This window comes from Hibiscus syriacus, unplaced genomic scaffold, assembly GCF_006381635.1.
Source record: "Hibiscus syriacus cultivar Baekdansim isolate YM2019G1 unplaced genomic scaffold, ASM638163v2 tig00000991_pilon, whole genome shotgun sequence".
Taxonomy (NCBI): Eukaryota; Viridiplantae; Streptophyta; class Magnoliopsida; order Malvales; family Malvaceae; genus Hibiscus; species Hibiscus syriacus.
The window spans coordinates 625,908-697,996 of record NW_024061840.1 but is presented as its reverse complement, the minus strand read 5'-3'; the positions used below and the strand labels follow the sequence as shown (position 1 = coordinate 697,996).

The window sequence follows — 72,089 nt, the reverse complement described above, 5'->3', positions numbered from 1 at the left end:
GGTTTAGGGTAGAATCATAAGAAAGAAAGAAAATTTGGCGAGAGAAAGGAAATGAAAGGAAAATAAGAAGAAGAGAAATGGAGATAAAGGCTCAAATATCGTTTGTAGGTAATTTTTAATTGTTATTTAGTTTATTAATATAAATGAAATAATTAGTTTGTTAGTTTAGGGTTTAGGATAAACAGAAATTTAGTTTATTAGTTTGTTAGTATAAATTTAGTTTTGTTAGTTTAAGTTATTTATTTACTTTGTTAGTTTAGTTATATATAGATTATAAAAAATTAGTAATTAGTTTCTTAGTTTAAGTTATTAAATGTAAAAAATATTTAATTAATTTGTTAGTGTGTTTAACTATATAAGTTGTTTGTTGAAGTTTAAGTTAAATATTAAAAAGTTATTGTGCTTAATTAGTTTGTTAGTTTGTTATTTTAACTAAATTATATTATATACGAAATAGTTTATTAGTTAAGTTATATATAAGTTAGATTATTTAATTTTTTTAATTTTGTTGTTTAAAAGAAATATTTTTTTACACGTACAGAGCATTATTCCACAACATTTTTCCACGTACATATGATTCGAAGAAGAAACAATAAAGGAAGGAAAGAAAGGAAATGAGCACAACTTTTTCACGATTGTCCATTATAATGGAGATTATGGAATGAGATCGGAGTAGTTTTTCAGTCTGAAAAACCAATAAAATATGATGTTCAAAAAAGACATCACATTTATATAGAATGAAGCTAAGATAGAAAAAAATTCGAGTTTGCAGTGATGGTTTGAGGTATAGGTTTATGATATGCCCCAACCCAGTCAAATATGCTGCAGTTCCACTTGAAGAAGATGATGATATTGGAACCATGGTTCGATTACATGAGTTAACCAATTAGCAGTTATTGAGTTATTTGTTGATGTGCATAACATATGTGATGTTCCTGGGTCTCAAGAGGTGTGGCTCAAATCCATCTGAAATGACTTTATATAGTCAGTTTGAGGAGCCGACATACAGGTTCCCGAACAGTTTTATGGCACTATTGGAAAGTGTAAATGAGTCGGGGGGACATCTGCAACAGAAGAGTGTGAGACGAGAAACATACCGGAATTGGTTGTTGATATTGACGCTGAAAATCGATGGGGAGAAATTCATGATGATTCAAGCGAAGATGAAGAAACCGAAGAACCCGTTTTGGGCGGCGACGAAAATATTTTTGGTGGAGGTGCCATTCAAAAAACAATTGTCCTAATTTACCAAGATATAGGCCTCATCATTAGTAATGATATATGTATTCTATGATTTCTATGTATTTATAAGATTTAGTAATGATTAGTAATGATGAAATTATTATTAATATTTAATGATTTAATAGTAATTTGATAGTAATGATTAGTAATAATGAAATTATTATTAATTATGTATGATTTGATAGTAATGATTTAGTAATGATTAGTAATAATGAAATTATTATTAATTTTTAATGATTTGATAGTAATGATTTAGTAATGATTAGTAATAATGAATTATTATTATTATGATTTGATAGTAATGACTTAGTATGATTAGTAATAATGAATTATTATTAATTTTAATGATTTGATCGTAATGATTTAGTAATGATTAGTAATAATTTATTAATATTTAATGATTTGATATTAATGATTTTGTAATGATTTGATAGTAATGATTTACGACTTGAACAATGAACAATGTTTGGTTCAATTAACCATATTTTCGTTACTAACTAGTAATGAAATTATAATAATGATTTGATACTAAAAATCATTAAATATGTAGAATTTGTTAATGTTTGAAAAAACTAGTCTAATGTCAATTAATTTGTAACAAATAACAAACTAGTTTACAATTGTTGCCGATGTCGGGGTGTTGTTGAATGATAATGTTGGGGCGGACGTCTGATGCGTTGTGGCCGTTGCAGTTGCTCAGGAGTATGGTACCCATCCTCCTCATTCGTTGGGGGCATTTGAACTGACATGTGTTCAAAGTCATACGTCGACGAAAACATGGGAGAGTAGATGGATGCATCAGGCTGCACAAACTCTGGTATGTATGCATCGCCGAACGGTTGTGGTGCGCTATTATCCACATCGGTCATTTCCGCTTCAGGTTGTTGAGATGAACCCCCACTCCCACTTGGTATAGAGTATTCAGCTTTACTAAATCTTTTCTTAAACCTCAAAAATTGTCGCCTCTCTACAATTGTTGTCAAGAATGGCTTTCCATTATCCAAAAAATAGGCAAGGTAAGCCGAAGTCTCAAAATTAAAGTCGTCGTCTTGAATGTCGTCAAGAATTGGCATGAATGAAGCCCTATTGTTCCAAGCATTAATGTAGATTGCATGATTCTCAACCCAATTAACATTTTCTTTACGACGACCATCAAATCTGTGCAGCTGGTCATGCGTCTCAACCCAATTCACCTGACGACGACCATCTAAGATTTGGAGGAGGTCATGATCCCATGGACTCCGCGGAATAGGTTGGTGGAAGTGGAATTGCCTCAACACTCTATCCCCAAATTGGATCTCAACAAACGCAAAATTGATCAATGGTGTAACAGCACACCAATATTGACACCCATCTAAAATATCGTGCGGTATTAACACAAGTATTTCTCCATTCATGTATGGTCTCCAATTAAACTGTAAAATTACAAAAACAATAAAATTTATTTAAATCAAATAATATAGTTAATTTAAATAATAATTAAAAATAACAGATTATACATACCTCCTTTTTTGCCTTAATGTCGATCTTCAGCCTGAACTCTTTAATGTTGTTGTGCACCAACCCCGTGCCTTCAATTTTATGCCTCCATCTGTATATCAATCAATATAAAAATATGGTCATTTTTATTTTATAATTAATATTTTATATTAAAATAGAGAATTCATATTACCTTCCGGCAAGCGGAAAGTCAACCGCAGTCCGACTAATCGGTGTCAAAAACGGAAGTCTATGCCAAGCCCATGACTGTAGCAGCAACAGCATCCACCGATTTCTGCTGTATTATTATCATTCACGACTAATGACGCCTTGCACATCTCACGATACAAGAACGCCAATATCGCCGATCCCCAGCTATATTGCCTACTATTCTCAAAATTTCTTAAAAAAGAAGATATTGAGTGTGAACATAACTACCGGATTTATCCGGCATTAAAATACCCCCAATCAACTGTAATATATATGCTCGTGTTGCATATATAATTTCGTGCTCCGTACTATTTGGTTGAAGCTGAAATTCATTCTTCAACCATGACAACCTCACACGCCACCCTTTACACTCTGGTGGTACGGGCGTTTTCCCAAGAAACAAGCTACAAAGTTGTGCCACATTATTAAACTCATGTGACGTTACCACTGGCATCCCATTTGTTTGGACCCCGAGCTGTAATGCCACATCCTCCAGAGTTATGGTACATTCGCCACACGGCAAATGAAACGTGTGCGTTTCTGGTCTCCAACGCTCAATCAGGCACTGATCAAACCTGGGACCAACTTGTATCTCGCACAAATGTTACATACCAAAATCCAGCCTCCTGCAAGTTTTCTTCTATCAATCTATGTGGCTTGGGCACTTTATGTAGCCGATGACGAAGGACTCGTTGCTCGTCCTCCTGCAATTAAATATTTCAAAAGATTTATCACAATCACAAAATAATATTCAAATATTTATTAATTATAATTCATTAAACAAATATTTTATTCACCATTATTCCCAAATGACTTGAAATATGTTCATTTTCAAGTCTCAACAGTGGAATTTGGTCAGCCATTGGAATGAATCTGTACAAAAGTAAACAACAATATTTAAAAATTCATTTAATGTAACTAATATAATCTAACTAACTAACTATTTTACAACACAACAAAAAATTTAATATAATAACTTATAATATATTAAACTAATAAACTAACAAACTAAACTTTTTAAAATATAAATTAAACGTAAATTTTCCCTTAAACAACTAATAACTATTCTTTAATATAAATTAAACTAATAAATGATTTTTAATTATAATTTACTAAAAAACTAATTAACTCATTTTTTATATAATATAAATTCAACAAACAAATATAACTTAACTATTTAACTAACACAAACTAATTACATATTTTTTATATATAACTAACGACTAACAACTAACTAAATATTTTTATTAATATGTAACTATTATGCATGCTAATTACATAATTTTTTATTTCTATATGATATAACTTAAACTAACAATAATATAACTTAAACTAACAAACTAATTAACTAATTTTTTGTTTTACCCTAATTTATAATAATAAACTAATTAACTGATAATTTATAACAATAAACTAATTTAAATAATTATTCTTTTATATAACTTAACTAATAAACTATTTTTTATTATAATAAAACTTAAACTACTAATAAACTAATTTTTATATATATAAATTCACAACCAAAATATAACTTAACTATTTAACTAACTACAAACTAATTAAATATTAGACTAACTAACACTAATTAATTTTTTTAATATATAACCATCAAATAAACAATTAAATAATTAACTAAAATTTTGTTTTAACTTAAACCATAAACTAACAAACTAATAATTTAAAATAATAAACTTATTAAAATAATTAAAAAAAAACTTACCTCGATGTTGTGCTCTCCCTTTCTTCTTCCTCCTCTTTTCTCTGCTATCTTCTCCTTTGCTATTTTCTCCCTTTCTTTCTCTCTTAATTGCCATCCATCCAATATATAATACAACAACCGGTATTGCTTCAATTATAGGTGGCCGATTCACGTTCACGGGGCTGCAATAATGCAGCAATAAGTGCTGCAATAATGCAGTTGATTTCACACCCATGTTGCTGCAATAATGCAGCTGATTTCACGCTGCTGGACCAGAGACGCAGAGGCAGCAAAGTGGGGCAAAGTCATAGGTCGTCCAGACGCATGCCACGTTGCCCTGCAGAGACTCCAACCTCGCCCAGGGCCAACCCTAAACCACCAACATTGTTCAGTCCAAGCATGGACTGCATGGTGACCTTTGGCGAGCTGGACGTGCATTGCATGGTGACCTTTGGCGAGATGGGCGTGCATGGGCGTGCATGGGCATGGAGGTCGTTGGCTGGTAGGTCGCAGGGCATGCATGGCGACCTACCAGGTCGCTGGGCGTGCATGGCGACCTGGTAGGTCGCCGGGCGTGCATGGCGACCTACCCCCGGTACTGTAGATGACACTACTTTAGCAATTAATCTGGCGATCCCACTATTTCACGAAAAAAAAAATTTCAACGCACTATCAACGAGATTTTGCCGGCCTTGAAGGCTGCAAAAGCAGTGAAATCTGGACCGGGTTTTAAGAAGAAGACTAAGAAGATCCGAACCAAGGTTACTTTTCACAGGCCAAGGACCTTGAAGAAAGATAGGAACCCCAAGTATCCACGCACCAGTGCTCCACCAAGGAACAAGCTTGATCATTATCAGATTCTCAAATTTCCCCTCACAACCGAGTCAGCGATGAAGAAGATCGAGGACAACAACACTTTGGTATTCATTGTTGATATCCGGGCTGACAAGAAGAAGATAAAAGATGCTGTGAAGAAGATGTATGATATTCAAGCCAAGAAAGTTAACACCTTGATTAGGTAAAAGAAAAAACTTAATTTGTGCTTGCGAACTATTTCTATGTCCATAGCTAGTCGATATATCTGGCAGCTTTTATTTTATAGATCAGTATAGTTTCTTCTGCATAAGTTCGTAGGCCAGTAGATCACTTGAAACTCATTGGGCAAAGTTATTTTTTGTTAGAAAGGCTACCTGTGGACAACTGAGAATAAACAATGCTTTGAATTCTCTGTAATGGCATATATAGTTGCTTATGATTGTATTCTTCATTTGTGGTTTCTTGACGATCCATTGCCTTTATATGCTATCTTTTCTTTATGCTCAAAATATTGTGGACATTTTTTTGATGTACATGTTTCTTGTGATTCAGGCCTGATGGCACAAAGAAGGCATAAGTCAGGTTGACACCCGAGTACGATGCCTTGGATGTGGCAAATAAAATTGGAATCATCTAAGCAGTTGTTGACTAGCTTACTTTGAAGGGTTTATCTTTTGTTTTGTTGCAAAGAGAGAGGTACTTTTGCTGCATGTATCATATTACAGAAAGATGTAAGCATGTATCATATTATTTTCTCTCTCTATCATTACATGGTGAAGTCTATACCGGTCTGCAGAAGCAAGGTGGAAAGCAGGGCTTATTTGCTGCATTTGAGGTCTGAAAGAGGGTTTAATGGCGTCCCCATCACTCTGCCTAACAATCACCGACCTCAGCCTTTCTTCTTCATGATTCCTATTGACAACAAGTTTCTCTTTGGGTTCATAATGGAGTCGAATTGGATTCATTCAGGTTGACTGAACCAAGTTTTCTAGTTTTGTAAAGAAATAAAAAGTGGGCAAAATGCATTTAAAAATAATAAAAATGAAATAATTATAAAAAAAGAGTGTAAAACGGCTATGGTATATCGTTCATTCAATCCAAACCCTCAAAAAGTATCAAATTTACACTACCCATCAGCTTTTTAATCTTTACAAAAGTGGAGCCAAAGCTTCTTTCAATACTAATTAAATCCTTTGCCGCTTTGACACTGTGATTTGAGTGTTACCACAAGCACCCGAACTCACAATGGGTGGGTGAATCAGCCCTGAAGCAGAACCAGAACTTGCAAAACTCAACATGGCCGATGAACACATTTGATGAGCTCCACGAGTCATTTCAGGACACAATGACGAGTTCACTCGTTTTCGAGCAAATGGTTTCTCATTCTCAGTTTTAGAAATGGAAACAGGGGGGATTCTTAAAGTGTCGGAAGGAGGAGGGTTTCTCCATTGAGGAAGAGGACCGGCAACAAGCAGCGTCGAAAGGAGAGGCCCGGCTTCCATTATAGCCTGCAAAAGCTTCCCCTTTTCCGGCAAAGTTTTCCCCTTTGCAAGGTTATCAACCACAGCTGTTTCGGCATTAACCATTGAAGGAATCGTCCCAAAGGGTCGATTCAAAAGCCCCATTCCACTCCGATCAGTCATTTTACCGGTGGGGAAATCAGGTGAATTGACGGCATCAAACAAGGAATCAACAGGGGAAGAATGATTATTATATGCGTCTGATAAACTGTTCGATTCAGTGATGCAGGAATTTGTTTTGGCTGCAATCATGAACGGGGTTTCACATGGCAATAGCTTGTTGAGTAACTTCTGCAATTGGTCTCTTGCTTCATCTCTTTCTTGGAAAGCAAGGTTCAGGAGATTGAACATCAACTTCAACTCCTCCTTGTATCTCCTTATTTGCTCATTCGCTTCCATTTTCGCGGACTGTAGCTCCATTGCAGTGTATTGAAGCTTCAGTTTCAAGTCATCAACACTCTGTCAAAACACGAAAATTGAAAACCATTAGCATTAAAAAGGAAAACATAGAGACAAAACAGAAATGAAGAAGAAGAAGACCCACCTCTTGATAATTCCAGAAAGAACCCAAATCTTCCATTTTTAAGGTACTGTCCTAGATGGAAAAATCAAAAGCAATGAATGCCAAGGGAAGAAATTATGAAGAGTGAGAGGGAGTTAAGGAAAGGTCTTTAGTGAGTGATTTATAGAGCAATCAAAGGCAAATAAAGACAAATGGTGTAGACACTCGTTTTCGTGGAGTTATTTTTATTTTTTTTATTTATTTTTTAAATGCTTTTGAAATTATATAATGTATAATTTTCAAAAAACGGTTTTCGAAACTATATATATTTTATAGTTTTTGAAAATAATTTTAAAATATATATAATATATAATTTTAAAAACGGTTTCTTGGAAATATATATATATATATTATAGTTTTTTAAAACATTTTGAAAATAAGTATATAATATATAATTTTTGAAAAACATTTTAAAAACATATATAATATATAATTTTTAAAGCATTTTTGAAAACCAATATATAATATATAATTTTTAAAAAAACATTTTTTTAAAAATTATATAGTTTTAAAAAAAAATTTGAAAATTATATAGTTTTTTTAAAAAAAGACATTTTTGAAAATTTATATATAATATATAATTTTTAAAAAAAGAAACAGTTTTAAACATGTATATTATATAGTTTTTATATTTATTATTATTATTATTATTATTATTATTATTATTTATTATTATTATTATTATTATTACTTTTTTATTTTATTTTTTTCCCGTTTCAGGTCCAAATGGGTCAACTGTCCAGTCCAACAAGTCACGATTAGAGTCCAAACACAGTCAGGCATGAACCAGCCCAAATAGCTAGGGTTTTCACGCTTGAAACAGCGCCGCTCAATAGGGGACTGTTAGATCAGGAGAGATTAATGGTCAACATCACAAGGGAGTTAGGGTTTATCTAACCCTAAAAAAATATCAAGTCGCAGCTAGATCTGGACCGTTGGATCTGACCCAATCCAACGGTCAAGATCAAGTCAAGGAGAGTTCCAGAAGGCTGAACGCCAACAACCACGCACTGGTCAACCCCGAGATTTTCGGCCGAGGAAATCGAGACTGACCCATCCCGAAATCCCCTGCCAACGGCGAGCACGTTACCATGATAATCGGAGATAGCGAACGTCGATTGTGGGTATAAATACCCCACCACCCACAACACCGAGGAGGACAACTATCAACGGGATCGAGAACCCACAGAACGATCGAAACCATAAAATCACCGACCAACAAGAACCATCGAGATCACGAAAGTACCCACAGTCAACAAACATCGAACACGAAACCATCAAAGACAGTTTCATCATCAACCAACAGAACCAAAAGAGCAAAATCGAGAGCAAGATTGAAACCAACATCAAGCCAAAATACCCAAAACGAAATCGAGCCAGAATATCAAATAAGCCAACACGAAACCGACGAAACAAAAGCTAAACAAAAACAAAGACAACCAGAGCATCGAACCAACAAACACAAAAAATGACAATCAAAAGCAATGCAACTACAAGGAAAGCCACCGCAGAACCGAAAGGTTTCACCAAAGAACGTAAAAGTCGCGCCTTTCTAGTTAGATCTACGACGGGGAAGTGATTTTTTGGGTGTTTGGGCTTCGGGTTCGGGTGTGGGACGTTGAGACGAGTGTTTTAAGGGTTTCGATAATTTTTTCGACCACCGACGACAGCAGCTGGCTGGGCGATCGGCGTCCCTCCGGTGAGGGTTGTAGAGAGAAACGAGAGAGAGTGCTCTGTTCTCTCTTTTTAGTGAGAGAAAGAAAATGTAAAATGGGAGATAATGGGCCATTTTGGCTTAAGAGAATGAAATATATTACCCAGGCAAAACGACGTAGTTTTAGTGAGGGGCTTCCTGTATATTTTCACGCACGGGCAAATTATGCATATGGTCCTTATGGTTTGTAATTTCGTTTTATTTTGGTCATCGCATTTATTTTCCAACACTTTAATTCGGGTTTCAAATTTATAACTTTTGCATTTTGGTCCTATGTTTATTTATTTATTTATTTATTCATTATTTTATTTTCTTTTTGTTAATATTTATTTTCATAATATTTTTTTTATTTTCCGATATTTAACCCTTTTTTTACTTTTTTTTCTTATTTTGGGTTTTTTTACTTTATTTTCATTATCGTTATTATTTTTATTAAATCTTATTTATCTCGGTTTATTTATTTTATTATTATTTATTTATTTTATTATTTTATTATTTCCTTATTTTTTATTCAATTCTTTTTCTTTCTTTTGATTTTCTACTTTATTTTGATTTATTTATTTTTCATGTATTATTTTAGTATTTTATTTATTATTATTATTTTTATTTGTTCTTGGATCTATTAAATATTTATTTATTTGTTTTGTTATCTAACATTTGCGACTTTTTTAGAAGATTTCCAACCAATCAAAGATAAGCAATTTGAATCGGATTTTTTAAATTTTTATTTAATTTTTTAATTTTCACAATTAAAGACAACCGATAAATTAATTGGTACCGAAAGGGCGGTTCAAGAGTGCTAATCCTTCCTTGACCGTAACCGAATCCTGAACTCGACACATTTATGGTAAAACGCAGATCAGGTAAGATAGTGTCCGACCCACCTAAATTCATTTTAAATGGTCGGTGGCGACTCTAACCCAATTCATTTCAAGTCGAAGCCCAATTTCGGCCCCAACCAAAAGGCGGCGGTGACAGCTTGGCGACTCCGCTGGGGACAGGTAAGTGAGTCAGGCCGAAAGTAATTTTCGGTTGACTTTTTTGAGAGAAAATAAAAAGTTTAAATTTTAATTTATTTTGCGATTCTTATTATTTATCTTTGATTTTTTTAAATAAATAGTTGTACTGACGGTTTTCTCAATGATTTCAACTTGTCAAAACTTATTTTTCATCTAAGGCTCTAAACCCGAGCTCCAAACCCGTTTTAAGTGGGGGTGAAAGCGACGCCTACGTGTGAATTTATTCACCGTGCGGGCCTAGCAAGTAGTCTTCGGGATTCATATACCTTATGTCTTCGTGTGAATTTATTCACCATGCGGGCATAAGGGAATGTTTCATCTCGAATTTAACTTAGTCCACACAAGCTTGTAATAGGCTTAGGACTAAGGGTCTGGCAAGCCCAAGGATGCACCAGCAAGGAGAACTCGAGTACCTTTTTAGAACCTAAACCGGGAGAGTACAGGGAATTAGAGCCCACCCCAAAACCTCATTCCAAATCCTAGGTTGCTTTGATTTTATTTCATGCTTTACTTTCTATTCAAAGCATGCGAACTAGACAAATATACGTTTTAAGATTTGTTTGTAATTAGCATGCAGGATAGAGATCATGTCCGGGTAGGAACAATAAGCATGTGGGGTAGATATCATATGGGGTAGGACTTTTTATTTTCATCATTTTTATTATTATCCTTATCTCACTAACTTTTTCCTTTCATTTTTGTTCTTTTACATTTTTTATCATTTTCATCATTCAAAAGAGGTGTTGATCCACCAAAAACGTGTTTGTTAAACATGAATAATCTGCATTAATGGACAAAGAGGTTGTAATACAAGAGATGAAAATGCATAGGACAGTCTACAAGGCAACTATGTGATGTGGTGCCCATAATTGAAGAGTATGTCACTCTGCTGCGTTATAAAGGACTTAGAATGAACCGGGTCAACATCAAGCACAATGAAAGTCTATCTTTGAAGAACTAACTGGCAGAGGTTGCAGGGGCAAGATGAAGGGAGTCCCTTCAAAGACAACAAAGCTGAAACTGGAGACCATTGATGACAAATTCAAGAAACAGACAAATGAACTTCACATAGTTCCTATCAATTGAGGGATTCAATGACGTATCCGTTGGGAACAAGTTCAACAAAAGATAAATGTCAGAGATGCATTCATTCGATACTTTTTAGAGCAGTTCAACAGATTATTCAACCGGTGACAGACGAAGGCAGAAGACTAGTCAACATGTCAGAAGCTGTCAGGATATTTTTTGTCTCCTAAAAGATAAAACACTTTTGTCCCCAATAAGGATTATTTATAATAAAAGACATGTTTTCGGGTCAATTCCTTGAACATTGTATGCATTACGCATCGAGACATATTTTACATTTTGTTATTTTCTTTGCATTCACATTAACTAACGAAAGAATGTCTCAATAAAAGGAATAAATATTGGATACACCACCTCAAGCGTTGGACACACCCCATCCACATAACACCCACTTGAAAAAGAAGAAAATTGAAGCCATAATTGTTTAGATCGAGGAGAACGTGTTGAAGCTCCAAAGGGAATTGGAAGACAAGATAAACCAGAGTAGTCTGAGTACTCTGAATACAATCATGAAAAATTAAGAGCAGTTGGAGGAGCAAATAAAGGTAGTTAAAGGAGACCATGACTACCATGGAGTCGATGCCGCGGAACTCAGTCTAGTCCCAGACTTAGTTCTTCCTCCGAAATTCAAGTCCCCTGAATTTGAGAAGTTTGACGGGAACAATTGCCCATCTGCTCACATCACCATGTTCTACCAAAAGATGACAGGATATGGAGGAATCGATCAACTCCTGATTCACTGCTCACATCACCATGTTCTACCAAAAGATGACAGGATATGGAGGAAATGGACTAAGAGAGTTGAGGAATAACTGTTATAGTCAAATTCACACGAGCACTCAAGAATTTCATTTTTAGATCGATATTTCTGCCTTACCTTTGTTAGAGGAGCTTACAAAACATGAACAAATGAAAGATTTCAGAGAATCGAAATAGAAGGCCTAGTAATCGATAATGCTAGTTGCGTCATTTTGTCTGCATCCAATTAAAATGCCAAAACATGTTACAATATTTAAAAAAAAATGACATTTTGGGTTACCAAAACCTTAGAAAGGAGGCCAACCTAAAGTTAACTCATCCATTTGAACATTTGTCAAAGAGCTATAACTCTGAAAGCATTAAAAGAGCTATTGATTCCTTTGATATACTTTGAACTCATGTTTATAATTTGATTCAATTGCGAGCCTGAATTAAGGAGCAATATTTTATAACATTTTTTCCCTCCTAAAACAAGAAAAATGAGAAAAACATTTTCAAACATATCAGTCTCAATTATGAAAAGTCTGTAAGGCCAAAGCTCGAGAAGCAAATGGGGCACGATCGATTCCAAGGACCAGATGGGCAGACAAAACCCGGGACTCCAGTCCAAGAGATAAAACATAATTCATTCATGTTGCATGCATCTTAGACATACTTAGGTGCATCACATTCATCATTTAAACATACAATATTTTTGCAGCTTTTAAAGTCAAGTTTCAAATTCAGGATGAAGGATACTTGATTCACAAGCGCCTTTAAAGAACGATGGTGATTGCTTAACTCAGCAGTGAAAAGCTACACCTCAACAAAGTCGACAGATTGAAAGGTCGATAATAAACTTCATATGAGTTTGAGAACCAGTTCAGAACAAATCCAGTTTAGCTCAACTCAACAACGAGTAACATATTTCAAGTTAATGTCTTCAAGCTAGATTTCAATTCCACAATGGAAGATATCCGACTGACAGAATTTATCAGTAGGTTTTCCCAGACTCGCTTAGGAGAGCCACCAGAAGAATTACGACCAGCTTAGACCCGTGAAGGGAAGCCATTTTTTAAAGAAACTATCGGTAGCATAACTCAAGATGAGAAGGATTTTCAGTCAGCCAAGACCTTCGATTTCGACTACGCTCAACTCCAAGGCACATCATTTGCAGCATAGCTCAAGGTTAAAAGGGTTATCTGCCACTAAAAGACCTTCAAGTTTGACTACGCTCAGCTCCAAGGCATATCATTTGTAGCATAACTTAAGTCGAGAATAGTTATCTGCCAACCAAATACCTTCGAGTTCGACTACGCTCAGCTGTAAGGCACATCATTTGCAGCATAGTTTAAGTCGAGAAGGGCTATCTGCCAAAGACCCTCAAGTTCGATTACACTCAGCTTCGAGGGCATATCATTTGCAACATAACTTAAGTCGAGAAGGGTTATCTGCCAACCAAATACCTTCGAGTTCGACTACGTTCAGCTCCAAGGCACATCATTTGCAGCATAGCTTAAGTCGAGAAGGGTTATCTACCAAAGACCCACCCTCGAGTTCGATTACACTCAGCTTCGAGAGCACATCATTTACAGCATAACTCAAGGCTAGAAGGGTTATCTGTCATTAAAAGACCTTCGAGTTCGACTACGCTCAGCTTAAAGGCACATCATTTGCAGTATAGCTTAAGTCGAAAAGGGCTATCTGCCAACCAAAGACATTCGAGTTTGATTACACTCAGCTTTGAGGGCACATCATTTTCAGCATAACTCAAGGCTAGAAGGGTTGTCTGCCAACAAAGACCTTTGAGTTCGATTACACTTAGCTCAACGGCACGTCATTTGCGGTATAGCTCAAGGCTAGAAGGGCTATCTGCCAAAGACCCTCGTTCGATTACACTCAGCTTCGAGGACACATCATTTGTAGCATAACTCAAGGCTAGAAGGGTTATCTGCCAACAAAGACCTTTGAGTTCGATTACACTCAGCTCAACGGCATATCATTTACGGTATAGCTCAAGGCTAGAAGGGCTATCTGCCAAATACCTTCGAGTTCGATTACACTCAGCTCAGAGGCAAACCAAATTTACAGCATAGCTCAAGGCGAGAAGGGCTATCTGTCATGAGTTCGATTCCATTTAGCTCGATGACACCTCAAACACACTATTGTCCGGTTACAGTCGAGGTTTTCAAGTCGAGAAGAAGACCTGGGTTAGCCGTGCCTTAGTGACAAGAGACCATCTTCCAGCGGCATAGCTTAAGTCGAGAAAAGCTATCCATCAACGAAGATTTTTTAGTTCGATTTCATTCAACTCGAGGGCCTATCAACAACATGGTGGAGTCAAGGAACTACTTTCCAGTCAAATTTTTAACCAAGGTCTTTAAACCGAGAAAAAGGCCGATTTGACTACAATTGGGCAACGAGAAGCCACATCCCGATTCAAATTCCGAACTACGGCTTCAATTCTATGTTATTGCAAGATGGACTCGACTTCGTGATGAATGGGTCATTCGTAACTCAAATTCGACAGGGAGTTATTCCTAATTCAAATCAATTTTCATCTCTACCGAGCGAAAATTTGTGTCCTTTTATCTTTGTCATATTTTTTGTTCCACGAAAAAGGACAAAGAGGGGCAGCTGTAGACACTCATTTTCGCCCAGAGTTATTTTTTATTTATTTATTTATTTTTAAAATGCTTTTTAAATGATATAATATATAATTTCCAGAAAATGGTGTTCGAAACTATATATATATTATATAGTTTTTGAAAACATTTTTAAAATATATATAATATATAAGTTTGAAAACGGTTTCTTGTATATATATATATATATATTATATAGTTTTTTAAAACGTTTTGAAAATAAGTATATAATATATAATTTTTGAAATACATTTTAAAAACATATATAATATATAATTTTTAAAGCATTTTTGAAAACCAATATATAATATATAATTTTTAAAAAAAACATTTTTAAAAATTATATAGTTATAAAAAAGAATTTTTGAAAACCAATATATAATATATAATTTTTTTTTAAAAACATTTTTAAAAATTATATAGTTATAAAAAAACATTTTTGAAAATTATATAGTTTTTTAAAAATTGCATTTTTGAAAATTTATATATAGTATATAGTTCTTAAAAAAAGAAACAGTTTTAAAAATGTATATTATATAGTTTTTATATTTATTTTATTTATTATTATTATTTTGATTACTTATTTTATTTTATTTTTTCCCGTTTCAGGTCCAAATAGGTCAACTGTTCAGTCCAACAAGTCACAGTCAGAGTCCAAACACAGTTAGGCCTAAACCAGCCCAAACAACTAGGGTTTTCACGCTTGGATCAGCGCCGCTCAACAGGGGACCGTTAGATCAGGAGAGATCAATGACCAATATCGCAAGGGAGTTAGGGTTTGTCTAACCCTTAAAAAATATCAAGTCGCAGCCAGATTTGGACCGTTGGATCTGACCCAATCCAATGGTCAAGATTAAGTCAAGGAGAGTTCTAGAAGGCTGAACGCCAACAACCACGCACCGGTCAGCATCAAGATTTTCGGCCGGGGAAATCGGGACTGACCCATCCCGAAATCCCCTGCCAACGACGAGCACGTTACCATGATAATCGGAGATAAGGAACGTCGGTGGTGGGTATAAATACCCCACCACCCACAGCACCGAGGAGGACAACCATCAGTGGGATCGAGAACCCACAGAACGATCGAAACCATAAAATCACCGACCAACAAGAACCATCGAGATCACGAAAGTACCCACAGTCAACAAACATCGAACGCGAAACCATCAAAGACAGTTCCATCATCAACCAACATAACCAAAAGAGCAAAACCAAGAGCAAGATTGAAACCAACATCGAGCCAAAATACCCAAAACGACATCAAGCCAGAATATCAAATAAGCCAACACGAAACCGACGAAACAAAAGCCAAACAAAAACAAAGACAACCAGAGCATCGAACCAACAAACACAAAAAATGACGACCAAAAGCAACGCAACTACAAGGAAAGTCACCGAAGACCGAAAGGTCTCACCAAAGAACGGTAAAGGTCTCGCCTTTCTAGTTAGATCTATGGTGGGGAAGTGACTTTTTGGGTGTTTGGGCTTCGGGTTCGGGTGTGGGATATTGAGACGAGTGTTTTGAGGGTTTCGGTAATTTTTCCGACCGCCGACTGGGGGATCGGTGTCCCTTCGATGAGGGCTGTAGAGAGAGTGCTCTGTTCTCTCTTTTTAGTGAGAGAAGGAAAATGTAAAATGGGAGAGAATGGGCCATTTTGTATTAAGAGAATGAAATATATAGTCCAGGAAAAACGACGTAGTTTCAGTGAGGGGCTTCCTGTGTATTTTCGCGCACGGGCAAATTACGCATATGGTCCTTGTGGTTTGTAATTTCATTTTATTTTGGCCATCGCATTTATTTTCCAGCACTTTAATTCAGGTTTCGAATTTATAACTTTTGCATTTTGGTCCTATGTTTATTTATTTATTTATTCATTATTTTATTTCCTTTTTTTAATATTTATTTTCATAATATTTTTTATTTTACGATATTTAACCCATTTTTTTTTATTTTTTTTCTTATTTTGGATTTTTTTACTTTATTTTCATTATCATTATTATTTTTATTAAATCTTATTTATCTCGGTTTATTTATTTTATTATTATATTTTTTTTTATTTCCTTATTCTTTATTCTATTCTTTTGACTTTCTACTTTATTTTGATTTATTTTTTTCATGTATTATTTTAGTATTTTATTTATCTATTATTATTTTTTATTTGTTCTTGGATCTATTAAATATTTATTTATTTGTTTTGTTATCTAACATTTGCGACTTTTTTAGAAGATTTTCAACCAATCAAAGGTAAGCAATTTGAATCGCATTTTTTAAATTTTTATTTAAATTTTTAATTTTCGTAATTAAAGACAACCGATAAATTAATTGGTGCCGAAAGGGCGGTTCAAGGGTGCTAATCATTTATTGATCGTAACCGACTCTCGAACTCGACACATTTTTGGTAAAACGCCGATCAGGTAAGATGGCGTCCGACCCACCTAAATTCGTTTTAAATGGTCGGTGGCGACTCTAACACAATTCATTTCAAGTCGAAGCCCAATTTCAGGCACAACCGAAAGGCGACAGCGACAAAAGGCAAGAGATGGGTATTCATCTTCATCTTCATCTTCATCTTCTGGCTCTTTCTTTTTTTAACTAAGAGGAACAAGACAACAAGTCCACATCAAAGGAGAAAAAAATATGAAAAAGATAAGGAAAACTCTATACTTTCCAATTAGAAAATTCTCAAGTAAATAAGAGACCTTTGGGAGATTCCTTTTTGTTTTAGCATTAAACTCTTCCCATTGTTTCAGGACCATCGTCTCGTTCTTTATTTGCATTAAACTTGTTGTTCATGGTCAACGTGATTTTACTGCCTTTAAATGCTTACTGTAATTTGTAAACAACCTTTTACTCCGGGGGAGAAGGATGCATTAACCATGGCCCTGCCTCCGTAACTAGTTTTCATCAAGGTTTTAAATAATGGTCCGTGATAGCGCCCGTAAAATAGTGGTAGTGTTATCTTCCGATATACCCATAATAGCGTCCGCTATGGTCGCAATCGCATTATACGCGACATGACTGAAAACACGACAGCGATCATTATTTGAATCATGATTTGGATCTTTTATGGAATGTTATTAATTAATATTTAAATATTAATTTAAAATAGACTTTAAAAGAAACTCAGACACGGTTAAGTAATATTTCTCAAAAATAACACACTATTAACTAATAATTCAATTTACAATTAAATTTTAAAAGTATTTTTTTAAAAAATACTTTTAAATTATTTGTTTTAATATTTAAAGAATTGATATTATTGTTAAAAATTGTTTTTAAGAAGATACTTGATTTCAATTATATTAATTTTAATAGTATAATAAGAAATGGACAAGAGCGTGTTTGGGGTGCGACCGCAATCCTTAAAAATTTTAAACTCTCTTATAATTTAAATTTTTTCTTTATATTTTTTATTGATTATTTAATTTCACACCCCTAAAATTTTTATAGCTGCACATCCCTTAAAATTTTTAATATAACTATTTAAATTTATACCACTGACATAAATTCTTGCGTTCGTTTATGATTATGATATAAAATATACCAACTTAAATAATGATAAAAATATAAAAAAAAATAACGAAATTGTTGAATATCCACTTTAAAAACATTTTCGATGGTCTAAATAAGACGGGTTGAATTTAAATTAAATTAATGTAAAATCGACTTTTATTTTTTAAAATTTTTTAAGGAGGGTCGTTGGATAATGAAGACGGAGAGTATGGTTACTACTTACTAATTGTTTATATTATGATCCAGGGATGTCCTAGATTGCATTATGAACTGCTCAATCATGTAATTGTCTCACTTTATTCTATTAATCTGCTTAACTTTCCTGCAAGCTATTTGCATATCGACAAAAATGCACAAGTGAACACAAACCAATGAAGGTCCCCCCCCAAAAAAAGGTAAAGTACACAACTAGTACCCCCACTATATGGTGGTTTTTTTATTGAGTCACTGACTATTAAAAGTTACAAAATGATCTCACGGCTACTGCTTTGCTGAGTCCTCCGGCTATTAACAATTATAAAATGGTCATCTGACTATTTATATGTTTCAAACTCATCCTCTTCCGTTAAAATATTAACGGTCATCTGAGCTGGACGTTAACTTGTTGATTGGAATATGATAAAATTTCATCCTGAAATTGTTTATGCTATATTTTGAGGATTAAGTCTTCGTTTATTTAGGGATGGCAATAAGTCCCGTTGGGTGGGTTATTCTAATTTAATTTGAGTATAATATTTTTTGTTTGCCATTTAATTTAATTAAGATTAAAAAACATTTAACTCAAAATTTAGTCTGATTTTAAAGTAAATTGTAATCGGTTTTACTTGATTTGTTATAAATATATAAAAAATTATTATTATTATTATTAGTTAAAATAAAGATTATTAAAATATAAATAAGATGTATTGCATCAATCTTTTCTAATTAAATACGTAGAATATTAATTATATTATTATTCTTGAATCGAGTATTTTTTATTCTAAATTTAAATTTCATTCAACTAGACCTTATACTTAAAATAGACAATTCAACTTAAATTTAAACTTTGGGAAAAAAATTAACCTTATAAAATTGGATCAAATGATAAATTCAGATAAAATACTCATGGATAAGGTTTTATATTATCCTCTTTAATCTAAACAACGAATCCAACCTGAAAGTAAAAAAAACTCCCTCTGACAGAACAAAAGAACATGATAAGGTTGTATGTTTTTTAAGCAGAAAACAAAAGCATTTTCTTTAACCCCGACGATGCTTCACATGTTCTCTAATACTTCTTGTACGAATTTATAAACTCTATGTAGGACAAAAACTCCCATACCCCAGCATCGTTAGCCATTAGATCCCTCCTCCCTTATTAATAATGTCATTATTCCTTAATCCAGCTGTTAATCTCAAAGTAGTACACTCGAAGCTGTGCATCTGGAATAATAGTGAGCTTTTCCTATATTAATTATTACAATTTATGCCATTCATTTCTCTTTATTTTTAGGCAAAAAGGTTAACTTTTGCCCTCTAATAGACTTAATTTATCACTTTTGTCCCTATCGTATTTTCGCATTAATTTAACCTTTGAACTTGCTCAATTGTATTTTTCTTTACTCTACCCCTAATTTAAAATCCTATATTATAAACCCTAAACCTTAATAACATGGACAAAAATAATAAACTAAGTCTACTGCATGAACGAATGTAGGCTTACTTTATTATGTTGTTTCACGTTTTGGTTTTCTCAGCTCAAGAAGCTGACAAATGCTGCTGAATTTTTAAATTTACTTGACAAAGATGTAAAATTAAAATAATAAATGAAAAGAAAATAGGTTTCGTTAGTACAATGAACCTGGTGAACTGTTGGAATGCACGAGAGTTTGCATTTAAATCATTTTCAATCTTTTGCTTTTATCTGCTGGACGCCTTACATTACATTTGACGATTTCGTATGTTACAACGTGTTACAATAGTACTTAAATTATTTTGCAAGGAATTATACTTCATGATAAGATACAGATATAGAGAGCATATTTTTAAGAGAAATAATTAAAACTTTCAAACATATTTTTATAAAATAGTTATGAAAAGTATCATTTTAATTTATAAGTCAAATTATTGGGGGGGGGGGAACTAGGCTATATAAAATTGGTAGTAGTGACCTACTATAAAAAATTATAAGGGTAATTATGTCTCTAATTAATTATAGCTGTTGAAAATAAAATTGAGATTAAGAAACGGTCCCATAAGGTGGAGACCAAGTCCCGGTTTTACTATTACAACATTTAGTTTACAAACAAGCAACGACTTTACCTGTCGAACACTCGAACTATTCATGCGAACCATCAAAATTCAACCACTGTCATTTATCACCGAACAAAAAGGCAAAAATAAAAAATCATTGGAAATTATATCTGCTTTACTTTATCATACTGTGACACGAGCTTTTTAGGTACAAACAATTCAGATGCATTGCATGATATCATTTAAAACATGGAGATGAAATTATTAAAATTTTCAAATAAAAGAACTGAAATGATATTAGAAAGGGAGGGTCGTTTTCCATATGAAAGAATTTGGGAAGTGCTGTGGTAGCCAATGGGGTTGTCGTTTGATGGACTTTCCGCACATGGCGGTTAGGTATGGGTCGTGGGCGCACCATTGTGAACAAAGCGACAAAGCAGAGTCACCGTGCGGAGCCGAAAACACGAGCCATGTGTGCCGACGTTTCCACGACACTTGGCGTGTAGACCGTGCGTTGTGGCACATGCCAATGCTTCTCATCTGGAATCGCTAGGTCGCTCGTGCCTCACCTTACCGACTGCAACACTTGACCTGGACAAGTTGGACCCAAAAAATATCTAAAACTATAATTCACTTTTGTGTTATGGACGTACTAACTCAACCAACATTTTTTAGATTTTTTTTCTGTTTATATCAGATTTTAATAAGGAATTTTATCTCTGTCTCTTCATAATTAAGTAAATCATTCAAAAATACAAGTATTCATCATCCTCTTTAGGATTGTATGAGATAAATCTCAAGATTAAAACCAAGTACAATTATTTAAAAAGTATAATATTATTCGATTGTTGAAGATTTACTGTTGTTGAAAAAAACAAAACTTCATTGATTTTTCTAAAGAAAGTTAAATAAAATGGAAAAACATAATAATTATTTTGATAATCTTAGATTACAAAAATGAGGCATTAGAATATTAAAAGATGAAAAAAGAAGCATAAATCTAAAAATAAATAAATACCCAAGATATTTATTTATGGCAAAAGGGTCACATTTACCTCCGTAGTAGACTTAATTTATTATTTTTCCCCTATAGTATTTTCGCATTAATATAGCTCTCGAAGTTACTCAATTGCATCATTTATACCCTATCTAACTTAAAATCCTAAATTATAAACCCAAAACGCTAACCTTAACCATATTATCTCTAAACTCTAAACCCTAAACTCTAATATTATCTATAATTTAGGGTTTCAAGTTAGGGGAAGAGTATAAAATGATGTAATTAAACAACTTTGAGGGCTAAGTTGATGAGAAAATACGATAGGGATGAAAATGATAAATTATGTCTACTATAGGGGTGTGTATGGTTCATGGAATGTAAGATTACCAGTTGGAATATGATTACCAGCGGGAATAAGATACTAGGAATGTTGTATTTTGTGTTTGGTTCGTTTAGCTGGAATGTAAGATTACATTGTTTGGTTAAAGGAATAAAAGATTATTAGAATGTATATTTTACCAAATTGTCCTTATTATATATTTGTTTTTTTAACAAGTTGAATTCTACTATAATATTACTATATTAATTATATATTTTCTTTAAAAATTTTAAATTTATAATATATATATATATATATATATATTTACAAATTGAAAAGATAAATAGGTTTAATGAAAGGGTAAAATTTTTTTTAACACCTTAACTTCATATAAAATTCTAATTATGGACTTTTGTAAATCTAAAATAATTAAGGATAAATTAGTAATTTAACCTTCGTAGAAATTATTATTCAACGATAGAAGAATGATATTTGAAGGGGGGGGGGAAATTAAGGGCATTTTAGTCCAAAACGCCAGTAATCCAAACAATACCTAAGGGAAGGGGGCAATCATATTCCCGTAATATACCCCAAAATACCACTGTTGAGAATAAAATATTACCGAAGAATAGGATTACTGACCAACCAAACAGGGGAATGACATTCCATTCCCCCGATAATCTCATATTACCTGAACCAAACACCCCAGGGGTAAAGGTATTCCTTAATCCTTTATTTATCAAATATTTTTTCTCATTCTTCTATGTTAATTAATTATTTTCATGATTAATTAAACTAAATTAATTTGAGTGAAATGGAATGATGAATATCCGAAATGCAAAATTTGAAAACGGCATTGCATTGTACTTTTTAGGGGTCAAGTCGAGTGTTTGGGCATTGTCTAACCCCATACATGGGTTGGCCTCCAAATGTAAACAAAACGACTACTTTTGTTTTATACGGGGACCGTACCAGAAGGATTACATCTACTAGCCCATTTTCAAAGAGAGGAAATTTTCATATACGACATGGAAATTCTATGGTAATGCATGCAAAATATAGCTACAGCTATGGCTATCCAATGGGCGTTTACTCCTCCAGGACGGATGAGGGTTAGACCTAAAATTTCCACATTTGTGCAATCCAACTAAACTTGTACTGTTAACGCTATACCTAATCTCATGCGCTTCACGAGCTTAATATCCACCAAAACAGTAAATTACTGGATTTATCACACTCGATCATGATGTAAAAATATATATTTAACCCGACCCGATCCGACCTACGACATTCTAGATGTAATGGAAGTCGTGTTCTAAGCACATTCAAGAACATGGTGGCCATTGCCTGTTAAACCAACCTATTACGGTCGACAAAAACTTATCAATTTCAAAACAGATTTGACCAAAGAAAGCAAAGGGGAGTGGAGATATGCAATAACAACATTCCCTTCCGGATCTTTCACTCGGCATTAATTAAATGGACTTTGAATAAAGTTAATGAAGTAGAAAAATTAATTGGAAAATTCTAAAAGCAGCAATCATTAATGAACAAACGCCATTAATTTAATTTATAAAATTTTAAACTCCAAATGATTCAATGTATAATTATAAATTAGTTAGAAATTTAAAGATACATTATTTAAAATAAAGGGTAAACTATACTAGTGTCCACCTAACTATTGTCCATTTTCATTTTGACCAATATTTTTGAAATTTTGTCAATATGGTCACTCAACTATTTAAATGCATCCAATTAAGCCACTTGTCGTTAATATTTAACGGAGAAACTGACGTGACAGTTAAAATATTTGGTATAATTCCACATTTGTTCACTATTACTTATATATTCGATCAATTTAGTCTTAATTTTAATAAACTAAAATAAATTTAACCTCAAATCTTTAATTTTAAAAGATTTTAAAAGTTACGACATATTATATATTTATAATAAAACAAAACTTTTACTAGAAATTTCGTTTATAATAAAACAAGAATTTTCTAAAGTGTGGGGCCCTTAAAATTTTAGGGTCCTGCGACATATCACATCCTACACATATAAAAGGACATGCTTAAATAGACACAAAATTTTATATGAAAAATCATTTAAAAAATCACGAGTATAAAAAGAGAAGTTTCATTGTCGAAAATAGAAGAATACGAAAGTATTTTTAGAATTCGACTTGACTTCTAACTTTGATCCCTATGTTTATTTATATGAATAGTTACTAATCATATGAAAATTTATGTATTATGAAAGCTACTAAAACTATGTTTCTTACTTTCAATCAACATAAAAATAGGATAGACTTCATACTTTCAATCAAACTAAGTTTCCCACTTTCATACTTTTCTCTTAGTTTGGTATCTTCATCAATTTGATTCAAATCAAATTATAAATACTATATTGATGGTGAAGGTTTTTAATTACACAAATAAAATTTAATAAGTCATCATGTGTCAAATATATTTATTAATTTATAAAAATAATAATTAAAGATAGTAGATGATTTCCTAAAAATCAAGTACCATTAAAGGAAAGACTATAATTAAAGAATGTACAATCTATCCTCTTCCTCCGAGTAGCCACAGTGGTATTGTTATCCTCTTGAGCGCAATGAGATCCGAAAAATATCTTTCTGCGATTTTCTTTATTTAAAATTTTGATATTTTCTCTTTCACATCTGCATATTCATACCATCTGACCCATACTAATTAATATTTGCTCAACTTCACAACTATGATGGTCAAAAGTATGTGCTTTGATTATTGATCTGAATGCCGCCATGCAACCGCTTTATGGTCGAATTTAATAGAGGATGAGTGTCTCTTTCCTTTTTGCTTTTAATTAGTTTGGATTATTTTTCTATGCACGAGCAACGATGGATATCACTAACGACGAACATTATTAATTTAATTTATAAAAATTTAAATTTTAAAGGACTTAACGTATATTTATAAATTAATTAAAAATTTAAAGATAAATTATTTAAAATAAATGGTAAATTATATCAGCGACCACCTGACTATTATCGCTTTTCATTTTAACTAATATTTTTGATTTTTTTTTCAATCAGGTCACTCGACTATTTAAATACATTCAATTAAGCCACGTGTAGTTAATATTTAACGAAGAAGCTGATGTGATAGTTAAAATATTTGGTATAATTACACATTTGGTCATTGATACTTATATATTTTATCAATTTGGTCCTAATTTTAATAAATTAAAATAAATTTAACCCTCAAATCAAATAGTATCATGTATAATGACCCAAAATTTAACTTTTTATTTTAATTTTAAAAGTTACGGCATATTCTATATTTATATAACAAAACAAAATTTATAACAAAACCTTTTTCTTAAAAAATGAACAACTCAATCAATAATTTATGATATTAAATTTAAAGTAAACTAAATTTATCGTCCTTTTGATATAGGTCAATCTTTTAGTGCAAACAATTTCATGCTAAGTCCACCAATAATCTTATCAGTATAAACTTTTATTAAGATTGACATAAAATTTTATGGTAGGGGATGAATATTAAAATTTTTTAAAGGAAGATTGTGTCAAACTTGAAAGAAATATATGTCACATTTTTCTATTAGAAATTTACTGGATAAAAAATTCTTAGTTTTACAGGTTAGACTATATCACATTTTTATAGTAGAATGTCATTTACAAATAGTAGTAGGATAAAATAATTTGTCCAACGAACTTTATATGCATGGGCTAATCAACTTTATTTTCCGTAAAACCAAAGTAGGTTATGGTACCATTGACGAGATGCTTCAGAGAATCATAAATGAATTTTCTAGTAAAAATTTTGTTTTTGAGGTTAAGTTTATTTTAGTGTATTAAAATTAAGACCAAATTGATAGAATATATAAGTATCAATGACCAAATGTGTAATTATATCAAATATTTTAACTTTCTCATCAGCTTATCCGTTAAATATTAACGACAAGTGGCTTAATTGAATGTATTTAAATAGTTGAGTGACCTGATTGAAAAAAAATCAAAAATATTAGTTAAAATGAAAAGCGATAATAGTCAGGTGGTCGCTGATATAATTTACCATTTATTTTAAATAATTTATCTTTAAATTTTTAATTAATTTATAAATATACGTTAAGTCCTTTAAAATTTAAATTTTTATAAATTAAATTAATAATGTTCGTCGTTAGTGATATCCATCGTTGCTCGTGCATAGAAAAATAATCCAAACTAATTAAAAGCAAAAAGGAAAGAGACACTCATCCTCTATTAAATTCGACCATAAAGCGGTTGCATGGCGGCATTCAGATCAATAATCAAAGCACATACTTTTGACCATCATAGTTGTGAAGTTGAGCAAATATTAATTAGTATGGGTCAGATGGTATGAATATGCAGATGTGAAAGAGAAAATATCAAATTTTAAATAAAGAAATCGCAGAAAGATATTTTTCGGATCTCATTGCGCTCAAGGATAACAATACCACTGTGGCTACTCGGAGGAAGAGGATAGAATGTACATTCTTTAATTATAGTCTTTCCTTTAATGGTACTTGATTTTTAGGAAATCATCTACTATTTTAAATATTTTTATAAATTAATAAATATATTTGACACATGATGACTTATAATTTTATTGTAATTAAAACCTTCACCATCAATATAGTATCTATATTTTTAAACCCTGACACCTCTAATTATACCAAAATTTAAATAAGTGTTGATTTCAATTATAGATGGTTAGGTCTTATTTAGAAAATCACGAAATTGAGTTTTCAATTGTATTATCTTGGTCACACTAACTTTCCTTAAATTTATTAACGTTGTAAAATTTGTTTTGGTTAAAATTAAAAATTATAAAACAATTATAAAAATCTTACGGTTTTTGAACTGTATCTATGTGAAATTTTGATATTTTGTTAAGTTGAGTGTCTCAACAAATTTGAGATTTTATATCGAACTCTTTACACTTTCAGAATTCACGTCAATGTGGAGATTGTTAAAGTTGACCTCAATTGATCTGACTCAAATTGATGAAGATACCAAACTAAGAGAAAAGTAGGAAATAGGAAACTTAGTTTGATTGAAAGTATGAAGCCTATCCCATTTTTATGTTGATTGAAAGTAAGAACATAGTTTAGTAGCTTTCATAATACATAAATTTTCATATGATTAAGTAATTATCATATAAATAAACATAGGGATCAAAGTTAGAAGTAAGTCGAATTCTAAAAATACTTTCATATTCTTCTATTTTAGACAATGAAAATTCTCTTTTTATGCTTGTGATTTTTTCTTAAAGGATTTTTCAATAACATTTGTGTCTATTTAAGCCGACTTCCTCGCCATGTAGGGCTTTGGAAAAAAAAAATTCCCCATATAGGGCTCATCCAAATTATTTATTGAATGAGGTGTTTGCTACAGTGACTCATGGTCCCTCACTGTTGCAGCTCCATAGGTCACCAAGTGCTCCATAGGTCGCCGTGTGCTCCTGGAGACCTATGGAGGTCGCCATGTGCTCATGGAGACCTATGGTGGTCACTGTAGCAATCATCATATTTAAGCAAATAATTGTTCGACTCCAAGTGCTCCATAGGTCGCCGTGTGCTCCTGGAGACCTATGGAGGTCGCCATGTGCTCATGGAGACCTATGGTGTCACTGTAGCAATCATCATATTTAAGCAAATAATTGTTCGACTGCACTATGTGAAGACTTTTTTTTTCATTGCATTTCAAACACTTCCAAGTAAAAGCCCTTATTTTTCATATTTTTACTTATAGAATAGTTTTAAAAACTCTAACTAGTGAATGATTTAAGGAAAGATCCTAAGAGAGGTGGGGTTCAGTCTTTTTGGCCGTCCAAAGAAGACAATTGGGCCTTCTTGGAACTTTACTTTTACAATTAATTTGGGCTTCTGCATGCTCTCTCAAGTTGTGGGTTGAGAGATTATCTATTTAAGGTTTACATTTTAATGTAATTGTTTGACTATCCAATGATTACTTATACTTTCATCTCAACCGTAAACTTTATTGGATTTTATATTTCAAAGATTTCATGTGAATTAATTAAACTACTTTTCGATTCATTTTATCCGAACCATCTTAGCTTAACCTAAGCTTACACATGAAGGTGAAAGCAAATCAACAAACAAAAGAATTTTTTTTATTAATATGAGTATTAAAAAAAATTAATGGATCCACAGTAGCACCAAAATAAGTCCACACCTATCCATTGCAATACTGGATGTCGTACATTCATTAGCACCACTTACCCAATGCATAAATCAGAGATTAAGTAGTGCATGACATGAAGCAGCTAAGCTAACCACCACGGTCCGCGTCACCACGTATAAACAATCCAAATGGTCGGTTTTCGCTAAAAGCACAACCACAATCAACGCAATGGGGCCCACTGCTACCACTTTTGGCCGGTGATCAGAAATCTCCACGCTCCGATCAGCCATCCAACTTCACTCCAACCGTACCGTGGCGAAATACTATTGATTCCGGACCCTCGCCTGCCATTTTTTCCCGACAGTGACAAGTGGCCCCAAGAAAAAGGTACCTTTTTGTGTTATTCTTCCTTGGACCCGCTTGAACCCGGTTAGTATCGTTTTACTCGAGTATCGGACCTCTATTAGAGTTATATGTATGTATGCGTGCAAGTAATCTGTGTAAGTGGCAGTTAGCTGCTAGGAGTCTGTTAGGAGTTGGTTATGCTGTTAGTATGGTTGTAACTGCTTATATTTCTTGTAAAGAGCCTGCATAATGAGCAGCTTAGGATATCTTGTGTTGTTGAATATACTTGAGTTTAGTTAAAGAGTGATAACCCAAGATGGTATCAATCGCCGGTGGTTCTGGGTAATTCTTGAAGCATTTTTCTTTCCGCTGCTAGTAGAATTCTTGCGAGTATGGATCTTGCAATTGGGGTGCGAAGAATTTCTTGAACAAGAAGGTTAGCATCGTCTTGGATGAAACCAACTTCTTGTTGTGGAAGCAGCAATTTTGTTAACGATCGAGTCATCGTCTGAACGGCTTTTAACCGGAGCCATGGTGCCTCCACCAGAAACTGTCGTAGATGATGATGGCGTGGAACGTATCATGACAGTTATGAAGAGTTTATTGCACAAGACAATGTTGTAGCTTCTTGGCTGCTTTCGACCATCAGCCCTCCACCTCCTTCCTCAGTTCGTGGGAGCAGAAACTGCTGCAGCAGTTTGGGCGAACGGTGCTGCAATTCTTTGCAAACAATCGACTACAGCCTTAATGAATCTGCATTACAAGCTTCACTCGTTGAAGAAGGGCGGGGACAACATGTGTCTACCTTACACGAGTAAAAGAGTGTGTGATGTGCTTGCCTCGTGTGGGAGTGCTATCTCCCATGTTGAACATTGTTACAATCTTGAGGGCTGCCTCATGAATACCAACCGTTCATGGCCATTATAACAACTATGAAAGAAACATTGTCTTTAGATAGCGTTTATACAATGCTAATGGATGCAGAGTCCCAACTGGCAGGTTTTGATGAACAAACTGATTTACTACCAGTGAATGCGAATCTCTCACAGGGCATACAAGTCGAGGACATTTCAATGGTTCTAACCGCCAAGACTACAGGCCAAGCCATTCTGCTCATGCATCTGGTATGAGAAACCATGGCAGGGGCGTGGGCGAACCCGATTACAATGCCAACTTTGTGGCAAGCTTGGACATTTAGTCGATCGGTGCTGGCATCGATATGATGAGGAGTTCACATGTGTAGCAACTGATGGTTATGTTCAACTAAGAAGGCCCAGCAAGTGTGCACTATAATTCTGGGAAAACCAGTTCAGGTTTGCTGTTCTAATGGATGTGTGGATGGTCTCCTAGCATACAACCACAGGCAAATGGTTACTGCAGCCGATCGATGGATAGTAGACTCGGGGACGACACACCACGTTACTCCGGATGCATCCAATATGATAAGCCAATCTGAATTTCTTGGGCCAGGTAAGTTAACTGTTGTAATGGAGTAGCACTTGGTATTGATAGCATTGGAAAGCTGCTTTATCTTCTACTTCACGTGTATTGATGCTAAATGAACTTACATGTCCCGTATATAACCAAAAATCTTCTCTCCGTCTCTAAGCTTGCTAGGGATAATAGAGTCTTTCTTGAGTTCCATGCAACGAAATGCTATGTTCGTGATGAAACAACTGGGCAAGTCTTATTGAGTGGTAAGAGGCAGATGGGTTATACTCTTTTGAGAAAGCATGTACAGCAATCAAAGGTGATGTCAATGTAGTTTCGAAGTCCCTTCTAGTAGCTGAGTTGTGGCACAGGCGTCTAGGTCATCCCTCGTTTGACACTCTCAACAAAATAGCAAAGGTTCTTGATGTAAAGCTCTCGTTTGATGTAAACAAAACTTGTGTTGCCTGTCATGTAGGCAAAAGTCACAAACTCCCATTTGTGCAATCTGTTACTGAATACAACTCTCCTTTTCAACTTGTGCATACTGATTTGTGGGGGCCTCCTCATATTTCTTCAAATGGTTTTCGCTACTACATATCATTGTTGATGCTTATACTCGATATACATGGATTTATCTACTTCGCACTAAATCCCAAGCTGTTATAGCGTTTCAGCTTTCATAAAATGGTACATACACAATTTTGGAGTGTCCATCAAAGCGGTCCAAAGTGACTGGGGAGGGGAGTTTAGATCGTTTACTGACATTTTAGCCAAGGATGGAATTGTACACAGGTTAACATGCCCGCATACGTCTGAGCAAAATGGCAAGGTCGAAAGGAGACATCGACATCTAGTTGAGATGGCACTAGTGTTGTTGTCTCAAGCCTCAATGCCCATTAAATTCTGGTCATATGCTATGACTACTGCCGTAAGTGTCATCAACAAGCTACCAACAAAAGTCTTCAAGGAGTTTCTCCCTTTGAGAAGTTGTATGGTAAGCAACCGGATTACAACATGCTTAAAGTTTTTGGGTGTTTGTTTTCCCCATCTTCGGTCATTTCAGAGACATAAGTGGACTTTCAAAAATCGTTTCAAATATCAGGTTGCTTCAAGATGTGCAAGGTGACAGCAAGGTGGCATAATCAAAGTGTTAATGAATTTCTGGAGAGTTCATCACCACCATATGAGGAGAATCCTAATTCACATGCAGAGTCTGGCCTACACATGGAAGACAATACTGACTTACAGGGAGCAGTAGTGGTCATGTTGAGCAGCACTCGGAACAACTGAAATGAGGTGTTGAACCTCTCGAGAACATGGTGATGCAAGTAGCAGTAGCCAAACAGCATGCAGGAAATCTAGTGAACAAGCTGAAACACATCAGCTGCAGAATGCTCATCCCTGTTGACAAGGAGTAAATGTGGTGTTTTTAAACCAAAGGCATTCTCAAGTCACTTTGACAATGCAGTACCTACTAATATAAAAGCAATGCAGTCTTCAGATTGGAAGATGTTCAGGCTGAAATCGATGCTTACAAAAGAATGAAACATGGACACTAGTTAAGCTTCCACCTGGGCGAACTGCAATTGGCTGCAAGTGGATGTTTAAGGTCAAACACAATCCTGATGGCTTAATTCTTCGGTACAAGGCTCGGTTAGTGGCTAAGGGATTCACACAAGTTCCTGGACATGATTTCTGCGATACCTTCAGTCCAGTGGTTAAATTCAGCACAGTGAATGTAATTCTCACCATGGTTGTGTCTAACGCATGGGAGCTGAGGCATATAGACATAAACAATGCCTTTCTCAACGGAGATCTTAAGGAGGACGTATTTATGCATCAACCGCCTGGCTTTGAGCAGATTCTGATGATGGTTCCATCGTGGTATGCAATCTGCAGAAGGCCTGTATGGGTTTGAAGCAGGCACCTCGCAATTGGCACTCCAAGTTAAAAGAAGCGTTACTGGAAATAGGATTTAACGTGTCCACGAGCAGACTCATCCTTGTTCTTTAAAGGCAGCAGCAGTGATCGATATGTGTTGGTGTATGTATATACTGATCACGAGAGGGTCGTCCAATGGGATTAAACAGTTGTTGCTATGCTGCAAGACAGATTTTCCCTCAAGGATTGTGCTTAAGCTACTTCCTTGGCATTGAAGTACTAAGGACTAGCAACTCACTTGTTCTTAGCCAAAGAAGTTTGCGTTAGAACTACTGGAGAAACTGCATGAAACAGCTGTTGCATGCTCTACGCCTATGACATTGGCTTGCAAATTGACTCGCGAAAAGGAGATTTGTTAGAGGATGCGAGCGAGTATAGGAGCATAGTGGGCTCACTCTTTTATCTTTGTCATACTCGGCCTGATTTGTCCTTGAGTGTGGGCAAAGTAGCCCATTTATGCATGCTCCTCGAGTAACATCTTGCTGCAGTGAAAAGAATTCTTCGGTACCTAGCAGATACTGTAAACTACGGGTTACGATTTTCTCCAGTTGACAACAGAGTGGTAATCTCAGCCTTGCAGATGCTGACTGGGGTGCTAATCTGGATGATCGAAGGTCAGTGTCAGGCTATGGAGTGTTCATAGACAAGTGCCTTGTTGCATGGAATTCAAAGAAGCAACGTTCAGTGTCAAGAAGCACCATGGAAGCAGAATATAAAAGTGTGGCTGATGCTGCAACTGAAGTCACATGGATCAGCACGTTGTTAACCGATCTAGGCATACAACAGCAAGGAAAATCTGTAATTTGGTGTGACAACACTATGCAGTGGCTATGAGTGCCAATCCAATATATCATGCACAATCCAAGCATGTAGAATTGGATGTGCACTTTGTAAGGAAAAGGTGGCTGCTGGGCATATTTGTGTCAATTATGTACCAGCTGCACATCAAGTGGATGGGTTCACCAAACCCCTGTCAAAAGAAGCGTTTGAAGAATTTCGTGAGAAGGTATGCGTTGTGCAGCGATGAAGGGAGGAAGGAGAAGATGTAGGGGGAATATTAGAGGTATATGTATGTATGCGTGCAAGTAATCTGTGTAAGTGGCAGTTAGCTACTAGGAGTCTGTTAGGAGTTGGTTATGCTGTTAGTATGGTTGTAACTGCTTATATTTCTTGTATAAAGAGCCTGCATAATGAGCACTCAGGATATGCTTGTGTTGTTGAATATACTTGAGTTTAGTTAAAGAGTGATAACTCAAGAACCTCCATATATAAGTACCTTATGACGATGTGAGAAACAAGAGAAAAAGAAAAAAATAGTAGCTATTTTTTGTACAGAGAAGAATCAGAATGCCGATTTCTCGAATTGCAGTAGGATCTCCAGCTGAGGCTGGCCAAGTGACGCTCTCAAAGCAGGTTTGGCCGAGTTTATTTCAATGCTCATTTTTGTTTCGCCGGTTCAGGCTCGGGCATGGCTTTCAGTACGTTTCAACTTTTCCTTTCTCATCTCCTAAAGTTTAGCAATTCCCATTATTTTTCTATCAAGTATCTAACTGGTATATGTTTCTTTGGCAGACAAGCTCACTGACAACGGTGCCGCAACACCGGCCGTATCGTATCTGCATGACTGGCCCATGCTTTGGCGCTGTTTGTGGCCGTTTCAGTTGGTGCTAAAATCTCCGGTGGACACGTAAACCCCGCTGTCACATTCGGTGCCTTTGTCGGGGCCACATTACCTTGATCCGAAGTATTTTGTACTGGGTTGCTCAGTTGCTTGGATCCGTGGTCGCTTGCTTGCTTCTCAAATTTTCAACTGGTGGATTGGTAAGACTGAAAAGCGAAAGCAAGTTTAACCAATGGTTATAATATATGTTCTGAATTGTTTCTTTTTATGATGCAGGAAACACCTGCATTTGCCTTCGTCTGGGTTGGGAGCATGGAACGCGGTGGTTTTTGAGATCGTGATGACCTTCGGTTTGGTTTACACAGTTTATGCCACCGCTGTCGACCCAAAGAAGGGTGACATCGGGATCATTGCACCCATTGCAATTGGTTTCATTGTGGGTGCCAACATCTTGGCAGGCGGTGCCTTTGATGGTGCATCCATGAACCCTGCAGTCTCCTTCGGACCTGCCGTAGTCAGCTGGACATGGGACAACCACTGGGTCTACTGGCTCGGTCCATTCATCGGTTACCATTGCTGCTATTGTCTATGAAGTCTTCTCATCGCCACGGACCACACACGAGCTTCCCACTTCAGAATTTTAAGATTTCCGGTGTTATGTGTTCTATGTGATCCATTAATAAGGGTTTTAAGAAGTTTGGTGGGTCACTTTGGGTTCATAATTGTGGGTGCCTTTTATTCCCTGTTATTTGTATTTCTCTTTTGTTAATTGTTGATTCCAATGAAACTTGCTCACTTATCATATCAATCCCAGTAACTAAATGTTTCTGTTCATATAAGAAATACACTGCAAATTTCTAAAGTTCAACATATATTATCATGGAATATCGAAGTTTTTGTACTTTTTATTCCATAATTATTGAATTAAAAGGAGAAAAAAACCATAACTTCCTACCTTCAATTTTTCTTCTTGTGACGTTTCCCCAGTTTCGACCGTCGTTGCTTAAACAAATGGAGGTAAAGATTCAACCAAAGGAAGGGATAGATGAGAAGAACAACCTGAATCGAATCGAAACATGTCAAGTGTCACTAAAATCCACAATTGAAAAAAAAACTTTTGGAAAAACTATGTATGTACTATGTACAGAACAGATATTGCCATGATATATAAAGGGAAACCCTGTCACACATATGATGCCCTGTCTCAGGTTACAGAGGCGAAAGCCACATTATTCAAGACTGAGCAACATAAGCATTATCGATTACAAATATGGATCTGAAGGAAAACCAAGGATTCATGTTTGCAGATGTAAAAGACCGCTCATACCGTGACAAAATCATAATAGCTAAAGGGAAGATTAGCAAAGAAATCCCCGTAGAGGTTCTTCTCCTTTATAATGAAGTGCTTGGTACATGAGCCACACTGCATTGAAGGGAACAATGGATAAGAGAAATAAGATGTAAAAGCAATTATAAAGTAAGACAATAACTACCAATTCAGAGCATGTATGAATGTTAATTTAACTCACTTTCACCCGGAGCAAGGCCCATGGGATACAGCACAATGAATGTAGTGTACCTGAAGGAAGTAAACAACTTATAATTCAATAAAAATGCCAGCAAGCGATTCTACTTGGTAAGGAAAATTTCAGACCTCAGGTAGGTGAGCCAAGATGGACAACCTCCAAAGATATTCAGTGCATAATGCGAATACCGAATTACCTGCAGATAGGATGTTAAAGTGATATGTAATTTACTTCAAACTCCAAAACAAGCGTGAAAACGGGAACACAAAATGATGCTGAATGTAAAACCATGCAGCAATAAATTGGGATAGATTATGCACAAGGTGTATACTATCATGTTATGAAAGAATGAAATCAGCATAGTTAACTACTGCTACTACCAGAGAAAAAAACAAAGGGGAAATGGGGAAAAAGAGCAACAACAATAATGACAAAACACTCAGAAAAAAGAGAGAAAGAAGCCATGAGCCTTACAAATCATAGAAGGAAAAACAGATAATATGATCGTTTCAAGAGTTTGACTAAATAAAGAAATTACTCGACAAAATGGGTATATGTATGTAAATTGAAGCTTGCAAGTTCTATACAGTAAACCGAAGGGAACATAAACTCAGACAAGAACATTGAGCACTACAAAGACACTGTAAACTTACTGACACTAGATCGCATCTAGGATGGAAACTATATCTGAGTTTGATAGATTTCCCCTTTTACGAGTTGACAGCCTGTTAGATCGACTGGTATTTCACGGCACATGTAACAATGCATTTGATCATCCAACATCGATAATAAATTTAATTGTTTTAGATGGTTTACTACCATTAACTGTCTTCATATATGTTAGTCACCTGTTAAGAACAACAATGATGCATTCATATCTTCTACCATAATTAGGTAACATGCAGTTATGAAAGCTCATTTGAAAATCTGATTGTATTTATAGAAACCAAATTCAAGTAGATAGATCAATACAAATGCTCACCTCAGTTAGGCTCCAAGCAAAAAATGTTATGAAAGCAGGTACCTCCTGGACCTGTTATTATCAGATGAAAATAAACTGAGAAGCAAGGATTTATCAATACAATTCACTTTTTGAGCTACTGGCCATCATTGTCTCAACAAAACCACCAGACAAGAATGCTAAGATACTCTTGGCTTTATATTGCATTGTTCGATGCTTAGGCACTAGGCAGCCAGTGCATCAACAAACAATTGAAAACAATATAAGGGAAAACTGAGAACCTCAGGAATTCGGCAGACAATTGCTAACAAGAAATGTGTTCTTCCACTCCATTGCATCAGAGGAAACAACACTCCACTTGGAACAATCCCTTCAATTATTCCACAACGCCACATCAGAACTCAGAAACCAAATCCATACTGCTAAGAACGCCTAGAGTATGAAACCCTAAAGAAATTACCTATTGCTCCATGAACAACTTCCAAGAACGCACAGGTTTGCAACAAACCTTCAAAGAAAAAAAGGGATAGAATCAAACTATAAATCCATGTCCCCCCACAGTAATGAATCTCCAAGTCAGAGGGGAAAAAAGTTAGAATCTAAATTATTGATAAAACCCTTCATATTCCCTGCCATAATAGAAAATTGAAGTTCATCTTCCATCATTTTACAAGGAAAAAAAAGAGGGTTTTAAAAATAAATGAAGAAAGAACTGACAGATTAAGTCTCCAGCAGAAGCATAAGCGCCATTGACAGAGTTGGTGGCGATGAAACTGGTCAAAATTCTGAACAGAGAAATTGTCCTGCAAATAAAACAAGAACAAATGTAATGAATTAAGTAAGCCGGAAATGATGAAAGGGAATCAAAGAAAGAGGAATTTGAAATTACCATACCAGCCAAAAGCCTGGAGAGAGTTGTAAGCAAAGAGATAGAGCTTAAGCAGCTGAGCCATTGTGAATTACATGCGCGTTCTATCCTGGGTTGGAATTTTTTAGTTTATAGTTCTAGCTATATTTTGTTTCCCTCTTTGTCCTTTTCTGTCGAGCGGGCTTTTAAATCTACTTCAGCAAATCAGAGGCTAAAAAGGGAAAACAATTAACAGAAGAGACATTAATAATGATTGAAATTATGTAACTAATGGTAAAACACGTTGGATCATACAATACCAAATCACGACCCAAGGAAAACGACATAAAATGTAATATATATTCTTTTCTGGTCAAATTTAAATTCTCGTCTTTAAATTTAGTTGAATAAATTATAAATCTCACCCCTCAAATTTTCTTTTATTCTTGTTTTTGTCATTTAATTTAATCATTAAACGTAGACATTACTCATTACATTTTTATTCGATAAATAGTTAACAATGTTATGATATCACGGATAACACTAAAACAATATTATTTTAAATTTTTATTGTCGGAATCGTCATTCGGTTGGTTCGGAATTGGGCTTCGACTTGGATTAAACGAATTGGAGTCGTCATCGATAATTTATTTTAAACAAATAAGTTGATCAGATACCCTATTTCTTACCTGATCTGCGTCTTTCCAAAGATGTGTCGGATTCGGGAGTCGGTTACAGTCAAGGAAGGGTTAGCACCCTTGAACTGTCCTTTCAGTACTACACAATTTTCAGTTGTCTAAAATTAAGAAAATTGTAATTTAAAATTAAAAGGTAAAAATACGATCCCAATTACTTACCTTAGATAGTTTTAAAGATGTGCCCTTAAGAAGGTCAAAAAATCATGTTAGATAAAAATGTAAGAAATAAATAAATAAAATTAAAATGAAGAAAAACAAATTAAACAAAAGATAAAATAAGAAAACAAAGATAAAATAGTAAGTAAAATAAATAAATAAATATACAAAAATAATAAAATAAAGAAAAGAAGAAAAAAGTATATATAAATAAAACAATAAAAAAGTAAAAATAATATATATATGTATATATATAATAAATAAAAACATAAAAATAGTAAATATATATAAATTAATAAATAGATATAAAAATAAAATATATATATATATATATATATATATATATATATATATATGTAATCTAAAAATAAAAATATATACTAAAGTAAAAAGAAAATGCATAAATGTAAAAAATATTACATGAAAAAAGAAAAAAGAAAATAACAAAGAAATTAAATAAAATGAATAATAAGGGAAATGCGTGTATAAATAAAGTTAAATAAATAAAATAATAATAATTAAAACGTAAATATAAGGGACCGAATCAAAAGGAAAAACAAATTGATGGGCAAATTTTGAAGAAAAAAAATGATTTAGGGAGAAAATTAAATACTTAAAAACAGGAACACGCCTCAGGGGTAGATCTATGTTCAATACTTCGAAACCCCACCCCTTTTTGGTCATCGACGCAACCCACGTTTTGGGTTATTCGAATCAAATTTCAAGAAAAATAACATGCACATGCGAGAAATGAACGAATCAAGGTAAAAAAGATGTTACATTTTATTTCCTTTTTGAATCGTTTACAATAGCTTTTCCTTTGTATTTTTTCGTGCTTTTCTCTGTATTTTTTGTATGTAAATCGTGTGTTACAATGGTGAGTTACAATTGCTATTATAACGCTTGTGGATCCTATTTTTAGGAGTTTGAATCATAGTAGAACTCTATCATATTTTTAGGAGTTTGAATCCTAGTAAAACTCTATCATATTTTTAGGAGTTTGAATCCTAGTAAAATTCTAACGTTATGTTTGTTTTCTGAATCCCACTAAATTGGGGTTGTTTAGAGTGTTGTACCCAGATAAAAAGGTGTGTTGACAACTGCCTCTCTTTGCCTATAGTCGTGTAACGGGGATAGGACAAAGATTAAAAGATACACTTTTCGTTTGGTGGAGTTGAAAATTGACTTCGATGTTTCAATAACTCCATGTCGAATTGAGTTGCGGATGACTCATCCGTCGTGAAGTCGAGTTCATCTTGATATAGAATTGAAGCCGTAGTTCGGAATTTGAATCAGCACGTGGCTTCTCGTTGCCCTTCGGTCTTCTTCTTGGATCGGAATCGAACTCAGAAATCTTCGTTGACATATAGCTTTTCTTGACTTAAGCTATGCTGCTTGAAAATGGTTACTTGTCACTAAGGCACGGTTAACCCAAGTATTCTTCTTGACTTGAAAACCTCGATTATAACCGGACAGTAGTGTCATTGAGCTGAATGGAATCGAACTCGACCAATATATTGACAGATAACCTTTCTTGCCTTGAGTTATTCTTTAAATTTTGTTTGCCTCTGAGCTGAATGTAATCGAACTTGAAGGTCTCCGGTTGGCAGATAACCCTTCTCGACTTAAGCTATGCTGCAAATGATGTGCCTTGGAGCTGAGCGAAGTCGAACTCAAAGGTCTTTTGGTGATAGATAACCCTTCTACCTTTGAGTTATGCTGTAAATAATGTGCCCTCGAAGCTGAGTGTAATCGAACTCGAGGGTCTTTGGCAGATAGTTTTTCTCAACTTAAGCTATGCTGCATATGATGTGCCTTGGAGCTGAGCATAATCCAACTCGAAGGTCTTTCGTTGGTAGATAACCCTTCTCAACTTAAGTTATGCTGCAAATGATATGCCTTGGAGCTGAGCGTAGTTTACCTCGAAGGTCTTTTAGAGACAGATAACCCTTCTAGCCTTGAGTTATGCTGTAAATGATGTGCCCTCGAATCTGAGTGTAACCGAACTTGAGGGTCTTTGGTAGATAACCCTTCTCGACTTAAGCTATGCTGCAAATGATGTGCCTTGGAGCTTAGCGTAGTCGAACTCGAAGGTATTTGGTTGGCAGATAACCCTACTCGACTTAAGTTATGCTGCAAATGATATGCCTTAAAGCTGAGCGTAGTCAAACTCGAAGGTCTTTTGGAGATAGATAACCCCTCCAGCCTTGAGTTATGTAAATGATGTACCCTCGAAACTGAGTGTAATCGAACTTGAGGGTCTTTGGTAGATAGCCCTTCTAGACTTAAGCTATGCTACAAATGATGTGCCTTGGAGCTGAGCGTAGTCGAACTCGAAGGTCTTTGGAGATAGATAAACCTCTCTAGCCTTGAGTTATGCTGTAAATGATGTTCCCTCGAAACTGAGTGTAATCGAACTTGAGGGTCTTTGGCAATAATCATTCTCGACTTAAGCTATGCTGCAAATGATGTGCCTTGGAGCTGAGCGTAGTCGAACTCGAAGGTATTTTGGAGACATATAATCCTTATAGCCTTGAGTTATACTGTAGATAATGTACCCTCAAAGTGAGTGTAATCGAACTTGAGGGTCTTTGGCAGATAACCCTTCTCGATTTAAGTTATGCTGCAAATGATGTGCCTTAGAACTGAGCGTAGTCGAACTCGAAGGTCTTTGGTTGGTAGATAACCCTTCTCGACTTAAGTTATGTTGTAAATGATATGCCTTGGAGCTGAGCGTAGTCGAACTCGAAGGTCTTTTGGTGACAATAACCCTTCTAGCCTTGAGTTATGCTGTAAATGATGTGTCTTGGAGCTGAGCGTAGTCGAACTCGAAGGTCTTTGGATGGCAGATAACCCTTCTCGATTTAAGCTATGCTGCAAATGTTTATTTAAAAAATGGCTTCCCTTCACGGGTCTAAGCCGGTCATGACTCTTCAGGTGGTTCATTTGAGAGAGTCTGAACCAAATGAGACGATCTTTGAATGACTCCCCTTTTACGAAAAAACTCACTGATAAATTCTGACAGCCAGATATCTTCCGTTGTGGAATTGAAATCTGGCTTGAAGACATTAATTGGAAACATACTGCTCATTGTTGAGTTGAGTAGAACTGGATTTGTTCTGAATTTGTTCTTGAACCTATATGAAATTGATTCTGAGATCCGTAGATATGTCAAGTCGGTTGAGGTGTAGCCTCTCACTGCTGAGTTAAGCAATAACCATCGTTCTTTAAAGGCACTTGCGAATCGAGTATCCTTCATCCTGAAGTCGAAACTTGACTCTAAATGCTGCAAAAATTATGTATGCTAAAATGATGAATGTGATGCACATAAGTATGTCTAAGATGCATGCAACATGAATGAATTATGTGTTATCTCTTGGATGGAGTCTCGTGCTTTGTCTGTCAATCTGGTCCTTGGAATCGATCGTGCCCCATTCTCTTTTCGAGCTTTGGCTTTACAAACCTTTCAAATTTGAGATTTTTCTGTTTGAAAATGTTTTTCCTCCTTTCTTGTTTTAGGAGGGGAAAAATATTGTGAAATATTGCTCCTTAATTTAGGCTCGCAATTGAATCAAATTGTAAACATGAGTTCAAAGAATATCAAAGGAATCAAGAGCTCTTTTAATGCTTTCAGAGTTACAGCTCTTTGACAAATGTTCAAATGGATGAGTTTGCTTTAGGTTGGTCTCCTTTCTAAGGTTTCGGTAACCCAAAATGTCATTTTTTTGAAATCGCAACATGCTTTGGCATTTCAATTGGGTGCAGACAAAATGACGCAACTAGCATGATTAATTACTAGACCTTTATTTCGGTCCTATGAATCTTCCATTTGTTCAAGTTTTGTAAGCTCCTCTAACAAATGTATCTGGCTAGCTGAATTCATAAAGCCGGGGGCGTTTAACCAATTGCTTTAGAGGGACAACTTAACATTATAATCAGTTTTATCAAGTTCACTGAAGGGTTCATCTCATCACAAAGTCTTCAGCCGGACAATAGCAGTGGTACAAACACTGAATTGCCAAGTGTTTGAGCAATGTTATGGTTTAAACGTAATATACTCATAAGGCCAGAGCTTTCAAGTTTCCTCTATAACCAATTGACTTAGTGAAATAGCACAGCTTTACGGATTTAATTTCTTAAGTTTGTCAAGAAGAACCTGTTATAGTCTAGGTGTTGTTGAAAGTCAATGAATCTTATTTTAGAGTTCAATTTCCAAGCAACTAACCTAAACTAGATTTACCTTCTCAACTATTCCATCTGTAAAGATAATGATCATCATTGAACGTCTTAAATAAAACGTATAGTAATGTCATATGCAAAAAGATGCCCCATGTTGTCCGCACCTTATAAAAGGAAAAGGTTATATGGTTTATTGCAAGAGCAGGGTACGATGTTTGAGTGCATATTCTGGGTAAAGTCAAATTCCTTGTTTTAAATCATGTTACTTCGTCAAAGATCTGTAACTTTGAACCATTTACAGAGTTTCTTAATTCAGATGATATTCAAATAATTGCAAGTTTGCAAATGTGATTCATTGTTAACGTCTTTAAAGTAATAAATTTATTTAAAAATCCTTACAAAAACTTGAGAAAAAAAAATGAAAAACAAATTCAAACAGAATGCCTCAAATGATGAAATGATTTTCCTCACTTGGATGCCCCCAAGTTATTGAAGTCGATCCAGTTCTGGTTACGCATCTTCTGCACAACTCTCTTGAATGCGTAAGAATTCTCAATTGTGTGCCCTGGGACACCGTCATGATATTCACAATGAGCATTCTCGTCATACCACTTAGGGTTGGGGACTTCATGGTTTCCACCAGGTATGGTGACACTACATGGGTGTCAAGAAGTTGCTGGTAAAGCTCTTTGTAGGTCCTGAGAATAGAATCAAAATGTTCTCATTTTTTATGAGACATATGAATGTAATAAAAAAGAAATATAATGCGAAATATGCAGGAATGCATGATGCATGTAATGTTCGAGGCATTGATAACAAAATGTGTCTGTTATTAGAAATAATCCTTATTGGAGGCAAAAGTGTTTTATCTTTTAAGAGACAAAAATATCCTGATAGCTTATGACATGTTGACTAGTCTTCTGCCTTCGTCTGTCACCGGTTGAATAACCTGTCAAACCGCTCTGGCTTCTCTGGATGAACTGTGCAAATGTTGAGTTGCTTTTTGTACTGGCCCAAGAAGTCTCGAATGACTGCATCTATATCATTTATCTTTTGTTGAACCTGTTCCCAACGAATACATCATTGGAGCCCTCAATTGATAGGAACTATGTGAAGTTCATTTGTCTGTTTCTTGAATTCGTCAGCAAGGGTCTCCAATTTCAACTATCGTTTTGCCATTATTGTCTTTGAAGGGACTCCCTTCATATTGACCCTGCAACCTCTGCCAGTCAGTTCTTCAAAGATAGACTTTCATTGTGCTTGATGTAGACCCAGTTCATTCTGAGTCCTTTATAATGCAGCAGAGTGATACACTTTTCAATTGTGGGCACCCCGTCTTCTGTATTGAATGTGACACATAGTCGCCTTGTAGATGTCCTCTGTATTTTCATCTCTTGTATTACAACCCTTTATCCATTAATGCAAATTATTCATGTTTAACAAACACATTTTTGGTGGATCAACACCTCTTTTAAATGATGCAAGTGATGAAAATAAAATACAAGAAAATAAAAATGAAAAGAGTTAGTGAGGTGAAAATAATAAAAAATGATCATGAAAAAGTCCTACCCCACATGATGTTTACCCAACATGCCTTAATTCCTACCCGGACATGATCTCTATCCTGCATGCTAATTTCAAACAAATCCTAATCGCATATTTGTCTAGTTCGCATGCTTTGAACAAAAAGTAAGGCAGAAAACAAAGAAGCCTAGGGTTTGGAATGAGGTTTTGGGGTGGGCTCTAATTCCCTATACTCTCCCGGTTTAGGTTTTAAAAAAGCTACTGGAGTTCTCCTTGCTGGTACCCCCTTGGGCTTGCCAGACCCTTAGCTCATCACAAGCTTATGTGGACTAAGTTAAACTTGAGAGGATACATTCCCTTATGCCTATACGGAGAATAAATTCACACAAGACATAAGGTATATGAATCCCGAAGGTTACTTGCTAGGCCCATACGGAGAATAAATTCCCACGAAGACGTCGCTTTTGCCTTTACTTAAAAGGGTTCAGAGCTCAGGTATAGAGCTAGAGATGACAATTTTGAAAAATTTGAAATCAATAAAAATGCGTTAGTACAACTATTTATTTGAAAAATAATCAAAGATAAATAATAAGAATCGAATAAATAAATTAAAATTTAAACTTGTAATTTTCGCTAAAAAAGACAACCAGAAATAATTTCAGCCTGACTCACTTACATGTCCCTAGCGGAGTCGCCAAGCTGTCGGAACAGTCTTTCGGTTGACCCGGAATTGGGCTTCGACTTGGATTAAACGAATTAGAGTCGCCACGATCATTTATTTTAAAACAAATAGGTTGATTGGATACCCTATTTCTTACCAGATCTGCGTCTTTCCAAAGATGTGTCGGATTCGGGAGTCGGTTACAGTCAAGGAAGGGTTAGCACCCTTGAACTGTCCTTTCGGTACTACACAATTTCCAATTGTCTTAAATTAAGAATGTCCTTTCGGTACTACACAATTTCCAATTGTCTTAAATTAAGAAAATTGTAATTTAAAATTAAAAGGTAAAAAATACGATCTCAATTACTTACCTTAGATAGTTTTAAAGATGTGCCCTAAGAGTTTAAAAAATCATGTTAGATAAAAAGTAAGAAATAAATAAATAATTAAATTAAAATGAAAAAAATAAATAAATAAAGAGCTAAAGAAGCAAAGATAAAATAGTAAGTAACATAAATAAAAAAAGATACAAAAAATATAAAAAATAAAGAGAAGAAAAAAAGTATATAATAAAAACAAATAAATAAAATAATAAAAATAAAATATAATATATATATAAATAAATAACAGAAAATATATATATGTATATATAAATTAATAAAAAATAATAAAAATAATATATTATATATATGTAATCTAAAAAATAAAAATATACTAAAGTAAAAAGAAAATACATAATGTAAAATATACATGAAAAAAAGGAAAAAAAAATAACAAATCAATATAAATGATATAGGGAAATGTGCGTATAATAGTTAAATAAATAAAATATAATAATTAAAACATAAATGTAAGGAACCGAATCAAAAGGAAAAACATTCGATGGGCCAATTTTGGAGGGTAGATCTAGGTTCGAAACTTTGAAACCCCACATTTTTGGTCATCGATGCAACCCACATTTGGGTTATTCGACCAAATTTCAGAAAAAAACATGCACATACGAGAAATAACGAATCAGGCAAAAAGATTACATTTTATTTCCTTTCGAATCGTTTACAATAGCTTTGCCTTTGTATTTTTTCATGCTTTCCTTTGTATTTTTTTGTATGTAAATCGTTTGTTACAATAGTGAGTTACAATGACTATTTATAACGCTTGTAGATTATTTTAGGGTTAAATCATAGTAGAACTCTATCCTATTTTTAAGAGTTTGAATCCTAGTAAAACTCTATCATATTTTTAGGAGTTTGAATCATAATAAAATTCTAACGTTATGTTGTTTTCTGAATCCCACTAAATCGGAGTTGTTGAGATTGTGTACCGGACAAAAAGGTGTGACATTTATAAAAAAAATATTTTTATTCGTTCAGATTTTAATCACCACTTGTTACGGTTAAATGATAACGACATTTTTTTATAAAATTACCATTGTAATATTTTTTTATGTAAATTTAAGAAACAAACATTTAGAATACTTGAAATAAAACAGATCATTAACATACACGATTTGAGAGTATTTTTAAGAGGAAAATGTTCTAATTTTTGTTTTTTATGAATTTCAAGTTTTATTTATTTTGTAGACGGGAGGAGGATTGTGCTATTAGTTTGTTATGGGCTGAATGCATGTATACTATGTCCAAACACATGCGTATAAAAACACATAAATCACAGCCCCGGCGAGGATCGAACTCGCGACCTTTCGCTTACGAAGCGAACGCACTACCACTATGCTACGAAGGCAGTTGATTTTTTCAACATATTATATTATTTTGGTCTTCTCACAATGGTATCCCTCCCCCCACCCTTTCAAACTCTTCCATTATTTTTCTATCCCTCTTAGTTTTATAAAAAAAAAAAAATTATATCTTATCTGAATTAATTAAATCATTATTGAGTTGCCTCGCGATTTAACAATTACAAAAATATATTATCGACCTTTTTTCACTAGTTTCTGAATTTATAAAACGAAATAACAATTGTGGGCAACCTAGTTTTACCCTATTTATAATCCTTTCTTTTCCATCAAAACTTGATAATACTAGGCTAGGCTTCTTGGATGACAATCAATCGTTGCATCATAGTGGATAATTAGTCTAATCCCAAAATTAAACAAATTCATCAAATATAATCTTTAACTATCGATATTGACTCAGATTGAGAATTAGATACCCGAGTATATAAAACATATGCCAAAAAAACACCATAACCTATTTCACCCATTTTAAGTCCAAATAACCTTTGTGGGCAACTTACCCCATTTACAATCACTTCGTATAAGGTCATTCAAATATATGGAGACATATATAGTTAGAAATAGGGATCTAAATAACAATTATTTACAAATTCGACCATTTTCACAATTTATATATATTGTACAATTTCATCCACAGTCCAAACACAATCGAAACCATAATTTAAATCCCTTACGTATAGATTACAGCATGAGACGATTACACTGATATGCAGCAATGTGAGATGTGAAGAACCCAGATGTTAAAGAGTTCCCCTATGAGACAAGTAATGTTATGTATATATATATATATATGAAAATAAATGAATTCTAACTAGCCGGTTAAATACGATGTCCCGTATTCAAAGTAAGAAATTGATTGATTGAAAGGGAGGAACATCTTACTCTCGTTTTCTTCCGTCTTCCACAATGAGTCCCAGGAATAGTCATTCTCCATTGAAGGACAAAAAATATTGCAGCTATCATGATCACTATAGTTAGCAGTTAAAGGTTTTATCATATTTTCCTCAGACGTATCAATATCCTTCCATATGTCATCCATGGAACACCCCTTTTCGTCTTCGAATTCCTGACTTTTTTCCCCTTCCGAAGATGCTGTGTTCGGCCCTCCGGTGTCGTAAAAACTTACCTTTCCGGTGCTTGGCATAGCCGTTTTCTTTTCTTGAGCATTTTTCCTCGTGTGAGTCCTCCAGTCGTTCTTGATCTCGTTGTCGGTACGCCCCGGTAATTTCCGAGCAATTCTCGACCACCTGCTTATCATCATCGTACCTAGTGAATTGAGTTCATAAAATCAAAAGAACATATGTCAAACTTTTACTTATATGTTATCATCTGATTTATCGAACCTATTTCCCCATTTGGCATGAAGTTCAAGGACAAGGAGCTCTTCTTGGGGTGTCATCTTGCCTCTTTTAAGACCAGGGTGAAGGTAATTAACCCAACGTAACCTGCAACTCTTCCCGGTTCGGTTCAAACCTACAACACAATCATGTGGTTAAACCAGGGCTCATTCCAAAAACCTGCCAATCTTCGAGATAATCCTACCTATCGGTTGTCTCCCGCCACACCTTCAAACCTGAACTTTCGCTATATAATCCCATCGTCGATCGCCGGACAAGTGCACGAAGTTGATCAGGATCATGTCCTCTTGCTCTGTCCACGGACCCTTTCGGAGTTCGACTTGATCCATTTTCGGATATTCGATCTTTCGCTCCTTGTTCTCTCTGATTTTTCCTTGAATGTTGTTGGTTCATGGTGACGCTTGGGGTGTAAGATTCTCGTATTTATACTAAAAACTATACTTTCCCATTGTCTAGATTCTCTTGAATGTCGTTTTCATGGCATTATTATATGATGCTGCTGCAATAGTTACATGTTGTAATGCGCGCATGCTCATTTGGGATGGCAACCTTATGCACGTGATGTCAGCCACTAAATGGATCCAGAATAATCGAAGTGATAGGTTGATATGTTGATGTAATTTTCAAATGTGAACTGATATCATTCATCTTGTTAGTTAAAGTGGCAAACACAGAATTCCAGATAAATCACTATAAAAGAAGCTGATTGCAAAAACAACAGTTACGTGTCCTACAAGTATGTTGTATCTATTTTACACTCAAGTTTTCTTTGTTTATTAACCTATTGGTAAAAGGGAGTATTATTCTGATTTCAAGTTCGAACTTTGTTTGTAAGGGTGTGTTGTCTATGGCTAAGACTCTCAATCATTTGAAAATAACACTCAGATACCCCTGCGGACGTCATGTTCAAACTCAACATCTCAAGGAATAACAACCATATCATTTGATAACAACTCTCAAATACCCCTACAGATGTAATGTTCAAAGTCGATATCTCTTGGAATAACAACCAGGTTAGTCAGTAAGTTCGGTTGGTGCAAAAAAATTTTTTTTTTGGGGGGATGACCAAATACTTCGAGGGAGGGAATAGAGGCTAGACCCACTTCCCCCATCCATTCAACGTGAGGAAATAATGTTGGTGTCCCTCGACTTAAGTAAAGGCCATACATGAAGAGAAGCCCTTGACTTCATTAAAGGCCGTAGATGTAGATAATGTTATTCTCTTCAATTGAGATGATAAAACTTAATTTGAATTCCAATTAACTCAATTTTTTAAAATTTAAATCATTTCAGTTTAATTATTTGAGTTTTTCGGATTAAAATATATCATCACACTTCAGGTCCAAGGAAAAAAAATGAGAACCAAACAAACACAAAACCTCTGTAATATTTATATGTAATATTTTGCGCAATTTTAGACATTTTGATTGAATTTGGATGCGCAATTTTGCATTCGTGGATAGTTTCTCATGACGCTCGGCTCTGATTTGTGATTCTCGGTGGTCTTTCAATAGCTTAATTTTCTTTTATGGTTCATTTGCCGATTCAATTAGATTTATTCGTATCTATTTTTGTTCGAGTCTTTTGGTTGAGTTTTTAACATTTTCCATGTATGATCCTTATATGATCTAAACTCTAAAATGACTAGTTTCAATTTTATAGGGAATGTCCAAATTATATATTTAGTTTACGATAATAATTGTCGACTCTTATATAATTTTAGATATTTTCTCTTTTTACTAATACTAATTGTCATGCCCCAAAAATTTTGGGTTAACATTAATAATCTGAATTGGATTATTTATTTGATTGATTTTGGGGACTAGTTTGTGAGTTTCCAAAGTTTCAGGCCAATTTTCATATTTCCCTGGAAGTTTAGGGACCCAACCTGAGATTTACTCATTCTCTACCTACAGAGAACAAAAAGAAAAATAAAAGAGATTAGGTGGTTTGAAATTATGACTAGGGTAAGAGTGTCCCATGCTTTAGCACCTAGGCTAGGCCACTATGTTGTAATATAATAATAAAAATTAATTTTAAATGCTTAGCCTTGGGTTAAAATACCCAAAACCAGAACCCCTGTGTTCGTGTTTCAACCTCAAACCTAAACTCTTTCTTCCCTAACCCTAGCCACCGCACCCTGCACAATTCGCCCCGCTCTGGTCGTCATTGCAGTGTTTCGACCCAACCAGTTGAACTGACGTCCTTCGACGACCCGTCCCTAGCCGTCAACGACTCCAATCGGTCGATGAGCATCGATAATCGAAGGAGGAAACTTTTATGTTAATGTCGTTATTCTTAACGATTGTCGTCGATTTAGTCATTATCTTACCTCACCACCTACGCCGTTCACCTCCCCACTGTTATCTGCTCATAACCCGACCGAGTTCTCTACCTGAGATTTACTCATTCTATACCTACAGAGAACAAAAAAGAAAAATAAAAGAGATTAGGGTGGTTTGAAATTATGACTAGGGTAAGGGTGTCCCATGCCTTAGCATCTAGGCTAGGCCACTATGTTGTAATATAATAATAAAAATTTTTTAAATGCTTAGGCTTGGGTTAAAATACCCAAAACCAGAACCCCTGTGTGTTTCAACCTCAAACCCAAACTCTTCTTCCCTAACCCTAGCCACCGCACCCCTCCACAATTCACCCCGCTCTGGTCGCCATTGTAGTGTTCCGACCCAACCAGTTGAACTGACGTCCTTCGACGAATCGTCCCTAGCCGTCAACGACTCCAATCGGTCGCTGAGCATCGATAATCGAAGGAGGAAACTTTTGTGTTAATGTCGTTGTTCTTAACGATTGTCGCCGATTTAGTCATCATCTTACCTCACTACCTACGACGTTCACCTCCCCACTGTTATCTGCTCATAACCCGACCGAGTTCTCTACCTGAGATTTACTCATTCTCTACCTACAGAGAACAAAAAAGAAAAATAAAAGAGATTAGGGTGGTTTGAAATTATGACTAGGGTAAGGGTGTCCCATGCCTTAGCATCTAGGCTAGGCCACTATGTTGTAATATAATAATAAAAATTAATTTTAAATGCTTAGGCTTGGGTTAAAATACCCAAAACCAGAACCCCTGTGTTCGTGTTTCAACCTCAAACCCAAACTCTTTCTTCCCTAACCCTAGCCACCGCACCCCTCCATAATTCGCCCCGCTCTGGTCACCATTGCAGTGTTCCAACCCAACCAGTTGAACCGACGTCCTTCGACGACCCGTCCCCAGCCGTCAACGACTCTAATCGGTCGCCGAGCATCGATAATCGAAGGAGGAAACTTTTGTGTTAATGTCGTTGTTCTTAACGATTGTCGCCGATTTAGTCATCATCTTACCTCACCACCTACGTCGTTCACCTCCCCACTGTTATCTACTCATAACCCGACTGAGTTCATCATCCACCGTTGTCGTTCTCGTCATCCGCCATTGAGGTAAGTCTCGAACGATTTTCGGTTGATTTATCGCGGTTTTGGTTGATTAATGGTTTGTTGTGAGTTGTATTTGGTTCTTGGAAGCAGTCAGAGCAATCAGACGATTACCCCGACCCCGTTGCCTCCGCCACGCACCGCCACATGCACGTGGGGATCTTTTATACTCCAGGAAGCCTTCTAGAATGGTCCAGTTGGTCTGGATCGGCCCGAACCGATTTGAACTGATTTAAGTCAACTCAGACCGAATCGAGTCAAATCGAACCGACCTGAATCAACTACACTGGTCTGACCCGTTAATCGTTAACCTGAACAATTGACCTTCCCATTGACTTTGACTTTGATCGTTGACTGTTGACTTTGACCAAAAAGTCAAAATTTTTGAAAAGTCATATTTTATGTTTTTCGATGTCCTGAGTCTGAATTCGAAGTTCTTTTTTGTCAAATTCAAACATGAAATCCTCTAAATTGACCGTTAAACCCGAACATGTATTTGTAAATTAAGTATTTATTTCAGTGCATCTAATTTAACTGAAGGGCCAAGGACTAATTAATGTTATTGAACCGAGGATCGATAATCGAAGGAGGAAACTTTTGTGTTAATGTCGTTGTTCTTAACGATTGTCGCCGATTTAGTCATCATCTTACCTCACCACCTACGCCATTCACCTCCCCACTGCTGTATGCTCATAACCTGACCGAGTTCATCATCCACCATCGTCGTTCTCGTCATCCGTCATTGAGGTAAGTCTCGAACGATTTTCGGTTGATTTATCGTGGTTTTGGTTGATTAATGGTTTGTTGTGAGTTGTATTTGGTTCTTGGACCACCATCGTCGTTCTCGTCATCCGTCATTGAGGTAAGTCTCGAACGATTTTCGGTTGATTATCGTGGTTTTGGTTGATTAATGGTTTGTTGTGAGTTGTATTTGGTTCTTGGAAGTAGTCAGAGCATCAGACGATTACTCCGACCCCGTTGCCCGTCGAAGCTTCTAGAATGGTCCAGTTGGTCTGGATCGGCCCGAACCGATTTGAATTGATCTAAGTCAACTCGGACCGAATCGAGTCAAATTGAACCGACCTGAATCAACTACACATGTCTGACCAGTTAATCGTTAACATGAACAATTGAACTGCCCATTATCTTTGACTTTGATCGTTGACTGTTGACTTTGACCAAAAAGTCAAAATTTTTGAAAAGTCATATTTTATGTTTTTCGATGTCCTGAGTTCGAATTCGAAGTTCTTTTTGTCAAATTCAAACATGAAATCCTCTAAATTGACCGTTAAACCGAACATGTTTGTAAATTAAGTATTTATTTCAGTGCATCTAATTTAACTGAAGGGCCAAGGACTAATTAATATTATTGAATATTTAAGGTACTCGTGGATCTCCTGATCGACTGCTCGACCTGGTTCCTCCCGTTCTGCTCATCCGCAAGAGCTCGTGAATACTTGTATAGTTTTGTAACCCTGTTAAATATTCAGTTTAGTAAATACTCCGATAATACTTTGTATTGTTATGACCTAGGTTCTCTTACCGCTGAATAGCGTAGTGAAGCCATGCTCAGTAGATCTACCAGACTGATTCTTTTTGCGATGGTGCTTTTGTGTGCCACACATATATTTTAAATATATGTTGAAAAACATGTGCACATGATTGTTTATCTAATTTGCAATGTGTCTATCTGTTTGAATTGATTCAGTATGATTTATCTGATTTAAAGTATGCTTTCTGATTACTAAAGTAAACCTGATTGTCTGATCTTGTTCTATGGTTACTATTTTTTACTAATAAATAAATATGTCTAAACTATTGATTTCCTACTACCACTAGTTATTGTCTGAAAAATATTTTTCCGGGGCACTCTTGGATTAGTATGAAGTCTTTGCAGGTTCAGCTCGGTCAAACTGGTAATTTTATATATGTTAAGACTAATCAAACTGGTAATTCCTTATGGACCTAAGGCGAACCTTGAGTAGGTTCCTGGCCCAATGGGCCTAGTGGTAAGACCTTAAGGACCCTAAGGTACTCCCTTAGGGTGACACCTCTGCTATGTGAATTGGGTAAGTCCTTATGGGCTGAGGGCACTACCCTCAGCTGGGCACCTACGCTTCGACTAGGATAAGACCTATGGATCCAATGTTCTCTTAGGTTGGAGTCTACACCCTTCGGGCCTAGGATAAGTCTTTGGATGTAGTTTGGGGAACTGCATATGGTGCTCGGTTGGAGGTGATTTTGTATTTTTAAGTTAAAAAACACTACTGACATTTTCACAATTTGGAACTGAACTGATTTGGAAACTCTACCGTGTTTTATGACTTTATTGATGAACTGATTTTGAAATCTAAAACTGTATATTTTATTTCTGCATTGTTGGGAACATATTGAGCTCCCTAGCTCACGCCCCAAACTTCACTATTTCAGATATTTTGGATAGGCATCCTGGACCTGTCACTTGGAGGATCGACACATTAGTACATAGATATAATTGTTGTAATGTATTTATCTTCCGAGATGCAGTTATTTTGGGTAACTTTTGCTATTTTGAAAATGTTGGTTTTATACTGCCTTCGATACTGATGTTGGAATATTTTATTTTTATTTAGTCCTTACGACGACTTTTATTATTGGAATTGAATTTAATATCAAATCTATTTTTAAAGATGTTTATTTAGAATATGGTTTTAAATTATTGAAAATGTTTTGGAAAATGTTATCGTAGTATGCTAGATCTGGTCGTAACACATAGGCCAAATATAGGGGGTTACATTTTGGTATAAGAACTTTTGATTTTTAAAACCTCAGATTGTGAATGGGTCCAAATAAAAATACAATTTTACGTCATCGGGTGGTTACATTAGGATGAGATGTTCGATGTTGTAACTAGAGAGCAAAAGATGTTGAAAAAGTCGAGGCTTCTGCACCTGATAGAGATATAGTAGATTGAGATCGATCTAGGATGGATTTAGGCCAGTCTGAGTATTATGCACGCCCTGATAAGAGAAATCGTATTGTTACTCATCAGAGGAGTCATACTAGTTCAAGGCATGCGTCACCTCTACCTCCGTCAGTTAGTCGAGGTGATTCTTCAGGTTTCTATGATATCGAGTTGCGAGCACTGTGGAAATCGACATGAGAGAGAATGTCATAATAATATGGGTACATGTTATCGTTTTGGATCAGTGAACACTTTTGAGAATTTGTCTGCATCCAACTTCCGTCGATTGGACCCGCTCAGACTCCTGCACGATCACAGGCTTCTGTTCACACTCTGCTAGGAGTCGCAGTCAAGGTAAGACTTCTAGATCTGTTTCTAGGATCGACAGTAGAGCTCGATCACAGAGTAGATGGCCAATTGCTTTTGAGGCTAGACAATCTGCCCTTGTCTATGCTACCCGATGTTGTAGTGATCGAGTTGAGCCAGAGACTTCTGCAATTATATTTATTGTTATTTATGTTACTTAACCATGCATTTCTAACAACGCTTTTTCTATACTTGTGTTACGTATCTTAAGACCCTTGGATTTTTTATTTAATGCACCAAGATAAATGTTTCCGTTCCGAGTCTAACAAGATTTTCTGTTATTGTCAATAGAGTAATTAGCCTTTGACCTATAAAAGAACCATTAGAGATCTACTCGATCACAGAGTAGATGGCCAATTGCTTTTGAGGCTAGACAATCTGCCCTTGTCTATGCTACCCGATGTTGTAGTGATCGAGTTGAGCCAGAGACTCTGCAATTATATTTATGTTATTTTTGTTACTAACCATGCATTCTAACAACGCTTTTTCTATTGTGTTACGTATCTTAGACCCTTGGATTTTTATTTAATGCACCAAGAAATGTTTCCGTTCCGAGTCTAACAAGATTTCTGTTATTGTCAATAGAGTAATTAGCCTTGACCTATAAAAGACCATTAGAGATCTAGTTCTGTTTCTTGTTTGACTCTGGTGAATTTTAAGGACGAAATTCTTTTAAGGAGGAGAGTTGTCACACCACGAAAATTTTGGGTTAATATTAATAATCTTAATTGGATTATTTATTTTAATTGATTTTGAGGACAAGTTTGTGAGTGTCCAAAGTTTCATGTCAGTTTTTAGATTTCCTGGAAGTTTAGGGACCCAACTTGAGATTTGCCCATTCTCTACTGTAGAGAAAAAAAGAAGGTTATGGTGGTTTGAACCTATGACTTAGGGCAAGGGTGTGCCATGCCTTAGCCATCAAGGCTAAGCCACTAGTTGTAATATAATAACTATAAATTAATTTTTAAATGCTTGGCTCGAGTTAAAAATACATAAAATCAAAACTTATCCCTGTGTTTGTGTTTCAGGCCCAAACCCTTTCTCCTCAACCAAGTCTCCCACACCCCTCCATGATTCACCCCACTTCGACCGTTGTGTGGTGTTCCGACCAATCAGTTAAAATGACGTCCTTCGGCGACTCGTCCCTAGCAGTTACGACCTCAAACAGTCATCGATCTTCATTAATCGAAGGAGGAAACTTTTGCGTCGTCGCTGTTCTTATCGATTACCACCAATTTAGTAATCGACTTGCCTCACCACCTACGTCGTTCGCCCTCCCCAATGTTGTATGCTCGTATCCGACCAGGTTCGTCATCCACCGTTGCCATTCCATCGTCCACCGTGAGGGTAAGTCTCGAATGATTTTCGTTGATTTATCGTGGTTTTGGTAGATTAATGGTTTGTTGTGGTTGTATTTTGTGCTAGCAAGCATTCGGAGCAATCAGACGATCATTCCGACCCTGTTTCCACCATCACACCCGTCGCATGAGGGGCTCTCCATGCTCCATGAAGCTTTCTAGATCAGTCCAGTCGGTCTGGACCGGTCCGAACCATTTTGAACTGATCTGAGTCAACTTGGACCGAATCGACTGAGTTAACTAAACCGGTCTGACCTGTTTACCGTTAAATTTGACCTGACTGTTGAACTGCCCATTGACTGTTGACCGTTGACTTTAACCAAAAAACTCAAAAATTTCAAAAAAGTTGTATTTATATTTTTCGATGTCCTGAGTCCGAATCTGAAGTTCGTTTTGTCAAATTCAAACATGATAGCCTTCGAATTAACAGTTAAACCCGAACGTGCATTTGTAAATTAAGTATTTATTTCAGTGCATCTAATTTAACTAAAAGGTCAAGAACTAATTAAATGTTATCGTATATTAAGGTAGTCGTGGATCTCCTTATCGTTCGACTGCTCGACCCGATTCCTCCCGATTCACTCATTTGTAAGAGCCTGTTAATACTTGTATAGTTCTGTAACTCTGTTAAATATTCAGTTAGTATACTACTCCGATAATAACTCTGTATTGTTATGACATAGGTTCTCGTACCGCTGAAGATTGTAGTGAAGCCAATGCTTAGTAGATCTACCGGATTGATTCTTTTTGCAAGGTGTGTTCCTTGTGTACCACACGTCTATTTTAAATATATGTTTGAAATATCATGTGCACATGATGTTTTATATGATTTGCAATGGATCTGTTTGACTGATTACGCATGATTTATATGATTTAAAATCTACTTTATGATTTACTAAAGTAAGCCTGATATCTGATTCCTGTCACTGGGTTACTGTTTTTACTGATAATAGATATGTCTGAACTCTGATTTCCTGCTACTATTGGTTACTGTCTGAAAAAATATTTTCTCAGAGGTACTCTAGGATTTAGTATGAAGTCTCTGCATGTTCTCAGTCAAACTGGTAATTCCTTATATAGGTTCAGACCTATCGAACTGGTAATTCGTATGGACTAAGGCGACTCTTGGGTGGGCTCCCGGGCCAAATGGGCCTAGTGGTAAGACCTTATGGACCCTAAGGTACTCCATTAGGGTGACACTCTGCTATGTGCATTGGGTAAGTCCTTATGGGCCTGAGGAAACTCCCCTCAGGTGGGCAACTACTCTTCGGCTAGGGTAAGACCTTATGGACCCAAGGTGCTCCCTTAGGTTGGTACCTATACCTTCGAGCCTAGGTAAGTCCTTATGGATGCAGTTCTGGGGAATTGCATATGGTGTTAGGTTGAAGGGAGATTCTTTATTTTTAAGCTAAAAACACTACTGACGTTTTCATAATTTGGAACTAACTGGTTTTGAAAATTCTACCGACGTTTCATGACTTTATTGATGAACTGATTTTGAAATCTAAAATTATGTTTTATTTCTGCACTGTTGGAACACACTGAGCTCCCTAGCTTACTCCCCCAAACTTCTCTCTTTCAGATATTTTGGATAGACATCTCGGACCTGACACTTGGAGGATCGACACATTAGTACAATGATATTTTGTTGTAATGTATTTATCTTCCGAGCTGCATTATTTGGGTGACATGTGCTATTTTGAAAATGTTGGTTTTATACTGCCTTCGATACTGATGTTGGAATATTTTATTTATTTAGTCCTTACGACGACTTTATTATTGAAATAAATTTTAATATTATCAATCTATTTTTAAAAACGTTTATTCGAAATATAGTTTTAAATTATTGAAAATGTTTTGGAAAACTTTATCGTAGTCTGCTAGATCTGATCGTAACAGCTGGATCTAGGGGATTACACTAATGGCTTCTATTAAAAAACCAATTATTGTTTTCCCCGGAAAAAGAAGTTGATCGAAAAACAAGGCTAATTAAAATAAATAAAACTGATCGAAAAAAAGGTTATGACAGATAAAAGAGAAAAGCAGAAGATACTTCTATTTCATTTTGTATAAATGAGAAATAGACATTACATATCAGAGCTGATAGAGAGGAAACAGTAAAAATTACGACAGTTTCTAAAAATCATACAAAAGTAAAAATTGGATAATAACAACATTGCACCTATGCTTTCAAATTTAGTTTAATCCATAGGATTAAGAAGAAATATATATATACAATTTCTTAAAAATCTATTTCCAAACGATGTGGGATTACCGCTTTACATTATCAATAGTTTTGCCGTAGGTCAAGTTAGCAATGTGATTCTCGGGGTTTAATCAGTTCACATGCACGAACTACTTCCATTTCCAGCTGATAACCTCTTCAAAAAATGGTTGATACGAGCCTCGGAATGGCTAGCTTTTTGTATACTTACCCACCAAAAGTCCAATGAATGCAGAAATTTATGGTATACTTTCGTTTTCATTATGATTTGACGCATTAACTGTAGGCACTTAATAGGTTAAATCACCACCAAAAATACGATAAAGTAGACCAATATTTAAAGTGGGATTTTGCATCATCTTTACTCATACAAACCCAGCATATACTTGTGTTGATGTTACAACTGTTGCCAGCATAGCTAAAGGATATAGTAGAAGAATGACAAATCCCAGGGATTGAATGGCCTCGGTGGCTCCTGAGCCCTTATATTTTAGTGGAGTGAGGATAGCAAGACTTCACCTTAAAAAGAAAACCCTATTTTATGATGTGGAAAACCACCCAAAGTTATGGCACCCCACTCATTCACCATACCCCATACATCCAATCATGAAACCCAACTTGTCACCAATTCCAGGTTCTTGGATTTTCTGAATTTTCAGCAGACATGTTGCCTTCCTTTGTTCTGTCTTAAGCAGCAAGTTGTAACCATGGATGTAGTAATGAACAGTACCTCTCTATTATAGCCATTAACTATTTGCGGGTCTAACTAATTCTGGGTCAAGTTTATCTTCAGATCATCTCAGCTTAGGTCTATTTCGATTTTAGGTTATTTGATTTTGAATCAATTTCAAGATGCAATTAAAATCAATTGCACCAATTCAATTGAGGCCTACAGCTTGAGATGGTTCACTCCTTCTGATTTGATTGGAGAGTCGTAATCAGTAGAGGAACGGTAGTTGGTCGATGCCAAAAGCTTCCGTCTCCATAAGAAGGGTAGAAGATAGCTTAGTGAAGAGAGGATCTAATCCCTTCTCTTCTCTCGGAGGTTTTATAGTGATCTTTAGTATTGATGACATGCATAGGATCATGATAACTATTTATAGTAAAGGCGGAACATAAGCAAGGATAGTGGGGTCATGGTCCCCCCAAAATTAAAAAATTATAATTGACGCTTTAAATTTTCAAAAATTTAATTTCCCCCCCCAAATTAAAAAAATCAGATTAAACTTTAAAATTTTAATGTTCTTAATTAAATCCCCTCCCAATTTAAAAAATAGACTGGTAGGATATGTGAAATGATCGGATAAACAATAACATAGTGGGTCAAGTGGACTTCTCAGAGATCGAATCAAGGGGTTGTGGCTTCCAAGGAGTGTCGGGTATTTAAGGTTCTTTCTCAAGAGAAGTTTTTCTGGGGTTTTAACTATGGAGAGGAACAGGAGGTCCCAATCGAGGCTCGGAGATTAGTCTTACGAAGGACCTTTGGATGGGGTACAACAAGGTTAAACTTGTTCAAATTCAAATCGATAAATATTCGAATTATAGTTGAAGTCAAAATTCATAATTCCATTCTCGAACCAAAAATATACTTGACTAATAGATATACTTGGTGTGCTTTGACATTATTCCCATGATCATGTAATCTGATAAAACGATAATATTGATAATGCTAAAGGATAACGTTTTTATGCTTTATTAAGACCACACTGTGTTATTTTTCTGAGGTTAAGTATGTATAGTGTGGAAGAGGGGGCTTTTCAGTTTTGTCATATCTGGAAACAAAGGTCCCCATTGTGGGGTGGTGGATTAAGCATTATAGATCAAGTAATTAGGCATTGATTAATTAATGCTTACTAATAAGATGAAGAAATGATCATTTCTTGATGCTGATTTACATAAATATACAACACTGTTGATTGTAGGGACACACTGATAATTAGTCAAAGGCCAAGACTAGATTTAATGATAAACAAAATTCTGGGTGCTTTCTTGGACCACTTCCCACTTTTTACTAACATTTATGAGATTATGAAAGTGCGTTTAGCAATGCATTTACTAAATCCATGACGTAGGAGGAGAGGCGAGTACAATTTGTAGATTTGTATTGTGTCTGTTTTAATTAGAGCGGGGATGGGTATAAATTTAGTGGGTAATGGGTATAAGTTTAGTGGGTAATAGGTGAGTATGGATGTAAGAAGTCATACTCGCCATGGGTAGTGGGAGGTGATGGGTTTGAGATTTACCCGCCAACATTCGCTCACTCACTAACTACCCACCATATAAATTTGAATCATTATGAATTTAAGTATAATTTTATAGACTATTTTGTAAATTAAGATTTTTTATAGGACATGACTTGTAATTTAACTGAGTGTTAGGCTATAAATTATTAGAATTGAAGATCGCCGCTTATAATTTGTGAGGTTGCTGCCAGGCGAGTATAGACGAGTACAGGAGAGTACGAGAAGGGTGGTGGGTACCAATTGGGTAGTGATTGTGAGGGTGGATTTGAAAATAAATGCAAGGGCGGGTGTGAATGTAAAAATTTTACCCATCGTAGGTGTGAATACAAAATATTAGGTAGATATAGGGATGAGAGAAGGGGTATCCACATTTGCCCCTCCCGTTTGACATCTACCATCATGTATATCATTTAACTCAAAAGGAAAATAATTGTTCTAGATCGATCAGAGTCCGACAGTTGATCTATGAAAATTAAATATTCGTATAATGTAAATATTCCTTTTATTTTTCATTAATAATATATTTTCATCTTTAAAACTTTATAAATTAATCTCATAACATAAAATTTTACATCTATACATGATCACATGCATTACTCTAAATGCAATATACAATCAATTAATTAAAAGAAACAAAAAGGAAAAGGTAATGTATTTACGTAGAGATAAGGGTGTTGCATCAGCTTAGGCAGGGTGGAGTACATCTATAAGTGGGATCGAAATGCGATGAAAATGAAGGAACCTAACACTACTTGTTTGTAGGGATTGACTTAAAATTTTAAGAATAAATTTAAATTTAAAAGGATGGATTAAAATTTCAAGGAACGAACTAAAATTTTAGGTAAGATGAAACAGATTTTTAATAAAAAAATATTAAAAAAATTAAAATATATGATAATTTTGAATGTTTCCTGTGAGCTTAGCACATATTCGGGATTTTATGTAAAAGCAAATCAAGTTCAGGCTGCTATTCAAATTGTCTTTCTTTTGTATCAGATACTTCCAATATTTTAATCAGGATTTGAGAAGAACATAAATCATTATAAAATGACAATTTTGATCAACTACAGGGACGTGACGTAAGCTTCGTTGGTGATTGTTGGTCCACCTGCAATAACTAATGTATATTGGGATATAAATAAGGGAAAACTATTTTAGGTACCACCAAACTTTAAGTAGTTATTCGTTTATACCACCAAACTTTTAAGTTTACTAATTTTAGCCCTAATGTTTACTTTCAAGTGTATTTATGTCGAATGAACCAAGCAAAATTAGTGGTAAAGGAATTGTTGTTATTCTTTGAGGTTCAGGGTTCGAGCACCAGAAATGTCAAGGGTGTGAGTGTTCAATGTCAAATTGTGAAGAGTTTTCTATAAATAGATATTGTCTTATATTTATCCCAGATTAATAAAAAATGCCCATATTAATAAAAAAATGCCCATATTAATAAAATAAAGTGTATTTATGTCATTTCATCGTAAATAATTTAACAGGACGATGACATGGAAACTGCGTGACATGACATGGTTGTCTCACCAAAATGGTGTCATTTTAGCACGACCTTTTAATACTGAAAAAACCCAAAGCGATATCGCTTTGTTGATGAAAAAAATTCTTTCTGTTGGAAATTCGGTCATTGAAAGTCATAGTCATAATCCGTATTCTAGGATCTGTTTCTATGTAATATAGAAAGTAAAAGCTGTAAATTAAGACAAAGTAAGAAAGTAGAAGCTGTCAAATATTGACTCTAATTAGTTTCCTTTTTTTGTTATAATTTCCCTCTGTATAAAAGGAAGCCTTGTACTAATTCAAGAAATAAGACACATATTATTTCTTCATTTTTTTTCTAAGTTGGTATCAGGGCTATAATCATGTCTTAACTCTAAAACACATCAACTCCAAAATCACCGTAGCCATGTCCAAAGTCGCGTCGGAAATCACCTCAACCCCTGCTACGACCACTCCGAAAAAAACGTCTGAACCCTGCAACACACTCCAATTCTCATTTCGTCCAAATCACCACCATCCGGTAAATGGTGACAACTTCCTCCGATGGTCACAATCAGTCCGGATGTATATTCTTGGGCAAGGGAAAATCGGTTACTGGTGACAATAAGGCTTCTGATGTTGATGATCCATTGTAAGCCATTGGGATGCTGAAAACTCCATGGTTATGACATGGCTGGTCAATTCCATGGAGGTGAACATAAGCTCCAATTACATGTGTTATCCTACTGCAAAAGAATTGTGGGATAATGTTTGTCAGATGTATTCTGACCTGGGCAACCAATCTCAGGTTTTTGAGTTGACTTTAAAATTGGAGGAGATTCGTCAAGGTGATAATTTTGTCACCACATATTTCCATTCGTTGAAAAGGTTGTGGCAGGATCTTTATCTCTTCAACAAATACGAATGGAAAAGTACTGACGATTGTAATCACCATAAGAAAACTGTAGAAGACAGTTGTATTTACAAGTTTCTTACCGACCTCAATATTGAGTTTGATAAAGTACGAGGAAGGATTATTGCCAGACCTCCTCTTCCGTCCATTGGCAAAGTATTTGCCAAAGTTAGAAGAGAAGAAAACCGAAGGGATGTTATGCTAAAAAAGAGGGGTACTGGTGAGTTAATTGAAAATTATGCCTTATTAAGTGATGTTACAGCCTACAAGGCAGTAAACTACCAGTGCAGGTCTAATGATAAACCACGATTCTGGTGAAATTTTTGCAACAAACCCCGCCATACACGTGAGACATGTTGGAAAATTCATGGCAAACCTACTAACTGGAAAAGCAACAAGCAATGAGAGAATAATTATGGAATTCGTACTGCAAGTGAAGCTGACTCAGGTCATTTCAACAAAGAGCAGAACGATCAACTCTTGAAGCTGATAAAATTCAATTCCTCATCCGGTATTCCTAGTGTTTCTTTGGCACAAACAAGTAGTAATCCTAAAGCCCTTTATTGTCCAAATTCCTCTTCATGTATAATAGATTATGCAGCCTCAGATCACATGACTAGTTTTTCTTATTTATTTAATACCTATTCACCTTGCCCTGGAAATGAAAAAATTAGAATTTCTGATGGTAGTTTTTCACCTATTGCAGGAAAAGGACTCATTAAACTGATAGAGAAAATTAATCTCAATATGTTCTTCATGTCCCTAAATTAGCCTACAATCTTTTTTCTGTCAGTAAACTATCTAGAGATTCTAATTGTTGCATTACCTTCTTTGAATCACATTGTGAATTTCAGGACCGAAACTCAGGGATGATGATTGGACGTGCTAGGATGATTGAAGGTCTTTATTACTTTGATGAAGTATCTATCAGTAATTGTTGAAAACATTTTGATATTTCAATATAATAAATTAAGTTAAATAAATTTTAAGATTTTACAAAAGATTTTCTAAGTATATTCGATATAATTATTCGAATATCAAAATAATACTCCAAATCTTTCAAATGTCATTTTTAATCCTTACTCAAGTGTAAAATTAAGTTTTAATCTTAAAAAAAATTTCAAAACAATTTTACAAAGTATTTCGAACCGTTTCAAAGCCAAAAATTCCAGATTGTCCAGAGGGAACAGATTCCCCCAAGGGAGTACCGATTCCCCCCTGAATGGGTTTGGCTCCGAGAAAAATAGAATGCTCGGAGGGAACCGATTCCCCCCAAGGGGGTACCGATTCTCCCTGTTCAACGGTCAAAATATTTGAATTTTACTCTTAGGGAATCGATTTCCTATGAGGGGGTACCGATTCTCCCCACGCTCCAAGTTATTTTATTAATTGATTTCACACTAAAACGGCTCTATTGACTCAACTAATCATCCCCAACGTTTAGAATCAATTGAAGGAGTATTTAAACAAGCTTAGAAGCCATTGATCAAATACAAGAAACATTAATCAACAAGAATCAAGAGAGAATCAAAGAAAAAGCATCAAACCTCAAGTTTGAGCATTTTCAAGCCTATTTCATTCAATATTCATTTTTGCTTTTAAGAACACTTATTGTGCTCGATTGTATTATTCTTGAGTGTTCTTTCTTTGTTCTAGAATTGTGCAAACATCTTTTCTTGTGAGGATTTTCTTGTAAGTTTGCAAAATTTGTATTGTTCTCTTTGGGAGAGAGTGTTCTCAAGAATTTGGGGTATAATTCTTGAGGGATTTGTAAGGTTACTCTTTGTCCTCAAAAGAAAGACAAATTATTGAATTTGTGGAAAATCCTTAGTGTGGATAGCTAAGGAAGTGGATGTAGACTTTGGTTGAGAAAGTCGAACCACTCTAAATCGATGTACAAATATTTTTAATTTTCTGCTAAAGCTTCTACCGAAATTTTTATTTTCCAATTCACCCCCTCTTGGCCATATTCGTCGATCGATTAACTCAACAATTGGTATCAGAGCCTCACTTATTTGAAGGTTTAATCGTCTCTTGAGTCGATTTGGGAAGAGTTACATCGATCAAGTCATCAATGGTCGACACTTCAAACTCTGACTTCAGTCTCGATTCATTGCCCGTCAACAAGCCTCATTTCTTCAATGGAGCTAATTATGCTTATTGGAAGAATAAGATGATGTATTTCATTCAAGCAAGTGACATGGGAGCATGGAATATCATAGAAAATGGATACATCAAACCCTCCAGTCACCCAAGGTTGTGGAGTGAAGGAGAGACAAGAATATTCCAGCTCAACTCCAAAGCCATCCATATCATTTTTTGTGCTATTGGACCGGATGAATATGGGAGAGTTTCATCTTGTACAACCGTCAAGGAGATATGGGACAAACTACAAGTCACTCATGAATGCACAAACGAGGTAAAAGAATATAAAATTAGTCTTCTAACACATAGCTATGAAAATTTCAGGATGAAACCAGATGAAGATGTCAAAGCTATGATGGATAGATTCTCCACGATTGTCAATAGTCTCAAATCATATGGATAAATTATTCCAAATGACAAGCTTGTAAAGAAGTTAGTTTACTCTCTTCCAAAATCTTAGCAATCAAAGATGACAGCGATCATCGAGGCTGAGAACTTAAAATCCTTGACCCTCGATTAACTTATTGGCTCTCTCCTCACGCATGCAATGATGCTTAAAGAAGAGGAAGACCTTGAGAAAAGAGATGATCCAAAGAAGGAGACAGAGAAAAAGAATAACGTGGGAGTTGCTCTCAAATCAACAAAAGATGATAGTGATTCGGATAAAGATGACAATGACGAGGAAATGGACATTGTTTGCTAAACGGTTCAGAAAAATGATGAGGCCTAACCGAGGAATAAAATTCAAACGAAATGAAGGCTTCAAAAATAAACCAAAAGAGAAGGACCCGATCATTTGCTATGAATGCAAAAAACTGAGGCATGTCAAATATGATTGTCCACAATTGAAGAAGAAGGGTCAATCAAAGATTAAGCACAAGGCTCACGTGGCTACATGGAGTGATGAAGAAGGTTTTTGATGAAGAGGAACAAGAAGTAGCAAACTTGTGCTTGATGACATTCGGGGAAGATTCTAAGGTAACCTCTAACTCATTTGATTTAGATGATTTATCTTATGATGAGTTATTAGAGGAATATAATGGGTTGGCTTCGGATTATGAGAAATTATTTTTAAAATATAAAAATGATATTTCAAAATTGAAAAATGAAAAGAATCTCATATCTAAGACCAGCAATGATCTTGAAAGTAAAATCAGTGATTTGCAAATCAAACTAGAAGAGTTTGAAAAGAAAATTTCAGATTTGCAAAATTTACTTTCAAATTTCAATGATGATCATCAAAAGAAAATTGATGATCTTAAAGCTTCTTTTGATAAAGTTGGAACAAAACGTTTTGAAAGTGGAGAAAATTCAAAATCCAACTTTGTTAGAAAAAGTTTTAAAAACTACAATCATAGAGGTCCCCGAAGAACCTCTAATAGAAAAATCGTTAGAAGTATATGGGTTCCTAAAGAACTCATTACTACTAAAGATAAAGATATCCTACACAAATGGATACCTAAGGGGACTAAGATTTTGGAAACTAATGAATATGGACCCAAAAGAATTTGGGTACCAAAAATTAGAAATTGATCTATGTTTGTAGGAAAATGAGCATTGCTACAAGGTACGGAAAATAAATTCAAACTCATGGTACCTTGATAGTGGATGCTCAAGATACATGACCGGAGACAAAAGCCGGTTCATAGAGCTTAACGCCAAAAATGGAGGATAAATGACTTTTGGTGATAATTCAAAAGGTCACATTGAAGGTATAGGTACAATAGGTAATACTCTTCCATACAAATTAGAAATGTTTTATATGTGAATGGATTAAACCATAATCTTTTGAGCATTAGTCAATTATGTGATAAAGGATTCAATGCCATGTTTGAAACTAATGGTTGTAAAGTTATTGACATTGCATCTAATCAGATTATGCTTATTGGTCATAGAATAAAAAACATATACATGGTGCATTTAGACTCTATAGAAATGACTAATTTATGCCTAGTTGCTAAGGATGAGCATGATAGTTGGTTATGGCATATGAGACTAGGACATGCTAGTATGAGTGTGTTGCAACAGTTAGTTCAAGGAGATTTGGTTCGAGGGATGCCTAAACTAAAATTTGATACTGATAAAATCTGTGATGCTTGTGCTAAAGGAAAATAAAAGCGAATTTCTTTTAAATCCATTAATGACATATCCACTAGTAGAACATTGCAATTGATCCATTTAGATCTTTTTGGGCCATCTAGAACTATTAGCTTGGGTGGAAAACAATATGCATTTGTATTAGTAGATGATTACTCTAGATATACTTGGATTCTATCTTTAAGTACTAAAGATGAAGCATTAGAAAAATTCATCACGTTTTCAAAAGTAATCCAAAACAAAAGAGGTTACTCTAGTGTTAGGGGTGATCATGAAACTGAATTTGAAAATCTTGGATTTACTAAATTTTTTAATTCTAATGGTATTAGCCATAATTTTTCAGCACCTAGAACCCCTCAGCAAAATGGAGTTGTTGAGAGGAAAAATCGAACTTTAGAAGAAATGGCTAGAACCATGCTTTGTGAAAATAATTTGCCAAAATATTTTTGGGCGGAAGCCACAAATACCTCTTGTTATGTTATTAATCGTGTAATGATTAGGCCTATTTTGAAGAAAACTCCATATGAACTATTTAAAAATAAAAGCCTAACATTAGTTATTTTCATCCTTTTGGATGTAAATGTTTTGTTTTAAACAACGATAAAGACAATCTTGGCAAATTTTGTTGAAAACATTTTGATATTTTGATATAACAAATTAAGTTAAATGAATTTTAAGATTTTCCAAATAATTTTCTAAGTATATTCGATATAACTATTCGAATATCAAAACATTACTCCAAATCTTTCAAAAATAATTTTTAATCCTTACTCATGTGTAAAATTAAGTTTTAATCTTAAAACAATTTCAAAATAATTTTACAAAGTATTTCGAACCATTTCAAAGCCAAAAATTCCAGATTGCTCAGAGGGAACCGATTCCCCCCCAAGGGGTACCGATTGTTCTTTCTTGTTCTAGAATTGTGCAAACATCTTACCTTGTGAGGTTTCCTATAAGTTTGCAAATTGTGTATTTCTCTTTGAAAAGAGTGTGCTCAAGAATTTGGGGGTATAATTCTTGAGGGAGCTGTAAGGTTACTCTTTGTCCTCAAAAGAAAGAACAAATTAGTGAATTTTTTTGGAAAAATCCTTAGTGTGGATAGCTAAGGTAGTGGACGTAGAATTTGGTTGATAAAGTCGAACCACTCTAAATCGCTGTGCAATTACTTTCAATTTCTGCAAAAGCTTCCACCAAAATTTTAATTGCCAATTCACACCCCCTCTTGGCCAATTCCGTCAATCGATTAACTCAATATGGTATCAGAGCCTCACTTTGAAGGTTTAATCGCCTCTTGAGTCATCTGGGAAGAGTTAAATCGTAAAGATGGCGTCTACTTCCGGTTCATTCTCCATGGAAGAATCCAGACCTATTGACGTGCCTCCACACTTCAATGGAACAAATTATCGTCATTGGAAGAGGTGTATGATGATATTCATCAAAGCATTTGATATGGAAGCTTGGATGATAATCAAGAAAGGATATTCCTCTCCTACTAAAAAGGCAAAGAAGTGGAGTGTTCAAGAACGAAGGAAGCTCAACAAACTCAAAGGCTATGCACATGTTTGTTGTGCAATTGATCCTAATGTATATAAAGGAGTTTCTTCTTGTTCAAGTGCCAAGGAAATGTGGGATAAACTGAGGAGATCTATAGAGACAGGAAGAAGAAGAACCAATAAAAGTGATGTCTCTTAGCTCTCATAGAGCCAAAGGTATCTTCTAACTCAAATATATCAAATTCAAAATCTTTTAATGAGTTACAAGATGCTTATGATAAATTATTTTCGGAGTTTGAGACCATGAACTCCAAATACAATAAATTGATTTCTAAATTTATTGCTAAAAAGATCTTCTTTGAAAGCTAAAACAGACTTGGAAAATCAAAATGAAATGTTGAGAAAGAAGTTAGAGCTTTCAAAATAAAATCTGAAAACTTTGAAAAAGAAATTTTCAAATTAAAAAAATTTCTTCTAAAATGAAAATGATTTTGAAAATCAAAATGAAATCTTGAAGAAGGATTTAGAACTCTCAAAAATGAAATTTGAAAGTATTGACAAAGAAAATTTCAATTTGAAGATAAGCTTGAATGTTTAAAAGAGAAAAAGAGATCATCTAAATAATTCATCTAGTTCAATAATGACAATATGTTCACATTGTCATTATCATGGTCTAAGGAACATACTTGTCCTTTAAATAAAGGAAAACGATTTAAAATTAGACAGTATGGTTCCAAAGGAACAAGAGGCATTGAAACTAATGTTCAAGGATCCAAAGCAATTTGGATACCAAAATCTACTTAAATGTCTCTTGTAGGTGTGTGATAGCAATTGTGATAAAGATGATGATATTCAAGATGCTCTAAGCCACACATAAAAAGGGAATGGGTAACCTCTAAACTTAATTTTTATTATTTGGTTGCTCATTTAGTTTATGCATGCATGAGGTTTTAAAATGTTGAATTACGTTTTATCTCATGTATGTTGAAAAATATTGTATGATGAGCATGGTAATTTTTGGTAATGTTTTATAAACTCTAGTCCATCATATTAATTTTTGGTCAAAATTGTTTTTAAAAAGTAATTGATATCTCTTTAACAATTGATATCGATTTTTCAAGAACTTTGGTTTTGCAAATTTTGACCTGGAATTTTTTCTTAATGTTTATGATTTTTTTTAAATATTATAAAGTTAATGCATAACATTTCAAAAACTTTATGCATGTTCTAATCTCTATAATCAACATTGCATAATATTTTATATGTGAATGGGTTAAAAGCATAATCTTCTAAAAAATAAATTTGATAAAAGATACAATGTTTTATTTTAAATGATTGCAAAATTGTAACATTGCATCTATTTCGATTATGCTTGTGGTCTAAAATAGAGAGATATATACATGATGCATTTAGATTTTATTAATATGACTATTTTGTGCCTAGTTCTAGGGATGATCATGATGATTTGTTATGGAATAGGAGACTAGGACATGCTATTATGAGTGTTTTGCAATGGTTAATTCAAGGAGACCTAGTAAGAGGGTTGCCTAAGCTTAAATTTGATAATAATAAAATCTGTGATGCTTTTGCTAAAGGAAAACAAAGCGAGTTTCTTTTAATCAATTAATGATGTATCAACTAGTAGAGTTTTACAATTGATCCATTTAGATCTTTTGGGCCAACTAGAAACTACTAGCTTGAGTGGAAAAAATATGCATTTGTCTTGGTAGATGACTATTCTAGATATACTTGGGTTCTATTTTTAAGTACTAAAGATGAAGCATTAGAACAATCATCACGTTTTCAAAAGTAATCCAAAATGAAAAGGTTACTCTATAACTAGTGTTAGGAGTGATCATGGAACTGAATTTGAAAATCTTGGATTTACTGAATTTTGTAACTCTAACGGTATTAGCCATAATTTTTCAGCACCTAGAACCCTTCAACAAATGGAGTTGTGAGAGGAAAAATCGAACTTAGAATAAATGACTAGAACCATGCTTTGTGAAAATAATTTGCCAAAATATTTTTGGGCGGAAACCACAAATACCGCTTGTTATATTATAAATCGAGTAATGGTTAGGCCAATTTTAAAGAAAACTCCATATGAAATTTTCAAAAATAAAAAGCCTAACATTAGTTATTTTCTTCCTTTTGGATGTAAATGTTTTGTTTTAAACAATGGTAAAGAAAACCTTGGCAAATTTGATGCTAAAAGTGATGAAGGAATTTTTCTGGGTTATTCCTTAAATTCTAAAGCCTATCGTGTATTTAATAAAAGAACTTTAGTTGTAGAAGAGTCTATACATGTTGTTTTCGATGATAATCCCCTTCCGAGGAAGGATTTTTGTGTGAGTGATGATGTAGGTGTTATAAATACAAATAACGTTAGACATGACGTTGGAGAACCATCATCAAAGGAAGAAACGAAAATGAGGAAACTCATGATCCTCTTGAGAATCCAACCATTGAAGAAAGGGAAGTATCTTATCCAAGAGTGTACAACTATGTCAAGGATGGTGAAATTATAGGTGATCCATCCAAAGGGGTAACTACTCGATCTTCTCTTAGAAATATTTGTAATTATGTTGCATTTATTCCATGCATAGAGCCTAAGAACATCAAAGAATCATTAAAAGATGAACATTGGATTATGGCTATGCAAGAAGAATTAAATCAATTTGAGAGAAGTAAAGTATGGACATTAGTTGAAAGGCCTAGTAATAAAACTACTATAGGTACTAGATGGGTATTTAGAAATAAGCTTGATGAAAGTGGTAATATAGTGAGGAACAAGGCTAGACTTGTTGCTCAAGGCTATACTTAAGAAGAAGGCATAGACTATGATGAAACATACGCTCCCGTAGTTAGGATGGAAGCAATTAGAATGTTATTAGCATTTGCATGTTTCAATGAATTTAAATTATATCAAATGGATGTTAAAGTGCATTTTTAAATGGTTTTATAAAGAAGAAGTGTATGAGGAACAACCTCTAGGTTTGAAGATTCAAATTTCCGGATCATGTTTAAAATTGACAAAAGCTCTTTATGGTTTAAAACAAGCTCATAGAGCTTGGTATGAAAGATTGTCAAATTTTTTAATTGAAAAAGGTTTTTCAAAAGGAAAGTTGACACTACATTGTTTTAAAGAGAAAAGGTAAAGATTTATTAGTAGTTCAAATTATGTTGATGATATAATATTTGGTTCTACTAATGATGTTCTTTGCCAAGAATTTTCTAAGCTAATGCAAAGTGAGTTCGAGATGAGCATGATGGGGGAGCTCTCATATTTCTTGGGACTCCAAATCAAGCAAAGAAAAGATGGCATCTTCATCAATCAAGCTAAGTACGTCAAGGATATGCTCAAGAAATTTGGATCGAAAAATGGGAAACCCTATGCCACTCCAATGAGTTCTTCTATAAAGCTTGACTTGGATGAATGAGGTAAATCTGTGGATGTTAAAATATATAGATCCATGATTGGTTCATTGCTTTATCTAACCGTAAGTAGACCGGATATTATGTTTAGTGTTTGCTTGTGTGCTAGGTTTCAATCATGTCCTAAAGAATCACATTTACTAGCTGTTAAGAGGATCTTTAGATACCTTAAGGACACTCCTAGTATAGGACTTTGGTATCCTAGAGACTCTAGCTTTAGCTTGCATGCCTTCTCAGATTCGGATTATGGAGGATGCAAATTAGATAGGAAAAGCACCTCTGGTACTTGCCAATTCCTTGGAAATATGCTAATTTCTTGGTTTTCAAAGAAACAAAATTGTGTTGCATTATCTACCACTGAAGCAGAATACATTTCAGCTGGTAGTTGTTGTGCACAAGTTTTATGGATGAAACAACAACTTTTAGATTATGGGAATTGAAGTAAGTATTATTCCTATCAAGTGTGACAATACTAGTGCTATTTGTCTCACTAAAAATCCCATCCAACACTCTAGAACTAAACATATTGAAATTAGACATCACTTCATTAGAGACCATGTCGCTAAGGAAGATGTAGCTCTAGAATTTGTTGATACTTTGCACCAATTAGCGAATAATTTTACAAAACACTTAGATAAGGAAAGATTTTGGACACTTAGGAGAAAATTAGGTTTAACTGACCTATCTTCACTTAGTGTTTAAAATAATTTTAGCACTTTTAATAATAAATGAAAAATGTTTATAATAGTAATTTTTGATTGCATTCATTGCTATTAGTTAGGGGGAGTTTATGATTCTTGATGAAAAATTAATTTTATGTTCAAATATCGTTTAAAGATTAATTGAATTGTTTGAACATGATTAATTTTCAATATATGAGTTGCCAATACCACTAGAGGAAATTAATTTAGCATTTTGGGTGTTTAAAATCGGATTTTAGCATTTTGGTACAGAGGGAATCGATCCCCCCTTGAGGG

The 72,089-nt window shown here is 34.9% G+C and overlaps 3 protein-coding genes, 1 non-coding gene and 2 pseudogenes across 4 annotated transcripts in view; 2 read left to right on the top strand and 4 right to left on the bottom strand.

The window, feature by feature from the left end:
• LOC120118955 (60S ribosomal protein L23A-like) overlaps positions 1 to 6,145 on the top strand; it is a 7,371-nt gene extending 1,226 nt beyond the window's left edge. The window contains exons 3-4 of the mRNA XM_039138868.1: positions 5,329 to 5,648; positions 5,999 to 6,145. Coding sequence (XP_038994799.1) covers positions 5,329 to 5,648; positions 5,999 to 6,023 — 345 coding nt within the window. The 3' untranslated portion in view covers positions 6,024 to 6,145. The remainder of the gene's footprint in view (positions 1 to 5,328; positions 5,649 to 5,998) is intronic.
• Positions 6,146 to 6,585: 440 nt separating this feature from the next.
• On the bottom strand, positions 6,586 to 7,623 carry LOC120118946. The gene is made up of 2 exons (XM_039138859.1): positions 7,511 to 7,623; positions 6,586 to 7,425 (listed from the first exon to the last, which is right to left on the bottom strand). The coding sequence occupies exons 1-2, from the start codon at positions 7,544 to 7,546 to the stop codon at positions 6,631 to 6,633; spliced, it is 831 nt and encodes a 276-aa protein (XP_038994790.1). The 5' UTR covers positions 7,547 to 7,623; the 3' UTR covers positions 6,586 to 6,630.
• A 25,408-nt stretch (positions 7,624 to 33,031) lies between these two features.
• Positions 33,032 to 34,113, top strand: LOC120119308 (annotated as a pseudogene).
• Positions 34,105 to 36,799, bottom strand: LOC120119319 (very-long-chain (3R)-3-hydroxyacyl-CoA dehydratase 2-like). The gene is given in 10 exon segments (XM_039139135.1): positions 34,105 to 34,364; positions 34,633 to 34,699; positions 34,701 to 34,728; positions 34,835 to 34,884; positions 34,960 to 35,027; positions 35,814 to 35,864; positions 36,074 to 36,162; positions 36,253 to 36,300; positions 36,510 to 36,595; positions 36,687 to 36,799. Coding segments are annotated over 10 exon segments (648 nt in total). The 5' UTR covers positions 36,746 to 36,799; the 3' UTR covers positions 34,105 to 34,262.
• Positions 36,800 to 45,526: 8,727 nt separating this feature from the next.
• On the bottom strand, positions 45,527 to 45,597 carry TRNAT-CGU. The gene has a single exon. It is a non-coding gene; the product is annotated as a tRNA-Thr (tRNA).
• Positions 45,598 to 46,280: 683 nt separating this feature from the next.
• On the bottom strand, positions 46,281 to 47,386 carry LOC120118936 (annotated as a pseudogene).
• Between the last annotated feature and the right edge of the window lie 24,703 nt (positions 47,387 to 72,089).

Excerpts from the sequence above, each read along its gene's own strand:
- LOC120118946 (XM_039138859.1), bottom strand. The coding sequence starts at position 7,546 with ATGGAAGATTTGGGTTCTTTCTGGAATTATCAAGAG. Across the intron at positions 7,426-7,510 it reads CTTTCTGGAATTATCAAGAG|AGTGTTGATGACTTGAAACT; the intron begins GTGGGTCTTCTT and ends GTGTTTTGACAG.